Genomic DNA, 60948 nt, shown 5'->3' with positions numbered 1-60948 from the left:
ATCCATTTCTTCTTGGAATTCCAATTGTTCAGGCATCAAGAAAAATAGCAATAGACGGAGCAAAACAAGAAGTCTACATGCTGTAATACATTCAACCCATGGTTAAACGGGGTTACTAATTGTGTTTAGTTTTTAGCTATCTATATAACATTAGAAAATACGTACTAAAGATGCTATAAGCCTTTTTTTTTTGTGGAGAATTAGACTTTTTATATGCTTATTGACGTTTAATGGCATATTAAGGGAGTGTTTAATCAACTACAAAACCTTAGAATGTACAATGAATTTCGGAATCAGGTGAATGCTACTGTTTGTGTTCATAATCACAGCTCTTGCAGTGAGGACTACAAATCATTTTAAGTAATTGAACTCTAAACATTAAAAGTATAAACTAATAAGTTCTACTGATTAATTGCTTGCTAATCAAACCCTGAACGGAATATGTAGATTAAGCAGGTTACATTGATTAATTTGAGCTGTCCAGCAAATACGGAAAACCCCAGAAGGTGACATTTAATTCACAAGTTGGCATGCAATTGCAGATGGGAATATTTAACAGTTGAATTGAAGTGAATGCTTCCGAAAACAAGTCAGCACCGCTTTTTGTTGTCTAGTCATTGAGGATATGAGTTAAATAACCGAGAAAGAAAAATGTACTACAACAAATGCTAGATTTATTCGCAATGGATAACCCCCTTTTATTTCTTTTTTTTTTTTCAACTCAAAAATCCAGATATTGCCTAAATGCTAAGAAATTAATTATTGACCGTGTGGCACATAAAGACGTTGATTCAAGTCCAGACTGGTATCCAGATGATTATACCATTCATGGATCAAGGGTGGTACTTAATGATGTTTTCCCTCTTTTTTTTTTCTCTAAAAAAAATGATTTAATGACAATCTTACTGCAAAGGAATCATTCCCATGATATAATGCTACAAAATGCTTTCCAGCAATTTCCAGCAAAGCTCGCTGTTAATTTACCATAGTTAGTAGTAATTTTTCCTTCTTCCATTTCATTGTTTCCCGACTTGTTTACTGTTGTGAGGCTTTCTTGATCCATGAGAGCCAGAATTTCCCATGTTTTTTCCTTCTCCCTTCCGGCCTTCCCTCCCCACCCCCCACCCCCCTCTCTCCTTTTTTAGAAAAGGGCTGTTACCATTTCCCCCCCTCCTAAACGCAAAGTCCTCTGTTTATGATTTACAGCTTACAAGCCACAGTCCACAGCACTGCCCTAAAACATGCATGAGAGACCCCCTCATAATCCGCAAGTAATTTGACAAAACTAAAATGGAGAACTAGCTTTAATACTGATTAAAACTAAGCAACATATGAAAAAATCATCAAAGATCCCATAATCTAAACATAAATCAAAAAATCAAAATAACAAAAGATTAAAGGAAATAAAAAGAAGAAATCATCTCTCCCTACTTTCCCAGAAGAATGGACAACAATGCCGAACTAGTCAAGTATGAACAGGCCTAACCGCTGCTACCGCCAACCCACCTGCACCTAACATACAAGGATTCCTACCCAAACTACTACTATACATATAACATTGCCCTCTACCGCCTCCACCGCCGCCTCCTCCTCCGCCGCCACGGTCACCACCTACTATAGCACCCCCTCCATTATCCATGCAAGACTCAGATTTCTTGTTTCTTGATTCTTCCTGCACAATCGTCCGATGGTCATCCGTCTCACCATCAAAATCATCCCTACTGCTGATCATCCCATCAGTCTCCCAATCACATGCAACCTCAAACTCTTCCTCATTGCAATCATCGTCCAATACGTCGTCGTCCAAAGGGACAAGATGAAGAGTTAGACGGCCATTGGACCGATTCGCTTGGAAATATTCATGCCGTTTAACTTTCTCCTCCTTGATTATTAACCTGCCGTCGTCAGTGTAATACCGTTTCATAATCCAGGGCATGTGGGATGGCAAGTTTTCGGTGCGTGCCAGCCACGGTATCGGCGGCGGATACTCTTTCTCCGTTCTTTCCAGCCGTTGATTCCCCCTCCTGCCACGGGTCTTTTGGACCATGCAAAATTCTTGATCAATGTCACTTCTTAGATCAACACAACTCTCCGTTCCAATGCAATCGCCCAAGTCTAGAGCTATGCTCTGGAATGAGTCTTCTAGGTAATTCATCAGAGATGGGATGAAAAAATATTTACACGAAAAGAATTACATAGAAAAAAGAATTTTGGGTTGTTGAGGGCTTTCGGTGGAGGGGTGCATGGGGCGGAATGCGGCTAAGTGAAAAAGGGGTGAATAAATATAGGGGATAGTTTTAACAAAAAAAAAAAGGATAAATATAGGGGATAGGGGTTATCGAGAAGAGCAGAATATTGAAGAGAGGGAAAGATTGGCAGTGCCAGCTAATATAGGAGTCATAGTATCTTCGGGGATTGGGTGGATTAAGGACGTGAGTTTGGGATAGGTCTAACATCCAATTTTGGATGGTAAAAATGTAAAAGTTATGTTTGATGAAACTATGATAATAATAAGGATAAAATTTGAGATATTGTTTGAATTTAATATAGTATTTCTTTGGGAGAAAAAAAAAAGGATTGGGACTATTTTGTTGTTTGTTATATTATTTCGGTAGGATTGGCACAAGAATTTTGTTTTTTTTTTTTGGATGATTGTGATTGTGATCTTGTAACTTTATTTATTGATTTTTTTTAATACAACATTATTACAAATAATCCTATATTGGGAGCAAATAAACCAATCTATTGAGAGACTCATCTAATTTATTGTAGAAATTTGAAGAGAGTTAAATAACTTTAGATCATATTCCAAAAAAAATTCTAAAGAGAAAACACGGTCAGGAGGACCTACATCAACTGAGGTTGGTTATTTATTGATTTATAAATTGGGTCAATAAAAGAGGATAAATAATAGTGGATGAGTTGGAATCTATTATGTTGGATTTTGGAGAAATTGTCAAATACACGTGTCACTGGGAGGTACACGTGGAGGATTTTTTGTGCCACGAGGGCAACAACTGTCAATTATTTGACATTTTTAATGTATGTGTCACTTAGGAGGAGATTGCGTCCCTTCGTTGAAATCTGCATGATGATCTTTGTGTGTGTGTTCGTCTGTGCGAAATCCAGGAGTTCTACTCCCGTGCATATATATACTATGGATCGAGATGAAGGCTCCATTTATCTTGGGTAGATTTCTGAAACGAATTATGTATATTGTTGGATCATGAAAGTTAATTCTAAATCAATTCCATGTCCTTTTACAAGGCATAGGTCCCACAAAAAGTATTAAATAGTTAATTCACTTAATTGTCATCAAATTGATAACAATGTATAATTTAATTGATAATTGTTTCACCGTAATCACTAGATCAAGAATTCGAGTCACAATAGTGTTATACGGTTGATAAGAGTGCTGATTAGTTAGTAAGACAACTTCACATTTAAGGTTTTAACCAATAAATCTTGAATTCGAGTCATAAGTAGGTGAAAAATCACAGTTGATCCCTTAAAAAAAATTAGTAGAACCTACAACAGTGACAAATGCTAAACTGAACGAGAAAAAGTAAAGAATCAAAGATGTGAGAAATATTTTATTATCTATTTGTTAACATAGAAGTTGTATGGAGTAAGCCATGTGATTGGGACAGCTGGTAAGTGGGTTGTTAATGCTAACAGAAAGTTCGATTCCTGCATGTGGCGTCTTGAAAAGTTTTGGACTAAACTTTCACTCTTGAATAAGAGTCGGACTCTGCGGGCGCTCTCCAGATCGAATCCGGATTAGTGTCACTAAGGCTAAGTTTGGGAGTTTAGGATAGAAAAGAAAAGAAGGGAAAACTTAAGTTATGAGAGAAGAGAAGAGAAGAGAAGGGATTGTTATGTTGTTTGGGAGTTTTGAGAATTAGTGGAATGATTTTGGATATGAAAGTCATTAAATATTTGTTCAAGACATTTTTAAGGATAAAATGGGTATTTTAAAAAAATTTCATAAGCTTCTTCCAACTTTCTCTCCATTTCTCTCCAATTTGGAAGGAAAAATTTTGCATACTATTCATCCTCTTAAATCATTCCATTTCCCTTCTTTTCTTTCCTACTAAAAACTAACAAACGAAAGAAAAGCTAACTTTCTCTTCTTTCCCTTTCTTTTCTGTCCGAATCCTCCACTCCCAAACGAAGCCTAAGGGTGGGGATATCGGTGCTAAAAAAAAAAAAAAAGTCGTAAGTTGTGTTTCTTGGAGTTAATAATCTTTTAAATGGTAATCAACCCATTTCCAAATGACAACAACAATAATAATGGCAATAAGAGAGAGTAGAAACTGTTCCACAATAAAATATTTTTATAACCAGACGAAGCAATACAAAGAAATCAAAAACGATATCCAAGCATCACTGTCTTAGCAGTCCATGTCCGTACCAAAATTATCCGCTGTATCTAGAGTTAAGATCTACATTATCCACAAATTATTTATCTGAACTTGGAATCTACCGTTGAGATCCCTCATAATCATTTACTGTAAATTCCTACCCTTGATTTTTTTCTTTTTTTTTTTAAGGACAGATTTGGTTTGGGGCTTGATAGATCTGTAACCTCAATCAAAGGGGATGGATATAATTGTTTGTTTGTAGGTAAAAGTTGTTTTTGGTAGAAGTCTTGTACTATAAAACTACCTATTCCAGAGAGAAAAGAAGCATCCATATGGAAATAAACATAGGTTTGGGCCGTTTGGGCATATATATGGAATACAAACATACGCAACTGCCTGGATTGACAGTTTCGTACGCAACTGCCTGGATTGATCGAAAGACAAACAATCTCAAGTCAGTTGAATAAAATTGGATTGAAAGCAGGACAATACTCTGTTTGGATTGTAAGTTATTTGGGATATTTTTACTGTAGCACTTTTTGTAATGTGATGTATGTGAGATAAAAAGATATTGGGAAGATAAAAAGGTGTATTGAAAATTGTAAAGATGATGTAAGCAAATAAAATTGGGGAAATATGAAGCAATCCAAACAAACTTGCAAGTCGTCTAAGATTCAGAATTGTTCATCTGCCAAGAAACCTGGATTCGCGCTAGAATAAAACATCGTGAGATTACCAAAACAATACGAGTTTGATTTGCTTCCTGCGTTCTTTTGCAGGATTTCCATTTGACTGGTTATTTATTTATTTATTTTTAAATAGAATCTTGTTCAATTAGGAGCTGAGTTGAGGATTTAGGAATCAAAAGCAATGATAGCAGCAAAATCAGAACGGTTGAATTGTGATACTTTGCCAGGAAAGTTTACTAAATTTGCTAGATTTTGTCCCCAAATGTTATTTATTTTGAGTAAGTTTTTTATACACCTGTCAACAATACTTGGGGCTTCCCAGGTAACTATTCATCCGACATTAAAATGGGATGATTCAATTCAAAATGACACCACATTTTAAGAATCGAGTCAGAATAAGCTTTTTTTTTTTTTTTTTTTTTTCAAATTGGAATTTTCGATGTTTTAGACATAGTAGTCTTCATTTTCGAGTGGATTGTGTACATAAATATGATTAGAAACTAAACGAGCTTACGTAACACAAAGCACTTGAACAATAGTATAGAAGATTAGGGTTGCAAACGAGTCGATTTAAACTTTAATCTAATCGAGCCGAACCTCAACTTAATTTTATTAAACTCGACAAATTTTCAATATAAAACTCAAGCTCAAATCCAACTCAAATTTAAATCGGATCGAGTTTAGAAAAATTAAAAAAATAATTATTTTATTTTTTAAAAATAAATAAAATAATAACTTTTTAACAAATAATAAATTATTAAAAATATATATAATTTTATTATTAAAATTAAAATTTTATATATATATATATATTTAGAGTCGAGCTTTGAGCTTGCGAGTGACTCAACTCACGTGCAGCCCTATAGAAGACAATAGGTGCTTATGAAGCTCTTGAGAGGATTTTAACTCCCTCAATTAAAGAATTCGAGATTAAAACCATTTCTTTCTTATTAGACCCAAAAAGTTGTACCCCCCCCCCCAAAAAAAAAAACTAGAAAGTTGCACCGTATCATTTCCGGTTTCAAATTTTTATCTCTTGCATATAAGAATCCGAAAGGTCTTGAAACTGGCACTGTTTAAACTGATTTCCAGAATCAGTCTCAGTTTTTTAGCCAATCTTCAAAATGGGGAAAAAAAATTTGAGAGAGAGCATCTATAAACAAAAAAGCAACTAAGCATGGATTTTTCTGAGAGCTTATAAGAGATGTAAGCAAGCATACCTTAGTACAGGCTAGATTCACAAGGTATAATCTTAGCACAGACAAGATTCAAATCATCCAAGGTATACCTAACCATTCTTGCCTAAAGAGAAAAAGTGCACAAAAAACGTAGACCAGAAGAATTGATCACCGCTTAGCAGTTAGCACTCAAGCCATCAGGAAAACCTTAGGAAGACCGAGTGACCAATTCAGTGCTCATAGGTAAAACTAGAAGATTAATTCTATTATCCAATCTCAAACTCAAGGTCGATGGCAGCTAACACAAAACTGAGAGATATATGGATCTATTACATGAAACTTTTAAAAATAATATTTCTAATTCAGGGAAATAAGCGATAAAATAAAATCCTCTCAACAAAAGCCTTAACATCACTCATTCTGATCTCATGGTGCCATCAAACAACAGAATTAATGATCCCCGGGCAGAGACTTGATGATATCCGAATCACCTGCAGCATGAGCCCAGTACAAGTCAATAATATGCAAATCATTTGTTTATGGGGAAAAAGAATATGTCCAATAACATAACAAAGAACATGAACAGTTACCAGGGTCAACGATGCTAAGACAGGATACCCGAAAATACTTGCCGCATGCAGTTCCAAGATCAACATTGTCTACAGGATAGAAGGTGGCCATCAGACATTCAGGCAAATGAAACTAATGTGACTCAACATATGCAGATTCAGACTCAAATAACAGTCATAACAACAAAAACTAATAATCTAGACAAACTAGGGGTCATCCAACAGTCCTAAAATCACTATTAGACAGTCCTAGAGTGGAAGTTCATGATATTATCAAAGTCAGGCAACAGAATTGCATCCAACAGTCCAAAAATGTCTCTTAGACCTGTTCCCAGGTTAATTAGAGTAGACTTAATCAATCAGACCATTCACTCCCCACAAGAAAAAATTTATCAAATTTCAACCAAGCAACTCAGAAATTCTCTAGGCATCCCAAAATCCTAAGTGCACAGAACCAAATCACCTGTGAAAACAGAGGAGCTAAACAGGTGGTCACACCCCAGTGAAACTCCAACTCTTATAGTTTAAACCTTAACGAAATCAATATACATATAAACTATGTAATACATGATGGCAAAGGTCTGATCCTACCATGCTAGTTATATCTTACATAAAGACTCTGCAAGTTCATGCCTACACAAATTACTAGACTATTAGTACTTCACTATTACTGCTTCGCAAACGGGTATGCCAACTGACTCATTGGTGCAATTCATATGATTACTGCTACTAGATTACAACAAATGCACAATTAGTATCAGATATATCTCAATTAAAATTAAAATCAATAGCACTTACTTCCATTGTAGTGATGAACTCCAACCTTAGCAAGCATAGCATAGTACTCAATCTCAGATTTCCTCAATGGGGGGCAATTATTTGAGATCAAAATCAGCTTCCCTACAAAATTTTATTCCATTTTCCATCAGAAACCAAACTTAAAAACCCAATCTTTTCAACAAAACCCAACCATTTCCTCCAATCAAGAAACTTTACCCTTAGAGCTCCTGAGAGTCTTGAGAACAGTTTTGTAACCAAGAGTGTATTTTCCACTCTTCATCACCAAAGCCAACCTGTTATTGATGCTCTCATGGGTCTTCTTCTGCAATTTTTCCATTTCTTTTAGCAATTTCCAGCCAAACAAAATGAACTTACAAATTCAAAACAGTAATACAGAGAGGGAAAGTGGAAAAGGGTTAAAAGGAGTGGCGAAGTTACCGTCTTTTTGCCGGCGGTGGCCATGGTGTATGCTGTCCGGAGTAGCTGAAGCCTGCGGCGGAAGCCTGTGCGGAGACAGTGAAAAAGGGGAACGATTTGGTATATTGGGTAATAAAGACGAGGAGGAATATTAGGGTTTATTGCATGTGCATATCACGTGATTATAATTTTTGTCGACTGCTTTTCGATTGAATGAAATAGGCCCACTGAAGGTTTTGGGCTTGCTTTGTTCACAAGGCCAATTGGGGCAAATCGGGAGGAATGTAGTCCGTTTTTTAAATCCACATGACTTGTTTTTCTAATTTGGTTATATGTTTTGAGTCGACCAATCATATACTATTACAATTTAATTCAAAACAAAATATTTCTTTTCGTTATAATCATAGGACTGACACTTCTATTGATTGATCGTGAAAGATGTGCATGAATGAAACCAATGATAAGACAAAAGCCGTATTTGATAATTCAATTCAGTATTTTAGACGCTAACGTGTTTATCGTTCACGAATATCGTGATTTAGAATCATTTGCAATTCAGTACTTTAGACGTTAATATGTTTATCGTTCACGAATATCATGACGTAGAGTCTTTTTTTTTTATAGGTGGACTCAATTATGTTGTTGTGGCTTTCGACCTCTAAGTGCTGGTATTGCTCATCTTGTTTCAATTATGTTATGGCTCGCCTAGAGTACCAATGTGGCTTTGGTATGTCATGGTTCCTCTGATAAGCATGACGAATTAAGCTTCCAATCTATGCGTTTATGAAGTAATCTAGACTAGAAGGGAAAGGCAAGATGTCACAAGATGCCAAGAGAATAGCAGACACATTCTGGTTAACAATGCCAACCCCCTCCAAAATAGAAGTATGAAAGGAGGAAGCAGAAAAACAAGTTCTGTATTGTTCTGTGTTTATGGTTCTTTGTCAATGCTTTTTCTTTTTTTCCGGATGTCCTAATTTCATACTAAACTAAGAGGAAAAAGTTGTGAGACCTGGCAAGAGTGAGGCAACAAGCTTTTCATCTCATGCCTTTGTCACCATATAAGGACAAATTCTCAAGTGTCAATAAGGTTACCTTTTGATACGTGCCGATTAGTACCAAAATTAAGAAATGAGTATCCCAAAATGTAAAATTGTACTTAGTATTGGTAGTTTTCAATGGTAAGTATTTACCCGGCGAAAAAGCTCGTCACTGTTTTCACAAAGTACCCTGGTTTCCATTTAAGCAACACAACTCATTCTGAGTACTCAAAATGATGGTAGTTTAGCTCGACTAAATCTGGCTTCCAAAGGAGGACGAAAAAAATAGACACTATTTTCTGAACATTCTACAACTGCCTGACAAAAGAAACAAGCATTTACAGATAGATACATGCAAAATAGAGCTACCAGAACGGCAACCATAATGTCAAGTGTAGCAGCAACAAACTTGTTTTGCAATAATGGTTGTAGAGAATGTGAACGGACAATGCTGCAGAAGATTCTTCTGGAGCTCTACGAGCAACAGCAGGGACGACTGCATGGCCACCGGGGGTCCTCTGTTGCTCATTTGTTGGCAATGGATTGACAGCAGAATTTGGTGATGGTGTTAAATGCACCCTGTCACTGTCCCTTATGTCTTGACCTGTGAAAATCAGCTTAGTTATACAAAGGAGCAAAGCAACGCACAATCAAGAAAATATTTTCAATGAAGATTGACAAAGAGCTAAGGTCGTGTGTGAGTTTGTGAAAGAAAATAATACACGAAAAAAGGCAAAAGAGACAATTGAAAATAAATTCCAATTTACAGTATAAGAAGCCACAGTTAATTATGGGATGATGGCAAGAAAAAATCATTATACTTACCTCTTCGATAGATATTCTATTGTAGCAGAACAGCAGTTCACATTAGTTTTATTTAGCCAATAAATATTCTCGTGGAAAAGGAAAAAGGGGATACATTTGGAAAAGTTCATGTTGGCATCAAAAGATGCACCATTTTCAGACACCAGTATGAGTATCATTGGTACTGAAGTTTTTGTCCACTTATTTGCTTCATTGATACTTCTTCTGAATGTTATCATATCATATCAGTCCCTTCTTTTTGTTTTTTGGTGTGTTTGGTGTGGGGGGGAGGGGCCATGGAGTGCTGCTATGGTGGCAATGAGGCAACTACCTCTACCAATTTTATCAATCAAATAAGCAAATTAAAAGACAGAATAAGTATGCATTTCACCACGTAAAAAAGCTCAGTTTAAGCAAGAACAGCACATATTTTGTCTCTGTCATTGCGATATCAGTCATTGAATTTGCACAACTTCCAGTCTAGGTATTCAAAGAACTGGTGAATCATCTAAGTAGTGATTGGACCACATAAACAGGATATTTACTACCGTACATTAAGAAAATTGTGATCAAGCCATCTCAGTCAAAACACAGTTGTTAAAAGTAAACTACCACCAATGCAGTACTACCTTCCTTTTATCTTATGGCTGACGAAAGCAACCTCATGACAATCAAATTGAGCACAGAAAGTTGACTTACAATTTGAATGGGACCATCCTAACTTCAAATTTTCCCAATCAAACACCAAGCGGTATCCCATCATAAAGTTCTCTGCATAGTGCACATATGAAAGATAATAAGCGAGGTGCATCTTTTGTTGCTTGTGAAAGATGTGCATCAATGAAGTTAATGACAAGGCAAAGCTGAAAAAAGTTGTGAGCTGTAAAACACAGGAGATGCTTTTTGTTATACTAATGTGTGTGTGTGTGTGTGAGAGAGAGAGAAGTAGGAGGAGGAGGAGGAGGCCAGAATAAAATTTGCAGCGAGGCAAATAGCACAAGGCTTAAGATTCAAATAAGCAGCAAAGAACGAGAGTACCGACGTCCAATGATACCAATTCCTCCATCCAAGGGTTGTATGCCCAAACAATACAGATCATCTCCCTGCACCAAAACTTTCCTCTTGTGAGGAATCTATACATTTAAGCTATATATTGTGTGATATAATTCAACGGTTATTTGCAAATAAAATTCTCATACTACAAGACAACATTTGCTGTCTAATGGAACAAAAAAGACAAAAACATGAAAAGACAAATGATTGTCACATTATGTGACTGCATCGAAATGCAAGCAGATATATAGAAGAAAGGAAATGGAAAAAGTATGTATGAAATTATTTGAGTAGAGTGACAGACAAATCACTTCTTCATGTTCAGCCTGTAACAGACCATATCATCCCAGAACCAGAGAAGCCTAAGTAATAACAGATCATCTATTTTTCTTTAATGAAATCTGGTAATCTCGTCTAAGTTACGCAGAGGAAAGATATTTACTGAGCAACAAGAAGAATAAAAAGAAAAGCAATTACATTGTGTAATATATACACAACTACATGAAAAATGAAGCATGTCTAAGCATGTTGTACATGCCACTGGACTAACCTTCTTCATTGCATCATTAACCTCATAAAACAAAGTAAGATTTTGGGACTGATGTTAGACTCAGATATCTCAAGAGAACAGTCTAAAGCAGGAATCATCCAATGGGCAGGTTATAACGAATGCTTCTACTTGTTGACCAAAAGTACACCCAAAATTCGGGATACAAATATAATCCAGATCATGGAATACAAATATAATCCAGATCATAGAAGTTTCTTATTCTTAGAAATAGAATAGACAAGAGTTGATCTCGCAACCCACTTCAATGGATAGAGCTTCACAAGACATAAGAAAACATAATCACATTTAGCGAGTATTTACTTCAAAAACTCATGAACAACTTTGAATTGTTATACTAAACAATCTAAAGGATTTAGCTTTCAAATCCAAAGCGTCCTTTAATTTCATTCTCACAGAAATTCTAGCACTAAATTCTTTTTCACATGCAACAAGATTGAGCAGATTGCTGTGCATTGCTAGATCACCTGGTAGTCAATTATGTGAAACATGGGGTTCTCTATCACAAAGCTTTGATTCAAAGCAAACTTGAATTTCATGCTAGGAACATCTGGCTGTCCATGTGAACTGCATCAGAAATGTAATTAGTTGACTTGAGCTTTGAGAAATGATGGAAGATTACAGCAACTTCAAAGTCACAAGTTATTTACCGAGCCTTGTAGCAGTAAGGGAACTTCTCTATGCCAGACCTTGTAGCATTCATTTGTTTGTCAAACTAGAAGAACATATATTGTAATTTCAAATACCATAAAGAACTGGATACTGATCTTAGATCGTGAACAAAAATACATTGAAAACTTAGAGAGAGAGAGAGATAGAGATGGAGAGAACCTCAGCAACAAAAAGTTTATAGTCTTCACTAGGAAGGTAGGTGAAGGAAGACCCGCTATCAACTTGTGCTTGAAATCCATTTTGTTTTAAACAGAAACTCCCAATGCAATAATCGTCAACTTCAATGAAGTAGCCAGAACTGATACAGAAGACATAGGAAAATTAAAGATGAGGCAGTATGCAATTAAATTTTTCAAACCAACAAAAACGTTGAAAACTAATCATGCCAAGCAACACATAAGAAACCGCAGCTTAACATACTATTCGCCTTTGTATGGTACAAAGGTGGTACTTCTTTGAGTTGCAGGACCCTGGTCTCCAAAGTACATTCTCCCAGAATAGCTATTATCAAAACAATATGAAAATGAATGTGGAACCAGACCAGATCTTGCGAGCAAACTTGGAATAGCAATTTTCCCAGGTCCCAATCCCAGAAGACCATCAGGAGCAGATCCATCTAGGTCACTGCCACTTTGTTTGCTGCCACATCTGCAATTAGTGAGAAAAGCAAATACTTTGCCAGTCAAATTTACAGTACATGTCAAGTTACAGAACTGTGAATACACAAAAGAAACATACCCTATGATGACCTGAGCTTGGATAGAACCTTCAGGTGCACCACCTCCACTTGAGGTCAAATATAATTGGTCCTCAAAAAGCAATCCCGAGCTTGAAGTATTTTCTGAGTAGTTAACACTGTAGGGGCAGGAACCATTTGGACTTTGGCAGTTCAGACCCAATTCGCATAATTGATGGCTGCAAGACAGGGGCTTGCTGGTACTTGATCGGGAAGGCTCATACTCACTCAGGTCCCTATCCTGCACAATAGATGCCCCAAACATGCCAATCAATTATTGGAAAATTAACTGCTAAACCTGCTTCCAGCTATTAGCTTACATCACGATTCAAAGCAAATGTATCTAGAGCTTGCAACAGGATGCATATAGCAGCACATTGCCGACAAACAAAAATGGGGATATAGCAGCGCATTGGCTACCGACAAAATTGTGTATGTCTTGAAATGGAAGGATATCAGTACAATTCAAAGCTTAGATAAAGTATAAAGAATTTGAAGTTCATGAATTCATAACTTTTATCCAAACATAGTAACTACATTGCAGTATCGTTATAGAGCAATTTTTCTCGTAGTTCCCCACCTTATACACATCAAAGTGAAATTCCTTAAGACAGAAATGATATATTAGTCTATAGCCACAAATAGCACTCTCACGGAGCAAGTTGCACAAATGAATAGGCATTAGCTGTTATTTCATAAATCACTTCATAAGAAATGAACAAGACTTAAAATGAACATCCTACCAGCATAGAGTAATAACTTGAAGACAGAGGTGCACACTGGATGCAACGACAGGGGACCCAAAACAAATCACTACCAGCATCCAGTGCAACAAGAAAAGAAACATTTGGTGTCCCTATATCAATCCACGTATAATGCAGCCTGCAATAGGAACTTATGGAAGTCAAAAGTATTGAATAAAACAAAAAATTTGACATAAAAGGGAGAATTTCATCTAAAATATTTTGAATGACTAATGAAATTGTCATATTAACCACATTCTATTTTACCTTTTCAGATTTTGAAATAAAAGAAGTACTAAAAAAACTGGTAAAAGAAACAGTTTTTGTCCTTTTATAACGTTGATAAGTGATTGTAACCCCATGTTGCCAAAACAATTGCTGATTCTCTCCACCCTTATTACCTTCCATCTTTCCTCTCCTCCCTTTCTTTCTTTTTTTTTTTCCCCTGATCTCTGAAAATACTCAATCTCAACTGCATAGGACACCCAATGGTAAGAAGATAAACATAAAGTGCTATTTTCTATACCAATTGGCACGATGTAAAGTCTTCTAGATGCCTCATTGACTCCAAGGTTTTCCACCATGTAATAAGGCAATAAAGGAGGAACCCAGAATCTAATGCAACTATTTTGGTTTGCATACTACAGCCCATGATTTACTTGTGAAAAACCTAGATCAAAGACAGGACACCCCGTTTACATGCTAGTTTTTATACCTCATATCAGAGTCAGACTCTAGTTTGATGGCAACAACTCAGGTAATGACTGCTTCATCATCCTTTCTCTGCCTAACAAGAATGATGCACCTCACTCTATTCATAGCTTAACCAATCATCCAATTAACTTGCTCAGTGGCATTTCACCAAATAGATGCATTATGTCGAGGCAATTGAGATCTTCATTCCTTATTGTCAGTATACTAATGATAAATAATTAAAAAATTTTACAAAGTAGCCAACTCTACCCACGTGGTCCTTTCCTTTATCTCTTTTCTTTTAAGTGCATTTGAATAGGACACAAAAAGAAAGCCGAAAAAAATTTCCTCACTGTGGAGCAGAGGATTCTGTATGTTTGGAGCAACTGATCAGTCAAGAAGAAGAATACAGCCAGTTAATGCCTCAAAGTTAAACTAATTAGCCTGAGCATTCAGATTCATTTATTCCACTTTCTATGAAAATGTTGCTAAAGTAAGGACAATGTTCAAAAGCCGCATTCTTCAGAAAATCCAAATGAGGTCAAGCCAGCTTGCTTAATTCTTTAATTCAACCCAAAAAAAAACAAAAACCAAATGTTTAAAAAGAACCTTTCTTTTTTTAGGGGGGGAGAAGTACCTCTCTTATACTACCTTTCCTCCTCTAACTCTGACAACCCTCTATCCTCCACTCATTTCAGAAAGAACCCACATCCAAGAAGGGGAAAAAGCCACATACCAGGCATAAATATAAACACATTATATATAAAAAAAAAATGAACTAAATCAACAACAAAACAAGAACAATGGTTACCATCCCATGTCATTGCCATAAAAAAAGGTTTCACTCCCTTGAGAAGGAATTAACAGTCGATCCTGGGACCCAAGTTTCAATTTTTGCCGCTTTAAATCACTGCTCAGCAACACCTTCATATGCTCCAAACTTCCCAACTTAGGCAGCGTTATGTTCTTGCCTTTCGAGGACCAGTATGACACAGCTTCTTGAGAGAACCTATGAACTAGTTTTGACGAGTAAAGAGCTGTGGAGAATTGGGTGTAAAGAGACATCCAAAGCACGAAAGTGATCGCAGTTTGGGTGCCCATTTGGATTCAAGAAAAGGGAAAGATAGTAATGTAGTATATGACTGGTGTAGCTAGATGTAGTCTATGCTTGGTGTAGCTAGATGTGCGGTGAGCGAGACAGTAAGTAAGTGTTTGAAATGAAATTCTATGGAAAGAGAAAGAGGTGGATGTAGACAGGACAGCATTTATGTGTATATTCCCTCGTATGAATTTGGCTGCATAACTGAATTTTGAATTCACTTGCACTCAAACATACGTTGAAGTAGCCAAGTATTCCTTGTCAATCTGGCAAACTCAACATTTAACCCTCTTACTTTCCTAACCTGTCAGTAAAACATAATAGTAGCTTCTTTTCTCGAATCATCCAATTCATTCATCTTCTCATAGCCATTAATTTAATTAATTCTGAAATTAATTTTCATATTCTCTTTTTGTACCCATAAATTTGGTTAAATTTAAGAGAAATCAACTCCATGGCTCGTAAAATTGATCCTACAAACATAACTAATGGGATTATTTCACTTTTTGCTAACTCTTGAATTTGACATATTTCTTAACTTGTATTCAAATTGTCTCTTTTGTTTCAGTCGAGCTGTTCTACTTTTTTTTTTACTTTGTAAACAAGTTTCTTTAGTTATGGAATCTCCCAATAACATAAACACAAGTAAAACTTGAGACCAACTAATAGAATCAACTCTAGCAAAGGATGCAATTTAGAATACCATCTAGTTGAGCCACTAATTATGCAACCATATATTTTTAAGGTGTCAAGCTCAAATGCAAGGTTTCATACCTATTGCTCTAGTAAATGTAAGACAAAGAACAAAGAGAGCCAAATCCAATCGCTCTAGTAAAGGACAACTAGTGCAGCTCTCTCCCAATCCTTGATTGCTCATAAGTTCAGCCTCTTGCTTATGGAAATGGGGTCTCTTTAGTTTCAATTCTGTCCAGATATATAATTTATACAATTTTAATATAAACGTGAATTATAATTGAATTAGTGTAAAACTAATAATTACACTCAAAATATATTAATTTATATCGAAATTGTCCCACTCTAGACAATTGAACTTCAAGGGGAGAGGCTTCGGATTCCTTAGTCACTATTTTATGGGGAATTCCTGCATGGCGAGCGAAATAAAGGTCTCATGATTGACCAACTGGCATTTCTGTCAGCACATCGTATGCTTTCTTTAACTCGTTTTCAACGTGGAATCATTTTGCATCCTCCGACCACCTCGTGACGCCCGAGGTTTGGTGTCACGGGGCGCACAATTCGGATTTTTCCTTGTCTTATTATTCTTTAGAAAATTAGGCACACTTACATGTTTTTAACTGCTCAATGAAAAAGGAATCCTAATTAACACTACGTTTATCTAAGATTAAAGATAATGATTTGCCTTGAGAGAAATGATTCTGCTGATGCCACGTTACATTGTCCTTGTTAAGTTTATGATACTAAAAGGTGATCTTTTTGACCAAAACAACGTAGGTTTTGTATTTTTCAATAGTTCTTCGTGAGTGATTGATTGTTCTTTACTCGGTTTTATGATTCTGCTATGAATAAAGTTAAAAAGGTCACAACTTAATGATGACAGAAAATTTTGTGTAGTTTTAAAGGCTCTACTATGTTAAAAAAAAGAAAAAGAAAAGGGAGGCGAAGGCTTGAAAATCGAACCTTACTTTTTTTTTTTGTTTTTGTAAAGAAGGTCAAACCTATGTGCTTGATTAATGTTTCTCATTAGTTGAGATGAATTTTAGAATTAGTTATTTTTTTCAAAAGAAAACTCTAAGCATTTCAAGAGTTAGTTACTGTTTCGATTGATTAATGTCTTTTCTACTAGTTGAGCAGAGTTTTAAATTTTAGGTTTTTTTAATTCAGTGGTTAGAGGTTGTTTATATTACATTTTTTGAAGAGTTTTAGAAAAAAATTATCCTAACTTTTTTTTAAAAAAAAAATATGATGTGTATAAAAAAAAAGTGATTTAAAAATGTGTAATAAAGAATATTTATAGAAAATATAAATTTTTTTCTCAAAATATAATAATTCAAACAAGACCCAAGCTTTACAAGTAGGGAGTAAGAAGTGGGCAAGAGATCAACTAAGTTGGGCCACTTGGGCGTTTCTAACACCGCTTTTAGTTGTCTTTCTGTTAAGATAACATGATATCCTTGCCCAAGCATCGGCCTTATGTATTTGGGCCTTATTTCAGTACAATCTCTTCTAATACTTTACAAGTTCAGAGGCCCAATTTCCCGCATGAACTTTATGCTTTAACGCGTCCACAAGTCTACCGCCAATTGTAGTTGTCTTCTTACTTCAGGGCGTTATACTCGGATTGTACGCGCAAATAGTAACTAAAGTAAAATCTTGGATTCTCCATTTGTGGTAATTACTAATTAGCAGGCAAAATTATGTAGTATACACCAGTTTTCTGATAGAGTCATTTTGTTGAAAATCTTGTTTGTTTATTTATTTATTTTTAAGTGGGAAGTATTAAACTTAAAATCTCTTACTTACAATCGCTCTCATGTTATCACTGAACTCAACCCTCGTTTCTAAACAAATGTTACATTGATTTGTTTGGATGGATTATCATTTAGTAAATATATTTTAATTATTTTTTTTATATTTTCAACCACTTTACTTTTTTTTTTATATATATATGTTTGAACAAAGAATCATATCTTGTAAAGTTGATAGGTTGAGCAAAAAAAAAAAAAAAAAAAAAAAAAAAAAAAAATATATATATATATATATATATATATTATTGGTATGTGGATGCAAATTTAGATATTTTTATTTAAAATAAAAAAACACCGAAGAGATTTTGAAAGTAAAAAGTAGGATGAAAAATTACGAAAATTATAAATATTATGTAGTTCCTAATAACCACTAAACAAGGCGAGCTAAACTTTGTTGTAACATTTTTTGTTTCTTTTTTTTTTTCCTTTGGTTTCTACATTTTTTGTGTTTAGTAGCAGCAGACTGTTTTAAATGTTTATGAACCAAAATAAACAGCGAACCAAAAATATAAAAAAAAAGTCATAAGTGTGGGAAAAAGGGGGGAAAAAAAAGAAGAAAAACTCAAAAAAGGAGTGTTAAAAGTTGAGCGGACTTGGACCTAGCAACCCGATTGATTATGTAAACAAATCCGGACCAAGATCCGGTTATTCAGTTTTCCTTTTCCCAGGGCAGAAACGAAAATAACTACCAACTTCCCTCTTTCCTCTCCGTCCTTATCCTTCTCATCCTTTAGATTATGCAACAAAATATATTAGTAAAATTATTACCAGAAAATTAAATCCCCAAATATACTCTTCCTACCTTGTGATCATCTTTTTAATTATTGATTATCCAATTCTTCTGCACCCTTTACTCCCCACCTGAGGACAATAGTTGTATTCTGCTCAGACAATTCTTATCTCGAAACAGAAAAAATCTCTTATTGCTTGAAATTTGTTTTCTTGAATGTTTTACAGGGGGTGCATTGGCGCTAACGAGTGTAATTTCAATTGGGTTATCATTTTTAAATTACTCTAACGTTTTTCTGGTGTATTTGGTAATTAGGGTTTCGTTTGAATATCTGCTACGGGAAGGGGTATTTGCACTGGTAAGTGTTTCCTTTAAATATTCTGTTCTATCATGCATTATGCATTTTAACAATGCACAAAATTGTATCTTTTTGGTTTTGGGCATATGGGTTTGCTCCGAAACTTGTGATTAATTAAAATTTTTTTTATGCTTCTATTGTTTCTTGAGTGGAATATATATTTTGTTGCTTAATTTCGTTTTACGTTGTACCTTGTGCTAGAGTTCTAAGGTTTCCCGGTGTAATTTTCTTTGAATAGATTACTATAAACTTTTAGGAGTTTTGCCATCCTTCTTTGCGGAAGCTGTTTTGTTAAGGACATGTTAATATAATATTGTTCGTTTCCGAGGCTGACACGTAATTGCTTGCTAAGTTCTTGGTTTTCGATAGTTGCTGTTACTTTAGATGCTATATATACTTAGATGCACTTAAGGGTTCTGTGGGTGTTATTTGGGGTAAGGATCAGGGAAAGAATTTAAAAGAAAGCACTTTTGTCATGTTTTAGAATGCAAAAATAACGAGCAGAAAATTATCTCTGGCTGTATATTAAAAATTTGAAAGTAGATGTGATGTATGGATCTTAAAAAAACAATTTTTCAGCTTGTCTCTTTCTCTTTGCTGTTTTCCAAGGTTTATTGGGAATCTGAAATTCCTCATTTGGTTTTCTTTCATGAAAGGATTGGTTGTAAGAGGAAGTTTTTGGCTTGGTGAATAAGAAAAATGTCGACACAATATCCGGTTCTGTATGATCGACCAATCAATAAGTGGAAGGTGGCTGAACTGAAGGAAGAGCTTAAGAGACGTAACTTGATGACAAAAGGCTTGAAGGATGACCTGGTAAGACGATTGGATGAAGCAATTCGGAATGAAAGGGCAAGTTTTGGGACAGAAACGTACAAGGATTTTGAACCCAGCAATAATGAGCCTAATATTCCAATACTGCAACCTCATTCCGGGCAAATTTCTGGGTTTGCTGAGAATAAATATGTGAATGAAGTTAAAGTAGACAACTTTGTCAGTGGGATTCCGATTGTTGACGAAACTAGTGAAGTAGATCAAGCAAAAGCTACTGGTGGTTCTATTTCTGTTCCAGCATATGTGGAATCAGACGTTTTGTGTAATGCTGTTGATACCAGTAACAATAAAGATGAGCTAGTGTCAACACCAATCGGTTTCAGTGAATGTCCTGAAAGAGTAATTGGAAACAGCGGACCTGCCAAGGGAAACGAGATTTTGACATCTGCACGTAAGGATGATCTGGACAATGAAGGAATCTTAGAGGCATCTGGCAAAAGCAGCGGTATTTTGAATGAAGTTGTTGATACCCACACTGCATCTATTAGTACAAATACAAAAAATGAGTCTGCAGAGTCAGGCAATGAGGAGCTTGAGGTAGTACCAATTGCAGGTAGTACCATTGCACCTATTAGTACAAGTACAAAAAATGAATCTGCAGAGGCAGGCAACGAGGATCTTGAGGTAGTACCAATTGCAGATAGTGAACAAAACTCACATAACTTTGGTCTTAAGTTGGAGAATGATTCTTTAAAGCCTTCGCAGATGGATGCCGAGTCTCTTGTCTCCTACTCAAGCAACCAGGTACATGAGATTAGCCCAAATTTAGGGTTTCAAGTACAGTGTGAGTCAATTAAAACTGATAGTTTATCTAATTATGAAAAAAATGAAATAAAGGAAAACTTAAATGCTAATAATATTCAATTAGAACCAGAAGTTGTTAGGCAAGAGATGGTACAGCCATCATCCAGCAAAGACCCTTCAGGTGGCAGCTTTTATTCACTGGATGATCAAGTGCCAGATGTGAAACCAGGTTCTGTTGTTGAAGCTGATGATGATAAATGTAGTGTGAAAAATATTGAGAAAATTGATAATTCAGGTGAGGGTTCTGCAATGGACCATATCCTGGAGAATAGGACCAAAGATGAACTAGCAGATGATAATAAGTTCACTGAAGAGCCCTCTAGTGAAAAAAAAGATTTGGATGATGTTTTCGGGGCTAATTTGCCTACACAGAATATGGAATCATCTTATGAGGAGAAATTTGAGATTGCTGCTTCTGCTGAGCAAAGAGAGTCACAAGGTTTGATTGACAGTTACATTTCACTTTAGTTTCCTTTTGATGGGTACTTATGTTTGATTTGTAACCTTTTCTCATTCTCCTTTATTATTCTTCTTGGGGAAAAAAATTCACTTCCAAGCAGATGACCAATCCTCAGATGCAAAATTTATTGAGATGACTGACATGACAGATGGAGAACCACTTGAAAAGATAAATCTAGATCAGTCTTCAGCTGATGATTCCATGGAAGATGATAGCTTGGAGGCAAGACAAGCCGACTCCGATTCTGATCCTAAGAAAGTTGGTGACAAGACCAAGCCAAATGAAGAAACTGTTGCAAAATCTGCTGGTGACATTGAAGCTCCACAAGCTGATATTCCTTCTCATACCCTGAAGTCATCACATGCAAATAGTGATCAAATGGCTGAATCGGCTGAGAAAAGAAAATTTGAAGGTATTACTGAGGTTTAGTCCCTTCTTTTCATCTGACCATCCATTCTGCTGATTGTTAAATATGCTAACTTCTTCTGACCGGTATACACCTGCTGATGTGATTGTTCACCAATTTTAAGAGAATGTGTATTGTTAAAAATCTGTGTGTAGTTTATATTGGATATTGACAATATTTGGGGTTGTATTGTTTCTCATGAAGCACTGCATCAGCTAAGATGGTTTATTATCTTTCATAATTAGCTGTAGAACTGTTGTCTCTTTCTCTCTTCGTTCGCTGCAAAACTGCAAATAGCTTAATCGTTGGTCTTGATTGTTGCTTGTTTATTCCCTGCCAATAGCATAACTGTTGTGCTTTGTGGTGGATAGTCCTCACTAATCAGATATGTATTCCTTGCGAGATGAATGTGTTGGTTGTTATGTTTACGGGGTTTCATTTATTAAATCAGAGATTAAGGATACTGGTTGAGTTAGTAAAATATTTTACCAGCCGTAAAATTTGATCTTGGGTTCAGATAAGCCAATATCATATTTTGTATAAACTAATTAGCCATGGAAATTTTCATTTTTGTAATCTGGATTGGTCTCTAAATTGCTTTTAGCAGTTGAAGCTGCACCAGATAATAAGGAACCTCGGAAGAGGCAGAGGAGATGGAATAATGAAAGTGTGAAAATTCCTCAAGCACAAATCCCAGATACTTCACTTTCTGCAACATCAAAGACTGTGGTTCAGAGTGCAACAACTCCTTTTGTTGATGGATCTAACTCTGCAACTGGTAGAGATGCCACCAATGAACGTATTGGTATGTAATTTATGAACTCAAAATTTCCCATATCAAGTCGTAGTTGTGCATGCAATAACTTCTTAATTCTTTCCTTTCCTAAACAATTGCAGTGCCTCCATCGGCGAAAACACCTACTAACTCCCTCCGCATTGATCACTTTGTTCGCCCTTTTACTCTGAAAGCTGTGCAAGAGCTCCTCTCCAAAACGGGTACAATTTGCAATTTTTGGATGGATCATATCAAGACCCATTGCTATGTGACGGTAGCTTCTCTCGCTTTCTCCCTATGTTTGTGGCTGCTAATGTGGTGATTTATTGTTGTTTGGCTGATATGCAATAAAGGGATAAAATACTGTTTTGCTTTCTGTATTTTGAGTTTTCTCCTGCTACCTTCTGTGGCGCTTGGGTCTGTATGATGTATACTGTAGCTGTTTCTTGGGGACCTCAATTTGGTTTGCGAAAGGTGCTGTCAAGCACCTTGCATGTATGCACATAAATATAAAATGCTGTTGGTTGTCGAAGTTTTATGCATAACTTCACTGTATTGAGTTTCCTCTGGACCTTTGTTAGAGGAACCACTTGGTCTTAGACTTGAACATTTTGGTTGTTGAAGCAAATAGCGTTGACCCGCTAGTTACTGCAGTAAAGTGAGAAAAATCTTTTTTGTTAATTAAAAAAGGACAAAGCAAAAAATTTTCTTTTAAAGTTGGATCATTAAAAGAAAAGGTCCTGCAATAGTTACCTATTTGCAGTTTAACAATACGATGCCTGTAAACATTTATTTGTCTGGTAAAACTCTCTGCTCTGAGCCCAAGCGTGATGAATATTTACAGTTTAGGTACGTGATAATGAGTTCTATCTTCTCTGCAGTATGCTTCTACTGAGGAAGCCATGGAGACGCGGAATGCTGTTTACAATCTTCAATGGCCTCCATATGGGGGACGACTTCTGATTGCAGAGTTTGTTGATCCTGAGGAAGTAAAATTGCAGGTAGAGGCTCCTTCACAATCTGCAGCACCTGTAAACTCGACTTCAGTGATGCCATCGCAACCTCCCTCTAAGCAATTGGCTCCAACACCTGTAAACCAACAGGATGTAAGGCAGCAACCCCATCGCTCAGAGCAACAGACCACTTCTGATCCACCCACAACAAGGGAACGCTTGGCTCGGCCTCGTTCTCCGGTTGCTGCGACAGTTGATCCACCAATAGTCACTTTGGATGACCTATTCAGGAAGACCAAAACCACTCCACGCATCTATTATTTACCATTAACTGATGAACAAGTTGCCGTAAAACTCAGCAGACGCAGAAAGTGACTAGTGAATGGAGATTGGCTTGTAGCGAGTTGAAACAGTTTGTGAGAACCTTTGCATCTACTCCCAGCATATGGAATTTGCGAGAGGCTAGCTAGCTTGTCAGTTGTCATAGATTGGTCGTTAATATAGTCAGGGCTAGTTATTAACAAATAGTTGCAGGTTTTTGTGTTTCTCCTCTATATTTTAGGCCATATTTTCTGTAACCCTTGAATAACGCTGGATAGGAGAGTTGCGCAGGCTTTGTTATTTGTACACAGTGGTTGATACTAGATAACAACTTCTTGCTCGTGAAACAGTTTATTAGATGTATGCCAAAACTGCTTCTTTCTTTGCCAGGCATCTCGGGGTGGGAATGGGTTTCTGATTGCATAGCAAAAGTTTCTTGGTGATTGAACAAGTTCAGGAAACAGGTGGTTTGGCAATCCGTTTACCCGAGCTTGCAGGAGCATCTATTAACTGATCATATTCTATCCTTGTCTTTACGTATCTTTGCTTTTGATGGGGATGAAATCCTGGCCTCTTAAACGAGTCTTTTATCTTCTTTGGAAAATTAGAAGAAATGGAAAAAGAAGAATATCAGGCCAACGACCAGAACTGTTTTGCGCCTACCAACTTTTCAGGCTTTATCCACGTTTTTCCTCATCTTTACTCTATATAGGGATTTAATTTTTATCATCTTTCAAAAATAATAAGAAATGGAAAAAAAAAAGAAAGAAGTTTTTGTTCAAATGGTAAGGCCAAACGCCAAGAACTGTTTTTCTTTTGCATGATTGCATCAACCAATTAGGCTAAGATATTGGAACATCTTATTCCACTTAACAACTCTTAAGTTTGTGAGTACTTTGAACATCTTTAGGGTCAGTCGAACCAAACAATGCCCATAGAATCTCTCTCTCTCTCTCTCTAAATTTTTGTGACTTCAATCAGTTGGAGGCCTAACAGCCAAGCATAAACCAACCAAACGATGGCAAGAAGCACCCACCTAATATGGGCTTGATTGACTTTGGAGGATTGAAAAATAAGTTGACCCCTCTCCGACCTATATGTGCCCACCTATTCTAACATGTGCTATACCGTCAGACAAAAGTTTGTGCTCCAAGCCCAAGCATTGATTGTATTTAGGTTAAATTTCTATCTAAGATTTGTTGAGGACTTCTCGAGCAATAAACAATGCTGTTTACCTTCCCAATCAAGATGAAGACCATAGAATGTTTGATACTACATGCTAATTACCTACATCCAATGCTAAATGTTGGTTTAACTTTTTAGTGAAATTAAAAAGTATTGAGCTCAAGTACCTTGAATTCTTTGATGTGGTATTATTACTCATCAAACTTGTCTCGATAGCTTAATCGTACGTTTTCTAGCTTTTGCTCCGTTAACGTTGTTTTCTAGCTTTTGTTTGGTTAAAGTGTCAAGTTTCGATACCTTGCACTTCTTACTATTCAGCCTAAAATTTGAGGATGAACATGAACTTACTAGTAGTATTATTATATTTAATACCACGACTTTGGTTTGAGAAACCATGTGCTGTCAGCCATATGCTATGATCATGTCCTGCCAAGAAACGTTGGACCTCAAGTATAGAATTCTGGCTTTCTTTCTCTGGATGGCATTGATCAAAATGGATCAGTCGGAATAAGAATATACTGTAGGATCCCATATGAAGGGGAATGCCGGCTCTTGCATGAATTGATCGAGACGCAATTATTTGCATCATGTGATTTTCCTTGCTCTCTAAGTTGAGAATTTCTTCTTCCCCGTGCTAGCTTTTGGTTTCTTGTCTTTGGATGGGAAAGTAGATGAACTACTTTTGACGACTCAAAATTCCTTCCCTAGTTGTCTTGTCAGAGACAAATTTGTGAATGAATGCATTTCTTTCATGGACAGATTCCAAATCCCACTTAAATCACTTTTTTCCGAACTTTGCAATTGATTCGACTATGGTAGTTACTTTTTTTTGGGGTTGTATGGACCGTGATACTTGGTCGCAATGACCACATTTCTTCACTTCTCGAAGATTCCACCTGGGGGACATTACATTCCCAATTGTTTCCTTAATCCTGGCAGAGGACTATTCTAAGTACAATCGTATCAAACTTTTAAGCAAATTGGAGCGAGCACAAGGAGAAACCACTAAAGATTTGTTCCAACAATCTTGGCAAAAAAAATGTAAAGCTAATCAGCGGAGATATTTCATCCAATTGCGCTGTTTTGTCATCAGGGCAAAGATGATATCTGTGTTGACAAAAGGTAAAATGTTGAGTACTTGGGTAGAAAATATAGTTAAATAATCAGATTGAACACTTGGGTGTATACACTGAAAGTGTGTCAGTGCAGGAAAGATTAATCCAAGAGAGTAAATCTTATATACACTGAAATAAAGATTAGAGAAAAGTAGCGCGACATAAAGGGAAAATGATTAAAAGGAAAAAGGACAATTTTTCTTCCATGATTGATGATCAATTTTGCGTGGAGTCATGGATATTATTTGGACAACCAAGAACATGGTCTCAATCAGGTGTCAATTTAGTCATCTCATGGGAAAGATAAACCGTCCCTGGTCTATGCACATAAACACGTGGAGCCTGAAAACTGAGAGAACCCAAAAATTCCCAACCATTCATAGGATTAGATAGCGTTTCATTTCATCAAGTCTATCCTTAGCAAAGTCATCAAGAGTTCATCACCTCCACGAGAGACTGAAGCTGAGAGAAGGATTTCAAACAGCGGTCTCTGCAAGAAACGCGGTTCTGGCTACTTCAAGAGTCAAATTGGTCAATGGGGTCGGTGAATTTTTTGGCCAGTCAACCATGTAAAGTTAATGCATGTCCCATCCTGTATTAATTTCTTTATGTATTGATGGTCCCGATCAATATGGTAGAGCAAGTTCGGGGGTTTTGATCATGTTTGACGCATTCTTTGGTCGGCATAGTAAAACTTATCAGATTGAAACTAATGACGTTTGTGCAATTATTAATCATGCAGTTTGGCACAATAACTGCGTGATTAGATTAATCCTATTTGGATAAAGGTTAAATGTACCCCACTAGGGATATTGGTGGGTTCAAAGAATCTGGCGCAATTTTCCAGTCTCCTGTGAGATTGAAAATGACGGTGATTTTGATATGGCCATTGCAGAATTGGAGTTATTGCATTTGATTACAGGTGTTTCTTGATCAACAGGGACTAGTTAACTATTACGCTGTGGAGGGTTGGCTGGATGGGGACTTTCTAATTTGGTGCTAGGCTTTTTCTAAAAGGGCGACACCAGCTTTTATTGGGGGTACACGGGGCATATGCCAATGCTCTTGAGAATTAATTTTTTGTTGGCAGAGGCGTTAAGGATTTCGGTGATTGATATTAGGTGTTGCATGGGCCAGTAATAGAGCTAGTGCCTTTGCCCTCAGGAACAGGAAATACAAACACATGGAAATGTTTTAGTGCACCATCATATAGGCCATGAAAAAAGACTCTCTCTTTATTTATTTTTTTTTTGGGTTTTCTGGGCTACGATAATAAGAATAATTAATCAATCAAAACTGTGAGAGTTTCTGATATTGAAAAATGGAGAACAGGAAACAACTACTACTAATGAATCGGCTGAGAACTCCTCCAAGCTACCACGTATAGCAAAATAGAAACACTTTATTCTAGTTTTGATTTCTTTTGAAGGGGCACACACGCTTAATTTGACCTAATAGCTACATTTTGAGGATTACTACGATATTTGACAACAGAAATGTTTTCTCTTTCGCAAGTGGATGAATTTCATCTCCCTGTGTTTTTTCTCCTCTCATAATTCTTAACCTAATAATTTTTTTGAGCACAGGGACAGATACTACACTTGATCTGGTCAAAAGGCCGAGAAAGGTATCATTAACGTAATAAGTTGACCAGTTTTTATGATTGCTCTCACAGTAATTAAGTTTTATAAAACTCGTTACTTAATAAGGATTTGTTACATGTTTATGTCATAAAAGTATAAAGAATTAGGATGCGCTACATGCACTCAAAAATATTTGCACCACCCAAATTAAGTACCATGTTTTCTTTTGCCCTCGACCATCGAGTTGTAAAAAAGAGAAGAAGAAATCAATTCAGTGGCTTGATAAAGTTTAATTAACTCCACAATAATGTTCCTCGGGAACTCATTAATCTAATGAAAACCTCTGTAAACCTATAATAAAGACTACCCAAGTAAAAGCCAAGCAGCTTCACTTTCAAACTACGTCCATGTCTATGTCCAATCACTTTAATTAATATCAGCTTATCTCAACGTAACTAAACTGATTAAGAGTGACACATCAGAAATTGGAGGTCTTGATTCAAATTTCCTCTTCTCAACATCTTAAATCTCACCCCTTTACGACTAAAAAAATATTAAAAAAAAGGTAACTAAGCTGGCCTTCTAAGAACGCTATTTTTCGTTTTGTCCTCTTCTTTAAAGATTAATACATCGGGAGGCTAGGATATATACTAGTGTGAATACCCGTGCTACGTATGATGCTGATATTATTGAAAAAAATAAAAAGCAACGGTGAATTAAAAAAAGTTAAAAACTTGTACCAACATAATTAAAATCTAAGATTTGTTTAGTAATAGTTCAAAGAATGATAAAATATGTACATTATTCAAGAGCTGCATTTTTGTAGAAGATGGATCTTAAAATAATAATAGAAATTTATATTAGAAAATAGATGATACATGGATAAAAATGAATGTAATCGCATGTTTTATTTAATTTCAAAATAAAATGCATACAAATATTATGCATTCAACTTGATAATCTTGTATGAAGGTGTGAACATTTTTCGCACCAACCAACCTTTAGTACAAAAGTCAATATTGGTGGTTTAATTGATTCTATTGAATTTTGTGGAGTTCGTACTACAAAAGAATGTACTGTGAGACTTGTCTTTCTTGAAAGTAAACTTATTGAATCTTTTGAAGTATTTCAGTAGGATCATTGCGATATAGGCTTTGTTTTATGATCAGTTGTTTTCTCCTTTGCAATCTTGCAAGTTTGGAATTGAGGCGCCGTTGAAATGCTTATAAGTGGGATCGTCCATAGTGACAGCTTGATACATAGTCTTTTTTTTTTCTCATTGTATTTGGTTTGTGTGGATGACAAATGAAAATGAGTTAGTGATCATCAGTTTTGTGAATAATTATGAGAGTAAAATACGTTATAACAATTCACGTAGAATTGTGGGAATTGTAATTCAAGCAAGCTTCTAAATTTTTGATATGTGATTTTCGTAATGGTGAGTTTCTTAAATTATCAGTTAGTTGTTACTATCGGCCGTGTGGTAAGATACGTACAATTGTGGAATTGTAATTCAAACAGGCTCCTAAATTTTTGATATGTGATTTTTGACAGGTTGTTGTACCTGTATAATAATAAATACCTACTCAAAATGAATACAAATTCTGTATCTAGTGATAGCCAGGGTCAAATCCACAGGGATTGGGAGAATTTAATTTCTTCTAGACTTCAGGATATGGGGGATTTTATAAAAATGACAATAAACTGTACTACTTGAATATAATAAATAGCTAAAAATTAAATGACAAATTATTAAGACTCAAATAATATTGGACGAACTCTAGCCAAAAAGCAAGTTCGAAAATGGTTCTCCTAATTGATCATCGATACAATAATAATTTCACTTATAAACTGATAAACAGGTTATAACTGTCAAATAAGCGATGACAGTTAATTTCTCCTTAAATTATCGATAGCTAAGGTACAACTATTAACTATTATCCTAGTTGCGAAATAACTTTAGGTACGACCTTAGAGTTCAACTTTTCAATTGTTTTAAGAATTAGAGAAACCCTGCTCTAACCAACAACACGTTACGAGAGTCATTTCAAATTAGTCCGTATATTTCCCTGGCACAAAGCCAATGATACCAGTTACCACTAATTTAAAATAATTAAACAATTACGAATTTAATTATTCTAATTGATTTTAGGTTATTGAATTAGGCTAAAATTCGGGCCCAAGATAATTGAATAATACAACAATCATAAGAAAATAAAACAAAAAATATACGAATACCAGAAAATAATATAAATAAATAAAATCAATTCGATCTCATAATTTAAGTTGAACCAAATCATCCGTTATTCCTTAACTAGAAAAAGAGATTTAGTTTATCTCCGTTGAGAAAGTCTCATGCCAAATTGCAGAATTAATGGTTGAAGGCATTCTCTCCAATTGAGATGAAAAAAATCCAATGAAAAAGAAAAGAAAAGCCAAAACAGCGTAAAAAGTCTCTTTTCTTCTTGCTGCGTTCCTCCACAAAAGAAAAAAGAATAGGAAGTCCTAATAATTAGCTATTAGTCTCCTCTGCCGAAAAGAAAGGAAATTTCCTAATTGACTAATGACTAGTCTCCTATCACTACTAAACTACTATTTCAATTTGAATTGGTATAACAAATCCATCTTATCCGAAAATGAAGGATCGACAATGATCATCTTATTGAACATCCGTGGTCCGACTTTATGAGACTCTGCTTTCCGGACATGCAAAGCTTAAACTTCGACGTACCAATATCGAACAGCCAGCCCAATAGAAAATCACGCCTTTTAATTCCTTTTTACTCTAAATCTCTGCAACTGCACAATGTACCAAAACTAAGAAGAATCTACTAATTAAGTAATATTTGGTAGGATAAAAGAGGGAAATAATCATGAAATTAATGACAACATTGCAACCTATCAATTTTCGTAATAATGAGTTTCTTAAATTATCAGTTTGTTATTACTATCAGTCATGTGGTAAGTGTCTAACGTGATTTGGAATTTGTAAATGTAATTTTGTAGGGATGGTTATTATCCATTAGTGAAAATTTTAGAATTACAGTAAAAAAGAATTCAGATTTTCAAGATTTGTGGAAGCTTCTCGTAAAAAATCTGTCCTCTAATATATACAGATATAAATATTTTTTAAAAAAAATCGAAAATTGTTCCTCTTTTAGATAGGTGGCAAGTGTCTCGACAGGCAAACCAGTTTATGGTCTTATTTTAGATTTCTTCATCCTCTTTTCAACTTTTTTTTTCCACAGTCGCACCGACCCATCACAAAGCCGCACTCGCCCAAATAATCCAGAAGACGACAGACCACTAGCGAAGAACGCCCTTTTTAACGGGTGCAAGTTACTACCGAATCCATTTGAATATCCTATTTCCACGTGGGCATCCGACTTGCCTCGGGATTTCCAATTCCAATTGCCATATTAAAAGCTGCATATCCACGTGGCAGCCGCTTATGCCTTCCAATCCAAGACAACCCCAATAATGTGCTTCATTTTTCATTCTTCTTTTCCCCTTGATGGTGAAGTGAAACAGTCTTCAATTTTTTCTTTTTTTTAAGGGGTCCTTTTTCAAACTTTGGAAGCTCTTTTTTCCACAAGCATTAGGCCTAAACTTTACAATTAACTTTCACCTTTCGTGTACCCCAAGCACGAAATTCTCCTTTTTGTCATTCAAATGAGAGACTTTTAGAAGCCTGATGAGTCTATACTAAACGTCAAATAGTCCCACAAACGTACAAAAATTGTACTTATGTTAGCTAAAGATTGAGAACCACAGGCACGCTATTTGTAACTCTAACTACAATTAGTGCATGCGCTTCTGATTATAATCAAACGTACAAAAATTTGTTACTTTTGTGCATATTATTATCTGATTATTAATCTGATATTTATTGAGGGATTTTCTCTTCCCTAGTGCAGGCTGATTAATCTAATCTTAGATGGGCTGCTTACCAAAAAATGCAAAAAAGAAAAACAGACACGTATTGATTGATGTCAAATCGTTTTCTACGTACCTCCTCAAACTAATAGCATAGAAAGTAAGTGGAGATGAAGGATCCGTTGCGCTATAGATGTTCATTGCATTTGTGAATTACTACAAGAAACACCGGAAAAAGTATGAATTTGGCGATTGTTTCATGATTTCACTCAAACCAAGGGAATAGCTACTAAGGGAACTGACGGAACAGCCTTAGGACCATTTTCCATACAAGTTTGTGCCCTTAAGAAGCTAGTAAGAAGGGGAATGAGGATTCCCGCGAGTTAAGAAGTCTCTTGGTGTTTCTAGGTCGTGAACCCCACTTCATTAAATTATAGTTCTTGTTTTCTTTACCTTGGCTTTTTTAAATTTGGCTCCTATATAAGTCTGGCCACAAGGGCCGTCCACTTACACTTCATCAAGACAGTTAACAACTCCCCATTCTCTCGTCAACCATCAACCTCTTGTCTCTTGCCACTCCTCCTGAAACCAGGACCAGGAAAGCCATCTACAGCCTCTTTCTTGCTATCTTGTTAAGACTTCAGATTTGAGACTCATCAGTTCTCTGTCATCTTTCTTTCTTCCAATCTTTCAGTTTAACATATTGCGTTCCTAAGTCCCAACTTCGTTAAAGACAAAAACTGTATTTGTTCTAACTAAGGATTCTATAGCACAAGCAAACAAAAGACGAAAAAAAAATGGGAGTTGCAGGCACTTTGGAGTACTTGGCTGATTTGATTAGCAGCAGAACAGCCAAGAAGAAGAAAATAATGAATACTGTTGCCCTCAAGATCAGGATGGATTGTGAAGGCTGTGCACGTAAAGTTAAGAAGACTCTGAAAGGAGTTAAAGGTACATAATTTTCTGTTGTTTTTCTTTAATTTGATATCATCATGCAAAATATTAATCATCATGTGAATTACTATGCATTCCGCAGGAGCGAAAAAGGTGGATGTGGATTTGAAGCAGCAGAAGGCGACAGTAACAGGTTTTGTTGATGCAAAGAAAGTGTTGGAGGCAGCTCGAGCAACTAAGAAAAAGGTTGAACCATGGCCTTATGTGCCTTATACTCTGATGGCTCATCCTTATGCTGCTGGAGTCTATGATAAGAAGGCACCTCCAAATTTTGTGAGGAAAACTGATGAACCTGGTGTTGCGACGTTAAACCCTGTGGAAGAACAGTTTCTTATGTTCAATGATGAAAATCCTAACGCATGCTCAATTATGTAATCCCTTTTCAACTTTTTGTTTTTGTTTTTTGGCCTTTCTTTCGCTTGCTATTGTACAGTTACTAGTTTGATAAGTATATATATCTTGTACTGGTAGATAGCTCGTAGCATTAAAGCACCATAGGAAGAGTGGAATCATGGTGGTTTCCATGGCACTCTGGTTTTTATGTTTGTTTATGAGTATTTTTCTTTTTGTTTCGATCTTTTTCAGGTGAAATGAGAGATATGTAATCATGCATGTATTTGCAATTAAGAAGAAGCAGTTTCCTTGAAATTAATGAAGCTCTTTTTTACTGGGAAGAATATGAGACATACAATCAAGGTATTCAATTCCCTGGCTGTTTTGCACCAGAATTTCGATTACTTCTGAGTGTTAATTTAATTTTATTGTGTGATTTCCGGTAAGCTCGGTTGTTAAAAAAAAAAAATCAAGGTATCCAATCCCAAAAACACATCCAAAAATAAACAAAAATAAAAACCAACGCATATTTCAAAGAGTCAAACTTAAGTTCACATCGATTTTCGGGTCACCAGACATCTGACAGTACGTGGTACATGGTACAGCACAGTTGTCGGCGAACGGTTTAAATGACAGGATCCAGGTTTTATCTGCTAGGGACTTGTGTCTTCATAGTATAGCTTAATTTGACCAGTTCGACCATTTGGCGAATGATGGATCACACAGCATAACAGCATTTTAAGCCAGAAAGCACCGGCCTTTGATTTCCACACAAATGGAGTAATTTCTTTCCTTTTTTTTTCCTATTAAACCTGAAATAATTCTGCGAGGAAAATGAACACTAATAAAAGTGAAGCTGAGGGATTGATTTTCTCATCCTGCTGGTCTTATTATCATAACTCATGAGTTCTTCAATATTGCTTGCTACTTTTTAGTATCATGCTTGGATCGTCCCCTAGAAGTGAAAAAAGGCCATGTACAAGCTTATGTCACAATCAAAAATCAAGATTTAGCCTTCAAGTCCTTCAATCGGGCCAAAGTTAATTTCTCCACTCTTAAAAGCAGTCACTATGTTTAGTGAACTTCTCTCTGTATTTTCATCAACTGTTTATAATTGATCCCTACACTAACTACTTGTGACAATTTATAAATCAAACGCACTAGCTACTAAGCATAAAATATTTGTCGATAGGTTCGTTTCAACTGTTGAAGTACTGTTTTGAGAGACTAAGACCTTGTTTGATAATCTAATTTAGCGCTTAAATTTAATGGATTTAAATTTTAACATATTCAAATCGTTTGATAATTAAAAATTGAACATCTGAATTAATTAAGTGACACTAAATTTTCTAAGAAAAACTTACTCTCAAAATTAAGTGATAAGCTATTCACTTCAAACTAGTGAGGTCGACCCAATGGTTAGGAAATGATTTTTAGAATCTTTTTTACTATCAAATTCAGGGTTCGAATACACAGTTGGAATAGGAGCCGATTGGGAGGGTGGAGATAAAACTACAAGAGTTAAATGAAATAATTAATTAGTGATTTTGGGTGAACTTGAAAAGTTAAAATCTGAATCTACTTGCTTGCTGCTAATGAGCAGGGACCGAGAGAAATTCATTTTACCTACCCAAGTTCGACCATTCGAGGGTTAGAATAGGGTGAAGCTCACTAACAAAAAACATAATCAATTCACATTGCATCTTCGTGGAGTAAGGTAAGAGATGGAAATGCAGTTTAAAACTTAAAATTCATGGACATTTGAATCGATATATTAGAATATTGTTTCTCGTCTTCCTCCCTTTCCCGATATAGATATCATTATTGTACTCCCTCCGTCCTACTTTGATAGTCCTGTATTCCTTTTTCGTTTGTCCCAAATTGTAGTTCACTTTCCAATTGAAGAATGTAGTTGTATTTTAATTTTCCTAAAATACCCTTATTCAGTGTAAGTAGTTGTTACTATAAACCTATCCCATTTAATGAGAGTTGATTCTTTTTTTACCATCAATTCAAGTTCTCATAAAGTTGTACCATATTTAATATGAGAGTATTTTAGGAAAATAGCAATCTAAATTTACTTTTTCAACAAAGTTAACTACTTTTTCTTAAACTGTGTGAAAAAAGAAACAGGACTATCAAAGTGGGACGAAGGGAGTATGCTGTAAACCAAACAAATTAATATATTTAGCAGTTGAAGTGTCATTGCTGTATTGGTCCAATTACTTGGTTGTCTGTTTGTTTTCGTTAGGCTGGTGCAGAGAATCTTGGCTTACTTAAGCATTAAGAAGTTTGGGCAGCCTTAACTATCTTTAGTCGAACAGTCGGTTTTAAATAGTGGTCTAGAATGTCGTTTTGTACTGATAGCCAACCAGCATATGAGTCCCCAAAGTCGGTTACAAATGCTACGTATGAAGGCCACTAGCTATTAATACCAAGTCTTGGTCTGTCAGGAAATTGGCAGGCAATTGCAACAGAATTTGTTAATTTCTCCTTCTCTTTCCCGACTATTTTCTAATCAATAAGATCTATCCTTCATTTTTCTCTCTCACGGTTTCTTCTTCCTCTTTTCCTCCTCCTTCTTCTTTTTCATAAAGAATTAGCTTAATTGAACCAGTTCATGGTAAAATTCCTAGTACTTGAGGTGATCCATGTTTCGTAGTCACAAAGGTTTCTTGAACTGACTTAGAAAGGCCCCCATATATATAAATATATATATGTATATATCTATGTAGTACCACAACACAACTATGAAGTCAGGTTTTGTAATAATAGAAAATATCATTTTGGCTCCCAAATTAAAGGTCCATATTTCCTTTTCACCACTTATTTTCCTTCATTATTTTTGTTATTTGTTTGTTCAAATTGTGTGATTTAACAATTTCCCAACAAGGGGTGTCGAATCATATATGCTTCCACTATGTATTTTTTAAGCCAACAGATATAAATTGAATAAACCAAAATGAAAAAAAAAATCATTTTTTTTGCTCGCCTGAAATAGTTTTTCTCCTTTCCTCCCATTATACAAAAATTAAATTTTAGCTCAAACAATTTCTGGTATTTTCTTGAATTTTCTGTCACAAACTATATGCGTACTTCTTAAGTAACTCAAAGATAAAACGTGTTACAATTTTTCAAGAAGAAGAAGACAAAATGTGTTAAGAAGGATTACATTAATATTTTTAGGGTTTTCTAATAGGTGTCCTATGGGCACTCGTTAACATACGTACATTTCACCAAATTCACCATATATATATACACACTAACAAAAAAAAAAAAAACTTAAGGTGTTAAGAAGGATTACATTAATACTATTTTGATGCCAAGCCTGATTGATCAAGGGAGTAAACTACCACATAATCGCATTTTCTTCTTAGAGGACAACAGTAAGAGAGGAATCAATCATTCGTATCATTTTGGGCTAACTAGGAAGAGATGGATCCAGTGCAACTCTACAAGCAAGCAAGAAGAAAGGCTTCCACCTCGTCTCAACCTTAGTGGGCCACCAAAGCCCAAAGGAGTCTAAACTACGAAAATTTTCCATAATATGTCTTCGTCAGACATCCAACTTGAAAGCCGCCCATCTTTTTTTTTTTTAAAATAAATTAAAAATAAAAAAAATCCCTTTAGACTACTTGGAATGCCATCAGTGTGTGGACTAGAATGGTGCAAACTAGGAACCGCATGCACCACAAAAAACAGATGAATAGAAAGAAAAAAAAATACAAGACAACACATAATTTGATGTGCCTAGCAAATGTGCGGAGAAACTTTTACAATCAGCATTAAAATGGGTACCGGGACAGAAAATTTTTAAGCAACGTCAATTTGTACACTAGTGAAAAAATTTACTTGGAATAGGAAATAGAAAAGTTTCAAGCTGATAAAAGTTGATTATTTATGATGAACTAAGAAAAATTCGTTGAGTTATCCTACAAATAAAACTCAAGAAACACCAAACGGACAAGAAATGGCCCAATAAGCAGTAGCAGCAAATATGTAAAATGGCCTTCATATTGAACACAGCCACGAATTCGACCGTAGCGAGTAGCATCAGGAGCAGGAAATATGAAGTTTATGTAGCAGCAGTGCCGTTGAGAGCCCCAAGGGGGCCACCCCAGCTGCTTATGTCTACTGTTTATTCTCTCAATCTGTTTGATTTGCAGCATTACATGGTCATCATCAATTCAACTTCTGCATCCGAGGCTGTTGTTTATGATTTCCAACCAGAAGACCCAGAAGATGTATTCACAGCAGTTACAGCTCTATCGGGTAAAGAAATTCCTGGGGTTGTTCTAACTAGGAAGTTAAAGAAGCTGCCCAAAAGAAAATGCTGGTTTGTTGGATATTCAGAATCTGATGCTGTAGAAGGTCGTGTGCACGGATTCAACGACAGATGGGATACTGATTTGAGAATTGGAGTTCATGATTGCCGGAATTATGCAAATGAATTGGTGGAATATCTCACTGGCGAGAAGTTAGTGTTGGAAAATTTAACTTGCAACTGATTATGACAAACATGAGCAGCAGCTAAGGTGAAAGCATTTACTGTGTCCTAAATTTTTTGTAATAGAAAAATCCTTGTACTTTTATTTTGGAAACAATATTGAACAAGGGAGTGAAAAACCTTTTTTTTTTTTTTTTTTTTTTTAAGGATTTTGGTGACGTGTTTCATGCGTCCAACGTTTCCACATTTTACAAAGAAGTTCATGTACTAAATTGTGATTTTGTTATGTATGTAGTTAATGGTTTTGTTTGTTAATTTGAAACCCTTGATGTATCTATTGACAATGGTGAAATTGATTGATGGAAATTAAGATAAATAGGAAGAAAAGGAAGAGCGAAGAAAAGAGCTGCATAAGAGGTCCTTTTTGACTGGGAAGAAAAGGAAGCAAGGATTGACTGGGATTACCTTTTGCATACATGATATTCAAAGGATGTACATATATATATATAGGATGTTTGGTGGTCTGAGTTGTTAAACTCAAGCTATTAATTAGAGCAATATTAAGATTTGAGAGGCATAGATTATGGTGAATGAGTAATGCAGTTTTGAGCGAGGGTCTAATCTATTTCTACTAGAACAAGAAGTTCAGCATGATGAACACTATTGCTGACTTTTGGGGATACCTTGTACACCTAAGCCAAGAGTTTTGGAGGACTAGAACCTCTCAGCTGAGTTGCTTAAGGGTCTATATGTGGAGATGCGTTTTGATAGACCGATCAAGATCCAAGCCACTAGCTTGCCTCTGATCCTCACTCCCAAACAAGAACTTGATTTCTCAAGCCCACAATGGATCTGGCAAAACTACCTGTTTTACTCTCGTCATGTTGACTCGGATTGATGCAAAAGTCATTATTATGCCTCTCAGGCAATTTGGATTTGTCCTACCGGAGAATTGGCCATTCAGAATACGGAAGTCCTGTTAAAGATGGGGAAATTTACTGGGATAACATCATAATTAGCTACCCCAGCTGCGGACGGCAGAAGCTTCATCCCAGTGTCAAAGCTTCCGCCTATTACTGCTCGAGTGGTGATTGGCACACTGGGTAACATTAGTAAATGGATTACTGCCAAGAAACTCAGCATGAATTTCATGAAGATTCTTGTTGGTTTTTTTGGCACAAACTAAGAAGCAATACCTAGTGTTATTAAAAAAACTTATAAAAGACTTGTATTGAGGTTGGAAATAAACTTGTATTATTCATTCATTAACTCATTATTTATAATGATTACATGAAACAAACTGGCAAAATATCCAACTAACAATTATCCTAAAAATCTCAACAAAATACAATAATCTTCTACTAGATGGAATACTTTTAAAATACCGTTGATAAGAATTTTAGGATGGTTAAACTCCAAAATGGAATACTTTTAATCTTTAAAGGATAAAATCTATTTCACTTTAGTTTATAAATATAAAATTTATCACACTTTAGTCCCTATAGTACAAAACCTATCCCACTTAAATATAAAATCTATCTCTTTTTTGTCAATGATTATACTTAAGCATGACAAATTTTATATTTTAGAGATTAAAGTGTACCATTTTAAAATTTAGAAATGAAATTGAAAATCCAAATATAAAAAAAGAGTGCAAAGTGGAATCAAATATAAACAAAGTTGATGGATCAATAATTAGAGATGGTAATTAGGCACCCGACCCATGGAGTTCAATAGGGTGGGGGGAAATGCGAGGCAGGGAACTCGGGCAAGGGAGTTCCCCCCTCCCCGATTTTAAAACGAGATAGGGACGAGTGAGGATACCTTTGCTCTACCCCACACAGACACACATACAACATAAAATATATAATATAATATAATTATATATATGTAATATGAATGAATAATATGATATTTTTTGTAATAATACACTATAATTTTTTAATTTTGTGGTACAATGGTAATTTTGTTATTTTAGTTTACTTTTTTTTTTGTTATGGCATGTTGTTTATAAAAAAATAATGATATTAGAATTTATGTAATATCAAATATAGAGAAACGGATTCACAAAGTTAAAATCATTTTTAAACTTTATTTCATGTTAATTTTTTTTATTGAAAATTCAAAAGAATGATTAGTAAATTTTAGTATGATACATATATAAACATAAAGTTATATAAAATTTAAAAATACTAGCACGGCATGGTGGGGAACCCACGGGGTAGCAGGGCGGCGGGAATGGCGGTAGGGAAGGATGAGGGGCGGTGTGTTGGGGGGGGGGGGGTGTCGCTCCAAATCCGTCTCGTTGCCAATCCTATCAATACTGCATTTATTCTTTTTTTTTTTTTTTCTCTCTCTTGGAACTTGGAATGGGGAATTGGAACTTACACGACAAAACTTGCTATTCGGGAAAGAGGTGTTTCTTGGATGTTGCTTATCCAAAAAAAAAAAAAAAACTGGCTTATTATACTTAGTAGGTTCACTAGGTTGTCATAGTCGACCAAGAGATAGCAGGTAATGATCAGAAAAGAACGCGACCAGGTTCATCATGCAGTAAAAGATAAGAAGATACACACATTCACATATAGTACATGTTACTACAACAAAGTTGTGTGAAGATTTGCCAGAATTCGTTTGGAACCGGGGGCGCATCCAGCAAATTAACAGGCTTTGGGTGGAAAGAAAAATAACCAACCATGCATAGAGTATGTACAAATGATGAATTTTTCTCGTTACTCATCAAAGTGCTAATCATGAACAATATCTAGTCTACTAATCTGACTGAACATATGAGATAAAAGATCCAAAACTAAAATTGGACCTTTGGATATCCATACTTTGATACTTAACAATGAAAAAAAAAAATGGAAGAAGACGAAGAAAATAACCTCTGATTTTATGACAATAAGTAAGATATGATATTTTCTTGAAAACCATGTACTTACATTTGAATGAGACTCTGATGTGTGATAAGTAATTCTAGCAGAATGACGTGAGATTATTGCAAATTAAGATGCGTTGTTCTTCCCTATGTAAGGTTTGCAAGGAGGGCAAAAAAAAAAGGAACAGATGCTTGATGATAATTAGGACTTGTGTTAGCATATTTGACGAATTATATAATTGGACAAAACTCAAACTAGGATAGGCAATGAAAATAGCACCCTCAAGACTACAACAATTTTTTTTTCTTTTCTTCCCTCCCCTTAGACTACAGCAGGTTGACTCTGAAAATGAAATTTCTTTCTCAATAAGTAACGCAAGCATTTAACGCCAAATGAAGAGCGAAACAACATCCAGGGTTGGAATGCTTTCTGATGCTCTACCGTGTCATCAAATGAAAGGGTCTGATCCACTGATCCATCAAATAGTATTTCGGTAACAAGAAAACCAAAAAGAAAGGAAAATTTTATTTTGGTAACTAAATCATCCCAATCTAGTTATCTTAAATTCTTCGTCCTTAGTCCCAAATTTCATCTCCTTTCTTCTTCTCCTATCATTTTCAATACAACTTCAAGGTTCATAGGTGTCTGTGACAAACAATTCTTTTCTCAACAGTATATGTAGCTTACTTTTTCCTTGAGCATATTAGTATGGTGCTATATATGTCATCAATGATCTTGTACTCTAACTTGAGCTTCTTTTCGTGTAGACAAAACGATTCATCATAGATGGGTCGTGCAAAGCTCCAGATGAAGAGAATCGAGAGCACCACAAGTAGGCAGGTCACATTCTCCAAGCGTAGAAATGGGGTTCTCAAGAAAGCTTATGAACTTTCCACTCTTTGTGATGTTGAAATTGCCCTCTTGATGTTCTCTCCTGCCGGTCGTCTTACTCAATTCTCTACCCAAAAGAGGTACATAGTGAAAACAACTCATTATCAATTGTACTAGCTTTTAGTAAATCTCCATATATTGCACCTTATCAATTTCCTAATCTGTGAATCATTGTAATGACACTAAGGTACTTTTCTTCTTTTTGGTTTCCTGGTGAAGACAAATTTAAAGCACTACGAGTTTAGTTTGTTGAATGTCATTGCCCATAAAAGAGGGAAAAAAAAAAGTTTGTACACCTCTTGTCAAGGTTTGACGTTTTTGATTTATTATAAATAGTCCTCATAGTTTTGTGTGAAATTTGTGTTATAACATGCATGAATGGATATTTCGTATGCAATGTTATAAAATCAGAGGAAACAAAAACGATTATTTGAGTCATCAAATTGAGCAGAGTATTCATTCATTCCGCGGTTAATTAGGCAACCCGTATTTAACAATTCTTGTTGTAAAAAAAAAAAGACATTTAAATTTCCTGTAATATTAAATAACGACCACTGGTTGTGTTTTCAACCGACATAGATCAAAGCAAAGAATTTCTGACTCCTTTTTCCCTGGAGAGAAATAATCTTGTAATTATACTTGGAAATATCAGATTCTACATCCTGTTAAGTTCCAGGAATATGTGAGACCAGCACTAAAAGTTTGATGACTAGACATATGTCTAGTAGACTAGTATATGTATGCCATGCTTGTCTTTACACACATCTTTTTTTTTTTTTTAAGGCTACACACATCTGAACTTAGGTGTGTAAAAAATTTAAAACTTTTGTCAGGATGAAATTTTAAGTTATAAAGCGTATTTTAATGTTAAACGTGATTCTGGACATCATAAAGAAATTACAAGAAAAGCATCACAACAATTCAACAATTCAAAGTTACTTTTCTTATGTTCAAAAAAATAAATAAAATCCTGAATTATGTAAGCGCTTGAGTTCACTTGTATGTTATTGTCCACTTGAGGTTAAATTTGAACCTTTCTTCATGACTTTTTTGAAGCATGTCATATCGTTGCTTGTCAAATTTCTTTTTTTTTTTTATTGCAGATTTGTTGATTCCTTTTTTCTTTTAATTTATTTTAGATATAATTTTTCTGAGTTCCAAGTATCAAACTTATCATCTACTAGAAACTACTAATATAATAACTCTAAATCACAGGATTGAAGATGTGTTTGCTCGTTTCGTTGATCTCTCTAATAGAGAAAGGGAAAAGTATGTCCAAATAAAATTGTTTGTTTTTCTCTTTTTTTTTTTCTTTTTTCTGTTAAAGCAAAGCAGAAAAGCATTAGCATGACAATTTCTTCCTTTCTGGCAGTGCTCTTGCTCCCCAGTGCTTGGACCAAGAACAGTTTGTATTCAATATCCTCTCAATCTAATATTTTTATGTAGCTTTTCAACTAAATAGTTTTATGGGGTTGTCCCGTTTACTACTGATTGGAGACAGATAATTATATATGTTTCTTAGATTGATATCTAATGAAATATGGGCTTGCATTGCATTTTGAAAAAAAAAAAAAAGAAAAGAAAAAGAAAAAGAAAAAGCTGTGACACTTGCTTTCTCACGTAGTTCATTCAGGAAGCTGATGGTGTAAACATCGAAATACAATTTTAATTGGGCACTGTACTCAAGATCGAAATTTGTCTTAATATCAGTAGGATTGTATATAGGATCACACGATCCTACGAATTGTACCACTTGAAATACGTCCAATGCTTAAAAATCTTGGTGAGAATAATAAGGTTAACAGAAAGGACAAAATGGCACAAATTGTATGTATGAGGAGTCCATTTTACTAAGTTATTTATTCTGATTACCTGCTTCTTTATTTACACGGTGGAATCATTTCCTTTCAACTTACAAGGTGTAGTTGGAATTAACTTCTTGCTGCTGTCACTATCAATTGCAATAGGATGTTTGAACCTGACCTGGGAAGTATGACATCCATGGAGGAGCTTGAATCATGTGAGAAACTCCTTGAAGACCTATTGAATTCTGTGACGAATAGAAAGATCTGTGTTCTTGAAGGCATATTCATGGATTCACCATAATGCACACTTTGGGAACCGTAATTAAATGGATGACCTTTTGCCATGCACGGAACCCTTGAATTTTTAAAGTGATGCTCAAGATACATACTCTGGAACTTGTTTTAGGTAAATTTCGGAGAAATCAAGTACTTAAAGATCTTTTTCTGCTTTTCTTTATTTCCAGGAACAACTAGTAAGCAATCTTGTACGTTCATATCATCCTAAGATTTTGGAGGTAATCAATAGGAAACCTTACCAATATCTTAGTATCCTACTATATCCTCCTCTCTATATCCACATTTGCTAATGACTTTATGTTGCTAATGCCAGCTAAATGTTACATTGAAGAAAGTTTTCCTCATGCAGGGAACAGTTCTAAGTTCACTAAAAGAGGGCCAATCCTCGCAGAGGAGTGCTGAGGTTCTGAATTGGTTACCTGATGGTTCCTGCAAAGGACATACTTTAGATTCACCTATTGTCAATGTTGATACCAGGTATATATCCAATGGTGCAGCAGTCTTTACAATTCACTTTTTCTTTTTTTCCCTGATCCTGTTACTCATAACTCAGGATAATAGCGTCACTTTCTTTATGTTTAACACCTCTCCTATCTCCTTTATTTAATTATCTATTCTTGTTGAATGTAACACCTGTCACCCGGATATGTTGGAAACTTTTGAAGTTATTAATTTGAAACCATTTAAGGAAAACTACAACAAAGAAAAAAAAAAGAGACATTGTGGCAGCATATTTAATTTGATTGTCTTCTGTTTCTCAGGGATGATATCTCCACTTCTTGTGTCCCATTAGAAGAAAGTAGCTGTAACTTGAACCTTGGGAACATGAAAGACGGCAAGTTTCAGACTTCAGTTAATCAGAAAGTTCCAGCATGGGCTCATTCGTATAATTCTGCTGATATTTCAGGCTACTTATCTTGGACAGGTTGATTTTTCAATTAATGCAGAGGGAAATGAAATCGTAATGAGGTTTAATTGTTGGTTTAATGTTACAAGTCTTTCAGCACATGATGATTAGTCATCTAGTATTTCTTACCTCTACATATTCTAATAAACATACAGATACTAAAAGATATAATGTTGGTTGGTACCAATAAGTTTCCTTCTGTTGGAGTAGGATTGTTGTTAAAAAAATCCATCGAATTATATCCAGAGGTTTCTCACATTTTAATAGGTCTCCAGGCAAATGCATGCATTTCTTTTTCATGTCATTAGTGTTTGGAATGTAAAAGATTTTAGTAATAAGAGGTATATCTTGTTTACCTTGCCACCAGGAAGAAATAGTGGAGCAGAATATCCAGATGTGATGCCACTCAATGAAGAACTCAAAACTGGGGAACTAGCAAAACACGAGACGAAAATGTTGCTTCAAGACTAGCTGAACATTTGGATCAGTAGAGGATGAGATGTTGCTGAAGTTTATTAAGTGTATGGCTGTATCATATATCTTTCATGTTTTTAATTGCCAAAAGTGTTGGATCTGATGTTTCATTTTTTTTGTTTTGATATTAGCTGAAATTGCTTCTGGCCCTAAGATTTATATTCTAAAAGTGGGCTCCGGGTTCTTCACATAGACTTGTAACAAATTTCAGTTTTCAGAAAAACTGTCAGTTGTAGATTGTGTTCGTGTAATGTAGAATGAAAGAAGAATGCTCAGTGATTTTTAAGAAACAATAGGTTTCAGACAGCCAATTCTAAACATGCAATTGTTCAGAGGCAAAACTAGATGATGGGAGCTCTATTTTTGCTCTCAGGCATACTACTAAACACGGTTTCTTGGCTACCGAAAACGATGGGATTAGAGTACCTTGATCGAAAGAACAAGCAAGCTTTGGAAGCTGATTAATCCATTGAATACACTGATAAGTGTTCAATGGATAAGAGATTTGTCTAATGTAGACAAACTTGTTACATGATCCATCTTGTCTTCCTGAACTTTGCAAGATCTTATATACTCTCGAATAAAATATTTGCAAGATCTTGAGCTTGGGTTGGCAAGGAGGTGGAAATGTTTGGAGTCAGAGATGCAAATCAGGTAAAAACTTACTTTGACGGATATAAAACTCACATACATGAAAGTGCTAAAACTAGAAGCAGAGCACAGATATGCAATATTAAGTTGCAGACTTTAAAAAGAAAAATAGTTATAACATCCCAGTTGTAATTGAAAAGAAAAAAAAAAGGACAGGAATCTCAGTTAAAAACTCCCAAGTTGCACTTAAGAGACAACCACAAACCCAAATCCAAATTCAGGAAAAAAACAGTATTGATTAATACTAATGAGAAGTTTCTTCTACACCAGACAATGTCGATTAGGCCTCTGTGGCTATCACTTCTGATTTTTTCCATCAGCAGACCTGCGAAAAATTGTATGTTCATACCTGGTGAAGTATCAAGATTACTATAGTTACTGAACCTTAATTACTAACTTAAAAAATTTAAGGATGATCATTAACAAAGAAGCAAGAATGAAAAATTGTCAAAGACGGAGATGCATACATTTGACGAATCCAGGTTCGGAAAATAGTACGGTCATTCTGTGCAGTTGCGTCAGCTTCCCAAGTGGCTCTTCTCTTCTATATCTCATAAAGTTTTGTCCCAAAAAAAATGATTAGTAAAAGACTGAATCCTGACCAAGTATTATAGCCAGATTTCATTCTAAAGCATTTGGTAAATATGAAATTCTGCAAAATTCTCTACTAAACAGTAGATTTTTGTATATACTGTATGAAATAATTATGTACGAGTAAACAACTAAGACATGGAGTATTTCCAGGTAAAGATAGATACTTCTTAATTGTATAGCTTATACGCATAAATTTATACAATATAAACATTAGACAATCGCATTTTCTATACACACCGACTGACCATTATAAATTGGAGACAATCAAATCGGCTAAGATGAAACCCCAACTTTTTTATACTTACCCTGGCGTTTGATGATGAGCTAGTGGCTTGAGTAGCCGAAGCTGAGGCATTGGTGCCGCTGAGTCCCTGTATATACAAGAAAGGTTCCTGTGTAAGCTCTGATGTCTGATAGAAGTACACAACTACTCGTAAGTGAAGTTCATTGAACATATACCTGTTGAGCTGTTTGAGTTGCCGAAGTAGAGACACTAACGCTGCTAAGTCGCTGCATATAGAAAAAAAGGGTCCTTTGTAAGCTCTGATGACTGTAGAATAACATAAACACTCTTTTAAGTAAAGTTCATTAAGTCATATACCTGTGGAGCTTGAGAAGCTGGGGCCCAGGCATTAAGGTCAACTTCTCTATGATTCCATATGGAGCCTATTGAAAGTACTCCGGGTTTTGAACTTAAACCTAATGACAGTCCTCGATAAGTTGATCCACGCACTACTTCTTCAGGAGTCAAGCTTGAGCTTGCATCTGGTGAAAGTTGTTGAACAGGCCAACCGGAGTGTTGTTGAGCAAGGGCCTGATTGGTGTAGCTTGAGCCTAACGTTGGCAAGCCGTGGCTTGGATACTGGGATGAGGCACCAGTATCAAGGGCTTGATTAGTGTAGCTTGAGCCCAACGTTGGCAAGCCTTGACTTGGATGCTGGGACGAGGCACCGGCATCAGGATGAATACTGCAAAGATTATATTAGGTCATACAAAAACCTTATAATCTTGCCTCAACTCAGTGAAGTAAATTGCTATAACTAATGTCGAATCAACTTAACTTACTGAGAGGAAAAAACACAAACACAAACACAAATAACGGAAAAAGAAACATCTTAGGTACCTCAATGCAATGTATGACTTGGACTTAACCAGGATGGGTATGGGTTCCAGTGAACTTGATTTCTGTGGTGCCGGATTTGGCTGTTGAACATCTGATTGCTGTTGGGACCTGACAACAAAAACCCAATATTAGCGACAGAAGAGCAGTGAAAGTTTTCTTAATTTCATGTGAAGAGATGAAATAATTGATGCTTCAATATACTTTTGATCAAACAAGCAATTATCATTAGGATAGATAACAATATGCTACTTTTTAATTACACTCAAATAATGGTAGAAAAACAGAAGGTACCCCAAGTCCCTGGATGACGATTCTTGCATCATGGAAGTATTGGCACTTTCTGAGTTGTAGTCAATAGGAGCGAATGAGAACTGCTCAGCTTGATCCCATCGAGGAATTTTTTGGCTCCTAAGTTGCAAAAGAGAAATAAAAGAATTACCTTTTTTTTTTCCCAAATTTTGCAAATGCAAGTTCTATAAAAGTGTTAAAAAGTTAACTTGGGAATAAATTGCAATGACTTGAATGAAACAATCTATAAAGAACGAGAGTATTGCATGAATTACTAAAAGCATAAAAAAACTATTTATTTATAACCAAAAACAGCTGACAATGGTGCTAGCATAATACAGGTATTGCCATTGCTTAGAGGGACTTCCTGGCTCCTAAGTTTACCGAAGAAAATGAAAGATTATTGCCTTTCTGCAAATGCAAGTGCTATAAAAGAGATGTAGAACTAACTAGGCAATATAAAATGGAACAAGAAGCACTTGAATGTGTAATTAAATATACCCTAAAGCAGTAGAGAATGATTCTGGTACGACAGAGGTATTGGCACCGGAGCTGAACTCCACAGGAGAGGGTGAAAACTGAGCTAGTTGACCGGCATCTTTATCATCTACACCGAATGCCGCCGCATATAGGTCACGGTATATAGCATGCTGTTCCACTGGTATTGGTGCCTCAGGGTCCGTGGATGTTTCTGCCTGGCAAGTTACAAGGAGACCGAGACTTTTATTTAGAATTATAACTTCTTGTATGCTATTTAATTTGATAATTGGACTACCTAATTCAAGATTTTGCCCACATTTTGCTAGTTTAGAAAGTCTCAACTTCTATTAATTTAACTCTTCTTTTTAAAGATGTTTTGTGTTAATTTCAATGTGGCAATGAATTTTGAGTTACATAATACAACTAGAAAAGCAATCCGTTTTGCATAGAGTTATCGAGGTAAAATCAAACCAAAAACCCCTTCAGCCCTTGTCAATGTTTGAATAGCACAAAAAGTTTTGGATCGTTAAGTGATTAGGTAACAAGTTAATGGAAATGGCACTGGCAACAATTTCATGGAATGTACATAACCCACAAGTATCCAAAAAATAAGTGTAAGTTCCCAAACTTATAAATTTTTTTATCAAAAAGTTGAAAGAATTTTCCATGAGTTATTTTTTGTCAAAAAGTAGTAGGGAAAGGACGGGATTTAAGAAGCAAGGAAGAAAAAAAAAATTTAAACCCACGAATTCTAAATTATGAGTTTTCAACCTTAACCACTAGAAGACCTCCTTTGCGAGTTTTCTGTGAACTCATACTAAAGTATTTCAAGGACAACCTTTCTAAATTTTTTTTCAAGGAGTGGTTTTAGGAAAGTAAAGAACAATTTAATGTTGTTCGTATGTAATCAAATGTTACGTTTCTTTAAGTTTTGACATAAATGTGTAAAATGTGATAATCATGATGCAAATTACTGAGGACATGGTGAATAGTATTTACAACAAATTTCATACTAGACAAACTTTGACGGACCTTATGAAGCATTATAATACAATATAAGCAAGATCATAAGAAGTCTTTATTTAAAGCAACCTAGAAATATACATGAACGAGAAAAGTAAGAGAATATGATTAACTTTATGAAGCACAATAAATAAAGTTAAAGTATTCAATGTTATTACATTTTATAAATTCATATCAAATTTACCAAAAAGTAGTTGGAAAAGCCTATGAACACTGTATTGTACGACTTCTTGAAATAAAAGTAGATACATATTGGAGAAAAAGAAAACGTACTGCATGGTGAGGAGGCATAGCAGGCAAGGCTGTATCGTCGCCATTATGATTAGCAACTTCCTCAGCGTCATCAAACAACATCTTGTTCACGTAATCTTCAATATTCTCCATTTGATTTTTCTTGCGGCCTTGATAAACTATTAGCACATGCATGAACTTACATGAATTGCAGGATCAAATCACTACATATTGAAAGAATCAATGCCTAATACTAAAATAAGCATTTTCAAAAATATATATAAAAAAAAAGACATTTGACGGTAAAAATTTGTCATGTTATCTAAGTCTTTCTTTTCTTTTTTTCTTCTTTGGACCATTTGCTTTTTGTATTTTCTGATTGAGAAACATACTTTCTAAATGCAGTGAATATGGTCTTATGCATTTACTTGGATTTTATTCTTCTACTTCGAGTTAGTATGTCGCATGTATCTAGTGTATAGAAATAGTTGATAAATTCAAAAAAAAAAACTGATCCTACACATTTTTGTTCTTTTTGTTAATTCATTAAAGGACTTACTATATTATGCCAAAGGAAAAATGGAAAATTCCACTTTTCATCCCCAAACTTTGGGTTAAGCACATATTTCGTCTCCAAACTTTGTGGTGCAACACATTTAATACATGAATTACCAATTTCTGGACACATTTAGTCCAGAAATAGCAAATTGATCGATTTAGATGGAAAAGGGTCACATGACCAGCACGCGGCTATTAAGGAAAAAAATTCCGAAAAAGAAATTGGCTTCATAAGTAAAATTTTACAATAATATTTTTTGCCTATGATAAATTTATGTTAAAAATGTTACAAAACTTCTCTTTCATGAACATGTTAAAAAATATTTAAAAATATTTTTACCTATATATGGAGGAAAGCCATAAACTGTTGATAATTTATAGGAAATAAAAGAAACCCACAAAGAATCCCATGCACGGCTGGTATTTTTTTTCATTTCTGGAGAACATAAAAAAAACTACAAAAAGGTTGTAGTTTGGGGACAAGATAAAAGAAAAGTTATAAACAGTTGGTAGTTTCTGTACCAGATAAAAAAAATAAAAAAAAGACTGGTTATGATTTTCTTCTATTTTATCAAAAACCAACCCTGTTGTTGCATTGCATATTCTACAAATTTTGGTAATGAAAATGCTTTAGTTTAGCAATTTACTTGTGCTTGTATGCAAAGGGGTACCTCAATTAATCATCAAAAGCACTGTAAATACAAAGAACAAGCCAATCTGGACAAATTGTCATCATTTCTAGTAATGAAGAACTGTATTAACAAATCAATCATGATCGTGTGCTGGTCACATGACCTTTTTCCGTCTAAATTGATTAATTTGCCGTTTCTGAGCTAAATATTTCTGGAAATTGATAATTCATGTATTAAATTTGTTGCATCACAAAATTAGGGGATGAAATATGTAACTAGCCCAAAGTTTAGGGACGAAAAGTGAAATTTTTCCAAGGAAAAACTATTAACCTTAAGGTCACCGGTAACGTTTCCTCTCTATTGTCCATTTTCAAACTTTTTTTTTAAATATTTTTTTTAGTAGGAGAAGATGAGATTTAAGAAATGAAGAGGACGAAAAGGGTCTGAACCCAAGATCTGTAAGTCCTAAAGACTTTCAATTTTTTCTATTGATTGCCTAGGAAGGAATTAAATTGGGGGTAAAACTCACCTATCTAGATTTGAATTTTCTTCATTTTTTTTCTTCCCAGACGACATTACTTTGATAAGTAAAATTATAGATATCAATTTACTGATTAGCTCTTGAAACAAGCAATCCACATAGCCATGATTAAAGTATAGTTTATGCGATGAGAGAATGAGATAATGAAAATCATGGCATAAAATAATACACAGTTAGGCCAGTTAATTTGTGCCCAACAGTACAGCTAAAGATATCACACACCATTTATTACACCTGAGAAACGAAGACACACACAGGATAAATAATGTACATGAGTTTTGATATAAGAATAACGCCATAAAAATCATCTAAAAATTGTACAGAAATGAAAGAATTTTTACCTTAACTACTCTTAGTTCGGTGATAGAAATCTTTGCCCAAAGCTGAAAATGAAATATGATATCACATGGGTAGAAAGTTTGAAATTATGTTATGATGAGGCAGCTAAAACATCAGCATTAAAAAGATCAGAAAACAGCACAACAAAGAAATGAAGTACAATAGGAAAAAGAATAGAGGATGGATGATATTAGTTTTACACAGAGATACAGAAAGAGAGAAATTTAGTACCTGAACTGATACTCTGCTGTACTATGTGAAGATTGAAATCTAGACAGCCTTATCTTGCTTATAAGGACAAGAAAACGGAAAGCTACTATTAATTATAGCGAGACCTTAGTTTTATGTAATTTGCCTTTGTCTAAATCACTTCAACTCGTAGAATTGTGACAGGTAAGAAAAAATTGTCGTATTGCCTAACCAATCTTTTATTTCATTAACCACGGGGGAAGATAGCAATGTGTCCAATCTTTTGCGGATGGATAATTGTTTGTCTCCATTTACTTCCTCTTTCGTAAGAAAATTTTGTGGTTGCTTTCCCTTTCACATTGAGCAAGACGTAGAAATTAAGGCTTGCCATTTGATTAAGGACGACATAACCATATGTACTACTATCGATAGTTAAACATCAATCACAAAATCGTGCATAACTAACTATGGATTATTCATTGTATTTTTTTCTAAAATTACTTTATTTTTGAATAACTAGCGGACTAACACTACTGTTATTTTTTCAGAAGGAATTTTTGTTTACTCACAACTAGAAGAATGGGTAATTTTGGGGGAGGGAGTGTAAGCGAAAGATTTCACATTCGAACCCTTCTCTAATGGCTTATCAGTTATACATGAGAATAAGGATTTCCATCTTTATCTTTAATTTAAAGATTGACTAATAGCTTATCAGTCATAATCATTATGCCAATAAGAATTTCCATCTTTGTCTTTAATCATTATTGTTGACCATCTATCTTATTATGGTTCGTCATTCTCTTCACCTAGATTATCCCCAAAAAAACCACATTATAAGTTCACCAAACAATCTCTGATTCATCACATAGGATATCTACTGTACTAGTCTGCAAAGGTGAATCATTTTTATTAGTCAAGTAGCACAATCAATCTCTTTGCTTGATTCGTTTAAGTTTTTTCTAATCCAACTTCTGTGTAGTTAATGATGTATAAGTACTTTGGTCTACTTTTATGATGATAAAATTAATGAAAAACCAAGGATTTTTACCTTTGAACTGTGTCATAATTATAAAGAATTTTGATTTCGCCAACCAATACCAGAGAAGAATTTTCATTATGAGATGGTTCAACCCAACTAAAATACCTGATCACTATATACAGAGTTGTTGTGGCTCCTCACTTGAAGATCGTGGGGGTGTTTAGGATGATATAAAATAGAAAAGGAGGATTATAACTTAAACTTCAGCACTTATGATATTGTCCTGCAAAATATTATGGGAACCAGAACTCTTGATCCTCTTTATTTAGTAGTGCTTGTTACAACTACAAATAAAAAATAACATGAAAATATCGAGGCAAATGAATGCTTGATAAAAAAGATCCCAACAAGTTTGATCTAGTTGAACGCGCAAACATGGATTGTTGAGTGGTCGAAAGCAAATATGGGTTTCGCTTCTCATGTTAATTTTTGCGAGACAATCTGTTAAGTACAAGAGAAAAAAAAATCATGGTCCCTACTTTCTATTTTTTATTATTTTGATTTTTGGTAATAACTTGTACACCAACAGCATAAAAATTATCAGCTATACATGAAAATTAAGTGAAAGCAGACATTGTTTAAAACCTTTCATTTGCATTACTCAAAAAGCTACAGAAGTATGATTAATGAAAAAAAAAAGATTGATTTAGTTTTTTAAAATTTAACATTATTTAGTTCGGTATCTACAAATAGTTACAAGTTCTTGAATGAACCCTGAAACAAGGAATAGTTGCTGCCTTATTGGTCTTTATTCAAATGGTTTGAATGTCCAACATACGATCTACAACATTGTAAAATAGGAAATTATTCAGTGTAACCAATCGTTATAGATATTCCAAATCACACTCATTTATTTTGTAAAAACACCAGATTTCAAGAGAACGACCAGACAACAACAATTTTTCTGTCTACTTGATTCTATGTACTTATCGTCTGGTGCTTGTTTGAAGTTCAAAACCATGCATAGATTTAACAACCCAACCCTATTCAGACTCCATATAATGTTAGTCGAAGTAGAAATTTGCTCTCACTTATGCACAGAGTTCATATTCTAGAATGAAATGATAAACCACTGATCTTATTTTGATAATACATGAATCTATTTAAAGTTCTTTGCTCAACTAACTTGAAAGGTCCTTTCAAGTAAATCATTTTCCTTCTCCATAGCATCAAGTTCAACTCGTACTGGGGAAGCCATGATTGTGAACTTCACTTCAATATCCGCCACTACCTTTTGAGTTCCATCAGTCGACATAACTTCTTCAGTTGTTTATTCATAGATTCACTTGAGCTACTGGATCTTTTTTCGTTTCCATGATAGAATGATACCTTTTATTGAGCACTAAATGAAGTTCAAGAAAAAAATGAGCAGCACAAGTTTTGGATAACTAACATAAGGAATCAACAATGCTATAAACATGTTTACATTCTAAAGGCATAAGCTCGATTCAGTACATTATATCCTGCTTGAATAGTCGTTCTTGGATAGAATTGCTCTCTTGGTGGAGGTCCCTAGTTTCTCTGAAGATTTGCTCCATGTCTGCATCTTATTTGCCTCTTTGATGTGTAAAATAATGTATCCTCCTAATGCTACCTTGGTTTGTTTTTCAAGTTCCATAGAAATATACAAAAAACTCGTCCTCCCTTACTGAGAAAAAAATATTCGTCAAGTTTTAGAGGGGTGGATTTATGATGTGCAAAGAGTTCGATAATTGGCCAGATTTTGCATAGAAATCATGTTGTTCAGCAACATGAGAGCTTGTAGTTTAGACTGTGGTGTGTGTGTGTGTATATATATTTGCTGGCTATTGATACTAAATTTTTTATAGTCAAAGATAGTCACTGCACATCAGGCTAGTCTATGAACGGCTTAACTTCTGAGTTCTGATTGCCTCAGATTTATTCAAGCTTATGCATTATTAGCCGTAGCAAGTGTCTGATTCTATATTTTTTATATTGAGTACATTATTGATTTTTTTAAAAAAAATTTTAAGTACTTCAACCAAGTTTTGGCTAGTAATTGCATATTGCATGACTTTACCTAGTGGCTTTTATTTTGTATTATCTACGGGATATTGAATTTGTTTTTGGGCATTGTTTTATCTCACACTGAGATGTGTGAGTGAATTATTATCTTGTAATTCGACGACTTTTCATGCAAACCTCCAACTAATGTTACGCTTATACCTTTAGATTTTCAGTGGCATTCAGCATCCTTCAGTCAACTAGTATTACGCTTTTAGATGTTTAGTGATGTTCAGCATACTTCCGTCAATTAGTTGACGAGTCTGGACAAAAGCCAATTAGTGATAGATATGCACAAATATTTGCAATTAATTAAGACTATGTATGGATAGACCAAAGCAGGATGTCCTGAGTGCCTATCTGGGAGACTCAATATCCTGAGTACTTATTTAGGAGACTCAATAATTGAGGAGGGAAAAATAGAATCATTCGTTTTAATGAACCATTGAAGGGTTGTTTGCCTCAAATATCCGACTTTTATTGAAAAATCCCAAAGTGGCCCACATCTTGAATCCTTCCTAAAGTAGAGATTTTTGTCTTTTGAAATGAGGAGTGCAAACATTCAAATTGTGACTTTGAAGTTGTCCTTTGAGAGGACAACTTTAGGTTATTTATTTTTAGACATCATTTATCTCTAAACTGTTTAATCTAAAGCCGCTTAAATGGTGACATCTAAAGTCACCCTTTCAAATGGAGACTTTAAAGTCTCTGCTCAACATGGTAACTTTAAAGTAACTCTTTCAAATTGCAAAATCTCTACTTTAGTAAAAATTCAAAAGTTTAAACTAATTTCCAAACTTCCGATAAACATTGGATTACTTCCAGTAAATCTAAACTACCATAAAAGAGGGAGTGCTCTCACTTGGATTGAGCGGGAGCTGTATGCATTTGGAATTGGTTTCGTCCCCTTAATTGTGTGGGCATTTAGGTCATTTGGCAAGTATTCTGAGTGCGTAGGTTTGTAATTTCAGCAAATAATTGTTTGTGCTGGCACGTGAACAATACTAGGTCAGGTTGGACTGCCGTCAGTGAGGTGTATCCCAGTTGGTTTTTTCTTGCCTGATTTGCCCTCGCATTCCTATTTTACCCTTGTGGGTGAATAACTCAGGAGACAGGTTGGCTTAGGGGCATGGGCAAGCCAAGCCGATCGCAAGTAATTTGCAAGCGGCTTGATCAAAAGTTTGGTTTGAATTCAATTTGATCGAGTTCGAACTCAAACTCGAGCTACTCATCGTGTAACGAATCGAGTTCGAACATCAGAAGTAGCTACTCGAGTTCTCGACAAGCTTAATCGAGTATTTACATTATTTATATATTATATATTCTAATTATAGAATGACTATTATGAGTTCTTATTTTAATAAATTTACATGAATTAATGTTCAGTAAAAAAAAGTAATGGATGGCAAAGAAGTAATCTGATAAATTTAAAATATAAAAAATTAAAAAGAAAAAAAGAGAAAAATCACTCAACTTGGACTCAAAACTCGTGCTCGAATTCGAGTAGTTTGAACTTAATAAGGTTTGCAGTTTACTCGAATTCAAACAAGTCAAGTTCAACCTTAATTTCTATTATGTTGGAGCTCAAGTAGCATCAATAGGGATCGAGTTCAAGTTCAAACATAGTACTACTTAAACTCAAACTCGACTCGCCTTGATACCACCCCTAGGTTGATTGATGGGCTTTTCATCCTTTTCAGCATGTCCGAGAAACTTTGGTCGGCTTCAGCTTTGTCTCCAGTCTCGTTCCCTTCTCCTCTCTTCCTCCTCCACCACCTCTCGCTTCCAGCTATCATCGCATATCCCGTCGACGTAGCCAACCCATTTGACATTCAAACGATGCATTCAAAAACTTACTTACAAAAAGATGTATGACAAGGAAATGACCTGATAATTAAATATTTTGTTGGATGTGAATCTATGAAGTAAATATGTTGGAAAAGAATTTCTAAAGACCTGTCCAATGGATTTCTTGAGCATTCAGGGGAAATATTTTCCAATTCCTCAATAGATTCGAATAATAAAAAACTTCTTGTTATATCTCCCTTCTTTATAGCTGAAACATTTTCTACACGGTATAAAGAAGCACACCAAGCGCGCTCTGTCTAATTCGGAACCAACTTCAAACCTTGACTTCCATGTGCTCTGTCTGATCAGGAACTTGCTTGTAACCTTAACTACAAATGTATCGGTGAAGTAACAAATTTCAAACATAATGCTTCCTCATAGAGATTGAACTGTCTTCTTTTTTATACTACTTTTTGTAAGCACGGTAAAATTGAACTTAGTAACGAGAATTATCAAACACCCAAGGTTCATTTTGAAAAAGCTCACGGCCATTCATTTGCACCAATCCTGCTGCTACATCCTCGCAACGCTTCCTTTCTGCTTCAGCTTTTCTAGCTGATGCAATAGCATCCTACAAGATAAAGTAAATGAGTTATTGCTAAATGTTTCCTCTAAACTGACAAAAGCTATTACCCTTCAAGCAATAATGTCATAAATACCACTATACAACTCCAGCAAAGAGGTAAAACAAGTCTGATCTCCTCTAAGCTCCGTGAAGAAAAATTATTGGCAAGAAAACTAGTGACAGCTGCATATGTCTCTGTTGTAAGTTTCACCTTCTGCTTTAACTCCAAAAAGGGCTTAATATACCATCTAGCGTTTGTAAACTTACGGTGATACACGTACATCAAGGAACATCAAGAAAGCACCAAGAAGAAATGCAGGCCTTTAGTAAACCTAAAAACCGAAAGGGGAAAAAAAAGAAAAGAAAAGACAAAAAAGGTTCCCATGCAAAAACATTCCAAGTATGTAAAATTTATTTGTGGAACATAGTAAATCCACAAAAACATTTGCAACAAATAGGTAGTAGCTTGTTACAACAGAGACCATTCCCCCTTCCACTTCCCTCCCTTCCCAATCTGCACTTCCCCCATAAGAACTAAAAAAGAGGAGAGAATCAGATAACTCCAAACCAAGCCAATATGCATAAAGAAACAAGAAGACAAAACTGATGAAAGTAAGAAGTAGCAGCTAAGACATATGGCAGTTTATAGTTCTTGAATTAGCCCATTAACAAGTCTTGATAAAAAATAAGAGATAATGATGTCATGGCTTTGCATTTACAATCAAAAGGCCAAACAGGCAAAGGTAATCCATTTCCTGGAAATGTAACAATTACGAACTGAGTCATTAAAGATAAATTGATGAAATTACAGAATGCGCTGTGTACTACTCGGCACAAAGAAAAAAGAACCTACACTGTATAAATTGCAAAATTTTCTTTTGATTCAAGTTTATCAGCTTTTCATTTCCTACCTCAATGTCCTGCCTCTCTCTCTCTCTCTACCCATTCCTCTTCTTTCCAGAATCCACCTGTTTCCCATGTTAACTTTTCAACGAAATTGCGTTATACTACAGGATTTCAATGGCTGACCCCATGTAGTGTCAATGCTTCAGTTACTTATTTCGATAAAGAATTTCAATTACGAAGAGTAAAAAACAAGAATACAAACGCTCATAAGTGTATGGTAATTATTCAGCTAAAAAACTACTCTTCCTTACTCCATCCCCCTTGGTCAAATCATAAACTTGCCATAACTAATAAGCTAGAAATACCAGCAAGATTATTCTTTTATGCGAAAATAAAACAATATTACCAGTCATGGATAATACGTCATGAAACTTAATTGAATGTCATTTAATTAATGAAGCCATAAAAGGATAAACAAAACTAGAAAATTAATTAAAGCTCAAATTTTGTACAATACTCATCACATAAACATTCCCTAAATCAAATAGGGAAAAGAAACAAGTAACAAAAAATGAATAACCAATAAATTAATTGAAAAAAAGGATATTAGGAAAGACCTTTTGGCTTTTCCAGGAGAGGAATTGAGCTTGAGTTATGCGATTAGGTTTTGGGTCAGTGTTAACTGGGTTCCGATTCGGTGCTTCTCGTTCTTCTTCCGCTCCCATGGTTGCTGATTAGGGTCAGCGTCGAGAAAACGTAGCCGGAAGTCCGGAGAGTTCTTTCTTCTTTGCGACCGAGCGTCGTCGAACAGGTTACCTCAACTTTCAGCAGTTGCACCGTGCACGAGAAAAGACGACATAACTACGACGTTTTAAGCAAAGCAGATGTACAAGTCCACGATGGATGATGAGTCAGCTGTCTGCACAACGCTATTCTCGAACGCGCTTTTCCCATAGCTTCAGGTGAAGTTGGAAATACGTCGCACGCTTTCACAGGTGCATCCGCTATGTCGCTTGACGTTTTTCTAGCGGGTGCTCGATGCGCACTTATTAATACATCCAATATTCACCTAAGTTATCATACACACACATACTAAAATTCACCTAACTTATCATGTATATACACATACTACACATACTAACAATTATTATGATTTTTTTGCATTTCTCATATTTATATGTTTTTCCTATTTAATCTTATTTATCCTCCCTTACGTTTATTTACTTTTTCTAATTAATTTTATATTTTCAAAACTATGATATCTGAAATATATGTTAACGAGTGCCCATTAAATAGACTCAAAGAAATAGGCATTGCATGTGAATATAGGAGAGGAATAGGAGTGTAAACGAGTCTAAATAAGTCAAACACTCTAATGTTAAATTTTGTTGATTGTTTTGATGAGTTTGAAATTTTGTTCAAACTTAATTTGTTTACTTTTCAAGCTGAGCTTTAATGAACTTTTTATCAAACTGAATCGAGCCGAGTTCAAACAGTTTACATTTTTTACATATAAATTTCACTTATATGCTAATCGAGTCGAATTTGAAAGTTTATCAATCATAAATTGTTTTTTAACTTTGGTTTAATTAGCCGGCCAATCAAATTTGAACGAAATCCTATCAGTCGAATTCTATTCGTGTGAGTATGAAGTAGTTTGATTCTTCTTTCAACTTGGGAAAATATTAGACATGTTTTAGGACTTACCGGAGTTATTAATAGAGATGTGCACCGTGAAGAAACTTGTGTTGAACTTTTCAACAGGGCATCCCCTATTTGGTGGCTCCAAATGAAATCGGATTAAGCATTTGTTTTGGTCAATAAATCAAATTAAACACATACTAATGGATTTTGTGGACAAGTGGCTGCAGAATCGGCCTCTTTTTGTGTTGTACATTTCAAGCATGGAATAAACTAAATGGAGCCTGAATTCATCTATATTTTGTTCTTGCGGTCACTGATCACTAATCTGAAACTTCATGCTGTGAAAAAGCAGAAGAGCCATTAACAGTTGTGGACGGCAGAGGCAGACATGTTGGGATCAAAGAAAACATCAACGGCATCTTCAACATTGAGAAAAAATCTCCCTCTTCCAACTTTATCTACAAATTTGGCCAACTTTAGTTTGGACATCACTTGCCACTTTGGACTTGCAAAAGCCAGCTGCAGTTTGACAAATAAATAAAATTAGAGCTGTAGAATGACTGAAAAACATCAGAGTCTTTGATTACTGTATAAGAATCAAAGCCTTACTTCTATGCCCCGTGAAACCAATTCCCTGTGCAGTTCTTCTAAGGCAATGATAGCTGAAGTGTCAATGCCCATAACATCTGTTAAAACAAAGATTTACTTAGAAGTTAGTTTGGTGTGAAGATTGGATAATGCCATATTCAATAATTAGAGTTGAAAGCACTTACTCGAGATGTCAAGGACAAGTACACGAATGTTGTCCTTGCTATTCTCTTCATTTTCGTCCCCTAGTAACCTCAAAATCCTAAGCAAAATTCTTGGGTTTCATTAATTGGAATTAGAACCCTGTTTAACACATATGTTTTTTTTTTGGGGGGGGGGGGGGGAGAGAGAGGGAAGAGTAGGTTTTCTTGTAATTGAAGCAGAAATTGTACCTTTCTCTAATGGAATTTGCGTTTGCAAAACAAAGTGATCCGGAATTAATTCGGATTATAAGCAGGCCAGGAATTTTTGTTGCCATTGGATATTGGATGACATTGGAGAAGGTACTTGTCCCTGGAACCCTTCCTAGTACTTCTGTACTTGGTCGAATTGAACTTACAATTACCTTGACAAAAGAGATAACAACCTGCAATGGAAGATTAATCATCATATGACAATAATTCTTATTGTGCATCATAGAATTATTTATGTAAGACAGTAAGAGTACATACTTATGCAAAAAAAAAATAAAAAAAACTAAAGCGTGAGTATCCTATATACTTTGGGGCAGCAAAATTTACATCAAGATAAATGAGAGCCTGGAAGTATATTCGTGCAAAGCTTTGCTAGGGCAAATTTTGTAAGTTTAACAGACTTTTAATAATTAAAGTTCCGAGGAGTGAAACATAGCTAAGAGTGTATCTAAATTTAAAAGAAAAAATACAATGAGTGCATAAGTGCAAATCAATCTATTAAGGTTAGATAGAGTGTTTTTAAACTGCATATTTTCTAAAAATATTCAAAACACATTTTTCAGTATTTTTAAAAATCCACCTCTAAAAATAATTGTCCAAACGAAAACGAAAACTAGTAACTTGCCATGTTTGGATTACAGTTTTTCAAAGAAAAATTATTACGTTGGTTCTGACAATATTTTTTAATATTCTTAATACCTCATACACATCAAATCGCTACTATATATGTTTTTACAAAAATTTCAAAAAATTACTATCCAAACGAGCAGATCTAACGGGCTGGAGTCTGGACTCATCACAGAAGCATGCACCTATAAACTGTCTTATATTTATATATTTTTCATATTTAATATTACGTATCCTTCCTTGTATTTATTTATTTTTCTTAATTAATCATATATTTTCAGAAATATAACACCTAAATCCGTTAGATAAACCGTGAAAAGGAAAAAAAATCAGTTCATGATATACGAAATACACATTACCGCAACAAGAAGTCCAGTTTCGACGGAGCGGAATAAGACGCCC

At 35.1% G+C, this 60948-nt stretch overlaps 9 protein-coding genes across 16 annotated transcripts in view; 4 read left to right on the top strand and 5 right to left on the bottom strand.

Annotated features, from left to right (window-relative positions):
• Positions 1-1465: 1465 nt before the first annotated feature.
• LOC113750253 lies at positions 1466-2155 on the bottom strand. Its single transcript, XM_027294251.1, has one exon. The coding sequence runs from the start codon at positions 2153-2155 to the stop codon at positions 1466-1468; it is 690 nt and encodes a 229-aa protein (XP_027150052.1).
• Positions 2156-6453: 4298 nt separating this feature from the next.
• LOC113749173 (60S ribosomal protein L30) lies at positions 6454-8129 on the bottom strand. Its single transcript, XM_027292845.1, has 5 exons — positions 8019-8129; positions 7797-7902; positions 7599-7700; positions 6822-6890; positions 6454-6722 (listed from the first exon to the last, which is right to left on the bottom strand). Exons 1-5 carry the CDS (start codon positions 8040-8042, stop codon positions 6682-6684), a joined length of 342 nt encoding a protein of 113 aa, XP_027148646.1. The 5' UTR covers positions 8043-8129; the 3' UTR covers positions 6454-6681.
• Positions 8130-9210: 1081 nt separating this feature from the next.
• LOC113749867 (aspartic proteinase-like protein 1) lies at positions 9211-15498 on the bottom strand. 4 transcript variants are annotated; one of them, XM_027293735.1, is made up of 10 exons: positions 15118-15498; positions 13614-13752; positions 12873-13111; positions 12555-12782; positions 12294-12432; positions 12113-12177; positions 11930-12029; positions 10884-10962; positions 10541-10612; positions 9211-9641 (listed from the first exon to the last, which is right to left on the bottom strand). In XM_027293735.1, exons 1-10 carry the CDS (start codon positions 15405-15407, stop codon positions 9403-9405), a joined length of 1590 nt encoding a protein of 529 aa, XP_027149536.1. In that variant the 5' UTR covers positions 15408-15498; the 3' UTR covers positions 9211-9402. The 4 variants fall into 4 exon arrangements, with proteins under 4 accessions (XP_027149536.1, XP_027149537.1, XP_027149538.1 ...); XM_027293736.1 differs by having other exon boundaries at positions 10884-10944; XM_027293737.1 differs by having other exon boundaries at positions 9554-9641; positions 10880-10962.
• Positions 15499-18601: 3103 nt separating this feature from the next.
• LOC113749124 (apoptotic chromatin condensation inducer in the nucleus-like) lies at positions 18602-23938 on the top strand. 4 transcript variants are annotated; one of them, XM_027292789.1, is made up of 7 exons: positions 18603-19000; positions 19657-20458; positions 20540-21077; positions 21199-21510; positions 22109-22309; positions 22402-22553; positions 23161-23938. In XM_027292789.1, exons 2-7 carry the CDS (start codon positions 19700-19702, stop codon positions 23605-23607), a joined length of 2409 nt encoding a protein of 802 aa, XP_027148590.1. In that variant the 5' UTR covers positions 18603-19000; positions 19657-19699; the 3' UTR covers positions 23608-23938. The 4 variants fall into 4 exon arrangements, with proteins under 4 accessions (XP_027148589.1, XP_027148587.1, XP_027148590.1 ...); XM_027292788.1 differs by having other exon boundaries at positions 18602-19000; positions 19657-21077; positions 21247-21510; XM_027292786.1 differs by having other exon boundaries at positions 18602-19000; positions 19657-21077.
• A 7899-nt stretch (positions 23939-31837) lies between these two features.
• On the top strand, positions 31838-32943 carry LOC113749032 (heavy metal-associated isoprenylated plant protein 24). The gene is made up of 2 exons (XM_027292663.1): positions 31838-32263; positions 32349-32943. Exons 1-2 carry the CDS (start codon positions 32110-32112, stop codon positions 32639-32641), a joined length of 447 nt encoding a protein of 148 aa, XP_027148464.1. The 5' UTR covers positions 31838-32109; the 3' UTR covers positions 32642-32943.
• Positions 32944-36375: 3432 nt separating this feature from the next.
• Positions 36376-37361, top strand: LOC113749462. The gene is made up of 2 exons (XM_027293211.1): positions 36376-36569; positions 36604-37361. The coding sequence occupies exon 2, from the start codon at positions 36604-36606 to the stop codon at positions 37105-37107; it is 504 nt and encodes a 167-aa protein (XP_027149012.1). The 5' UTR covers positions 36376-36569; the 3' UTR covers positions 37108-37361.
• A 3353-nt stretch (positions 37362-40714) lies between these two features.
• LOC113750252 (agamous-like MADS-box protein AGL104) lies at positions 40715-43851 on the top strand. The gene is made up of 5 exons (XM_027294250.1): positions 40715-40899; positions 42787-42892; positions 43089-43139; positions 43235-43398; positions 43683-43851. The coding sequence occupies exons 1-5, from the start codon at positions 40715-40717 to the stop codon at positions 43849-43851; spliced, it is 675 nt and encodes a 224-aa protein (XP_027150051.1).
• A 12109-nt stretch (positions 43852-55960) lies between these two features.
• Positions 55961-58109, bottom strand: LOC113749287. Its single transcript, XM_027292975.1, has 2 exons — positions 57892-58109; positions 55961-56434 (listed from the first exon to the last, which is right to left on the bottom strand). Exons 1-2 carry the CDS (start codon positions 57997-57999, stop codon positions 56300-56302), a joined length of 243 nt encoding a protein of 80 aa, XP_027148776.1. The 5' UTR covers positions 58000-58109; the 3' UTR covers positions 55961-56299.
• A 940-nt stretch (positions 58110-59049) lies between these two features.
• Positions 59050-60948, bottom strand: part of LOC113748911 (low affinity sulfate transporter 3-like) — a 4707-nt gene continuing 2808 nt past the window's right edge. Inside the window, exons 8-12 of one of the 2 annotated variants that reach the window (XM_027292506.1) lie at positions 60906-60948; positions 59899-60092; positions 59692-59780; positions 59528-59604; positions 59050-59437 (exon numbers count right to left, since the gene is read on the bottom strand). The exon at positions 60906-60948 is cut by the window's right edge and continues 244 nt beyond it. In XM_027292506.1, coding sequence (XP_027148307.1) covers positions 59279-59437; positions 59528-59604; positions 59692-59780; positions 59899-60092; positions 60906-60948 — 562 coding nt within the window. In that variant the 3' untranslated portion in view covers positions 59050-59278. The remainder of the gene's footprint in view (positions 59438-59527; positions 59605-59691; positions 59781-59898; positions 60093-60905) is intronic. The other variant, XM_027292507.1, reaches the window with a different exon arrangement.

The sequence above is a fragment of the Coffea eugenioides genome, chromosome 10, assembly GCF_003713205.1.
Source record: "Coffea eugenioides isolate CCC68of chromosome 10, Ceug_1.0, whole genome shotgun sequence".
NCBI lineage: Eukaryota > Viridiplantae > Streptophyta > Magnoliopsida > Gentianales > Rubiaceae > Coffea > Coffea eugenioides.
Note: the sequence above shows the minus strand (reverse complement) of the source record. Positions and strands in the feature narration are given on the sequence as shown.

What these genes read in the sequence shown, in the direction of transcription:
- LOC113749032 (XM_027292663.1), top strand. Translation starts at nt 32,110, where the DNA reads ATGGGAGTTGCAGGCACTTTGGAGTACTTGGCTGATTTGATTAGCAGC. An exon ending in GACTCTGAAAGGAGTTAAAG is followed by an intron (nt 32,264 to 32,348) that starts GTACATAATTTT and finishes TGCATTCCGCAG; the next exon opens with GAGCGAAAAAGGTGGATGTG.
- LOC113749124 (XM_027292786.1), top strand. Translation starts at nt 19,700, where the DNA reads ATGTCGACACAATATCCGGTTCTGTATGATCGACCAATCAATAAGTGG. An exon ending in TGAGCAAAGAGAGTCACAAG is followed by an intron (nt 21,078 to 21,198) that starts GTTTGATTGACA and finishes ACTTCCAAGCAG; the next exon opens with ATGACCAATCCTCAGATGCA. An exon ending in TGAGAAAAGAAAATTTGAAG is followed by an intron (nt 21,511 to 22,108) that starts GTATTACTGAGG and finishes AATTGCTTTTAG; the next exon opens with CAGTTGAAGCTGCACCAGAT.
- LOC113749173 (XM_027292845.1), bottom strand. Translation starts at nt 8,042, where the DNA reads ATGGCCACCGCCGGCAAAAAGACG. An exon ending in CCACCGCCGGCAAAAAGACG is followed by an intron (nt 7,903 to 8,018) that starts GTAACTTCGCCA and finishes GAAAAATTGCAG; the next exon opens with AAGAAGACCCATGAGAGCAT. An exon ending in TCTTAGCATCGTTGACCCTG is followed by an intron (nt 6,723 to 6,821) that starts GTAACTGTTCAT and finishes CTCATGCTGCAG; the next exon opens with GTGATTCGGATATCATCAAG.
- LOC113749462 (XM_027293211.1), top strand. Translation starts at nt 36,604, where the DNA reads ATGGCCTTCATATTGAACACAGCCACGAATTCGACCGTAGCGAGTAGC.
- LOC113750253 (XM_027294251.1), bottom strand. Translation starts at nt 2,155, where the DNA reads ATGAATTACCTAGAAGACTCATTCCAGAGCATAGCTCTAGACTTGGGC.
- LOC113749867 (XM_027293735.1), bottom strand. Translation starts at nt 15,407, where the DNA reads ATGGGCACCCAAACTGCGATCACTTTCGTGCTTTGGATGTCTCTTTAC. An exon ending in CAAGTTATTACTCTATGCTG is followed by an intron (nt 13,112 to 13,613) that starts GTAGGATGTTCA and finishes TCTATTGTGCAG; the next exon opens with GATAGGGACCTGAGTGAGTA. An exon ending in CCTTACTGCTACAAGGCTCG is followed by an intron (nt 12,030 to 12,112) that starts GTAAATAACTTG and finishes TTTCTGATGCAG; the next exon opens with TTCACATGGACAGCCAGATG.
- LOC113750252 (XM_027294250.1), top strand. Translation starts at nt 40,715, where the DNA reads ATGGGTCGTGCAAAGCTCCAGATGAAGAGAATCGAGAGCACCACAAGT. An exon ending in ATCATCCTAAGATTTTGGAG is followed by an intron (nt 43,140 to 43,234) that starts GTAATCAATAGG and finishes TGCTAATGCCAG; the next exon opens with CTAAATGTTACATTGAAGAA. An exon ending in ATTGTCAATGTTGATACCAG is followed by an intron (nt 43,399 to 43,682) that starts GTATATATCCAA and finishes TCTGTTTCTCAG; the next exon opens with GGATGATATCTCCACTTCTT.
- LOC113749287 (XM_027292975.1), bottom strand. Translation starts at nt 57,999, where the DNA reads ATGGGAGCGGAAGAAGAACGAGAAGCACCGAATCGGAACCCAGTTAAC. An exon ending in TCTCCTGGAAAAGCCAAAAG is followed by an intron (nt 56,435 to 57,891) that starts GTCTTTCCTAAT and finishes TTTATCTTGTAG; the next exon opens with GATGCTATTGCATCAGCTAG.